Source organism: Triticum aestivum, chromosome 7D (assembly GCF_018294505.1).
Source record: "Triticum aestivum cultivar Chinese Spring chromosome 7D, IWGSC CS RefSeq v2.1, whole genome shotgun sequence".
Lineage (NCBI taxonomy): Eukaryota > Viridiplantae > Streptophyta > Magnoliopsida > Poales > Poaceae > Triticum > Triticum aestivum.
Genome location: NC_057814.1, coordinates 7,787,504 through 7,859,048, shown reverse-complemented (window position 1 = coordinate 7,859,048; position 71,545 = coordinate 7,787,504). Strand labels below are relative to the sequence as shown.

At 44.9% G+C, this 71,545-nt stretch overlaps 5 protein-coding genes and 1 long non-coding RNA gene across 6 annotated transcripts; 3 read left to right on the top strand and 3 right to left on the bottom strand.

Moving 5' to 3' along the window:
• Positions 1 to 6,213: 6,213 nt before the first annotated feature.
• Positions 6,214 to 7,656, bottom strand: LOC123167244 (protein ASPARTIC PROTEASE IN GUARD CELL 1-like). Its single transcript, XM_044585076.1, has one exon. It carries the CDS (start codon positions 7,641 to 7,643, stop codon positions 6,282 to 6,284), a length of 1,362 nt encoding a protein of 453 aa, XP_044441011.1. The 5' UTR covers positions 7,644 to 7,656; the 3' UTR covers positions 6,214 to 6,281.
• Positions 7,657 to 35,666: 28,010 nt separating this feature from the next.
• On the top strand, positions 35,667 to 36,320 carry LOC123170575 (B3 domain-containing protein Os06g0107800-like). Its single transcript, XM_044588431.1, has one exon. The coding sequence runs from the start codon at positions 35,667 to 35,669 to the stop codon at positions 36,318 to 36,320; it is 654 nt and encodes a 217-aa protein (XP_044444366.1).
• Positions 36,321 to 44,041: 7,721 nt separating this feature from the next.
• LOC123165316 (uncharacterized) lies at positions 44,042 to 45,254 on the top strand. Its single transcript, XR_006482928.1, has 2 exons — positions 44,042 to 44,391; positions 44,836 to 45,254. It is a non-coding gene; the product is annotated as an uncharacterized lncRNA (long non-coding RNA).
• A 719-nt stretch (positions 45,255 to 45,973) lies between these two features.
• LOC123165315 (SKP1-like protein 1) lies at positions 45,974 to 48,028 on the bottom strand. The gene is made up of 2 exons (XM_044582943.1): positions 47,564 to 48,028; positions 45,974 to 46,274 (listed from the first exon to the last, which is right to left on the bottom strand). The coding sequence occupies exons 1-2, from the start codon at positions 47,897 to 47,899 to the stop codon at positions 46,101 to 46,103; spliced, it is 510 nt and encodes a 169-aa protein (XP_044438878.1). The 5' UTR covers positions 47,900 to 48,028; the 3' UTR covers positions 45,974 to 46,100.
• Positions 48,029 to 52,196: 4,168 nt separating this feature from the next.
• Positions 52,197 to 55,324, top strand: LOC123164362 (ferredoxin--NADP reductase, leaf isozyme 1, chloroplastic). The gene is made up of 7 exons (XM_044581795.1): positions 52,197 to 52,788; positions 52,866 to 52,944; positions 54,139 to 54,230; positions 54,324 to 54,401; positions 54,531 to 54,593; positions 54,717 to 54,951; positions 55,075 to 55,324. The coding sequence occupies exons 1-7, from the start codon at positions 52,315 to 52,317 to the stop codon at positions 55,140 to 55,142; spliced, it is 1,089 nt and encodes a 362-aa protein (XP_044437730.1). The 5' UTR covers positions 52,197 to 52,314; the 3' UTR covers positions 55,143 to 55,324.
• A 46-nt stretch (positions 55,325 to 55,370) lies between these two features.
• Positions 55,371 to 57,473, bottom strand: LOC123164361 (WAT1-related protein At3g30340). Its single transcript, XM_044581794.1, has 3 exons — positions 56,322 to 57,473; positions 56,086 to 56,237; positions 55,371 to 55,916 (listed from the first exon to the last, which is right to left on the bottom strand). The coding sequence occupies exons 1-3, from the start codon at positions 57,105 to 57,107 to the stop codon at positions 55,739 to 55,741; spliced, it is 1,116 nt and encodes a 371-aa protein (XP_044437729.1). The 5' UTR covers positions 57,108 to 57,473; the 3' UTR covers positions 55,371 to 55,738.
• Between the last annotated feature and the right edge of the window lie 14,072 nt (positions 57,474 to 71,545).

Genomic DNA, 71,545 nt, shown 5'->3' with positions numbered 1-71,545 from the left:
TCTATGACAGGAACTGCTCCATTTTCTGCGGTAGGGTATCACACCCTACCGCCGGGGTGTCTGGCGGTAGGGCGCCGTGCGTGCGCGAGGGTTCTGCCACGAGGACTGCCCCATTTCCTGCAGTAGGGTATCACACCCTACCGTCAGGTTGTCTGGCGGTATGCTTTGAGACCCTGCCGCCGGAGAGCCTGGCGGTAGGGTGCTCTGTCACTTAATTTTCCAGAAGATGTTGATCATTTCAACTACAAAAAATTAATTATAGTTGAACACAGCAGCAAATATTGTTTGCAAATATGATGATCTCAGACATTTCAGGTAGCAAATGAAGAACGCCAAATATATCAAACCAACATTGTAGATAGGTATCAAACCAACATATAAAATATGTTCAACATAGTTATAAGGTAGCAAATCGACATCACGGACATAGCATACAAGTTCTTGTTCACATATGGTTCAACTAAAAGACATCTCCAACACGACCATATCAATTTCTCCTCCCCCTCTTGGCGGTACGCTCCTCGTTTCTCTTCGAGTGGCCTTCGTCCGGCTTCTTTGTGCGATGACGAGTAGGCAGATTCTCAAACGGGGATGGACTCTTCCAGTCCTTCTTCAGAACTTTCCCTGTCTTCTCCTAGGTTGGCTGATTCGGTGGAGGTCCGTCATCGTCGTCGTACTCCTCCTCATCACCTCCATCGCCTTGCTCATCTTCCTCTTCTTCCTCGTATTCTTCTACCTCTTCCTCGTCATCTTCTTCCTCTTCCTCTCTCAACAACGCGAGACGACGAGGCAGCACGGGTAGAGGAAGCTCCACCGGCGTGGCTCGATGAAGCGATGGACAGCATCGACCCTCCATGAGCAGGATCATGCACATAGGTCGCGCACCCAAACATACCCACTAGCTTACAACAACGGGTCATGAACTTCTGCAATAGAAAACAACCAAGACTATAATACCGATAAACTTTAGGGTGCAATTAAAGTATAACATGATGGCTAGGAGGCTCGACGTCACCTTCATTCCCTCAGCTTGGTCTCAGATTCAACGGTTCCGACGTCATAATACGAAAGCGCATTCGAGCCATCAAGAATGCTTCTGTTAAGCTCCGAAGCCTGCACATGTAAGCATCATGTTAAAGACCAAGTGACATTGACTAAAGCAGTTTTCACCCAACGTACTGCCAATAGTGCTTCTTGTTGCATCGGCCTCCAATCATCCGTACCTCAAGGAAGAAGACATCATCCAGGGTACACACGCAGCACAACGCAACGCACCGAACATATTGAAATTTCAGAGGGAGAGAGGCCTCCTGCTAAGCGCGCGGACGAAGCCGAAGGTCCGAGCGTCGAGGTCTGGCCACAGATCGCTGGGGTCAGCGTAGTGGCCGTCCAGGATCAGGTTGCTGATGATGTTCATGACGAGGGACAGAGTTTTTTTTTGTTTTTGTTTTGTTTTTGCGGGAGATCCCTACCCAGAGCTACGCCTCCTCTTTTTTTTAGCACAAGCTACACCTCGTGTGTGGGTGCTTGAACAAGGCCTTGAGTCACCTATGGGCCAATATTCCGGCCTGCCTATCTAGGCCACGGTCGCACGTAGGCTTTTTAAGAGAGGACAAGCCCACGCACAAACGCCGCGCTGGAAACGAGCGTGCGGGTCGATACTTTGGCTGAGCCGAACGAACAAATGACTGAGAAGCAATTTTTAGTCCCATGTCTCAAAAAAAGAAGAAGCAATTTTTAGTCCCACCATCGTGCAGCTCAGCGTAAACACCCCAATTTAGGAGGCGTGCCAAAAAGAGAGCACATCCACCCCAACTGTGCGGTCTGCACATCCAGCAACCCCAACTGGATATTGAATCAATAGTTCTTCTAACGTATGACACGTACGCCGGGTAAATAATTCCTTTAATATTTTTTGTAAAAGTTTATTTCAAATAATGTCAAATATTATTTTGTGTATGATATTTTAAATTGCCTCGAACATTGTTTTGTATGGCCGACATTTACTTTTATGTCGTTCACCTGCTAAATAAGTCTTTTATTTCATTTCTTGCCTACAACGTGGGTTGCATCCGAACAATCAATCCACTGTAAAATCAGAATGTTGTGACTATATTTGATTGCTAAGTTATTTTCAAAAAAAAGTCTATGGAACGTGAAATCAATTACCAAAATTATAATGCACTCTCGGTGAGTAATGTATTTGCATGACAAAAGAGCTTATATTGACGTGGCTTGAGAAGTGAACATATATGGAAGTTTCATATGTTCAAACCTTTTATCATCCCTAGGTTCTGAATTCGCAGTTTAGGAATATGTTTTTTATCACGTTGATGTTTTTGTTACTAAAACTTAGAAATAGAATTGATTGATGTGTTTTTCCTACATAAGTAAATAGTGCAGCATTACCTCTCTATGAAAACTTATTTTAGAAAGAAAACTTTAGTATTTAGCATATCTATACCTTTCTAATTCATCCATCATAATCATTTTATATGTTTTGAAATGATAAAAATAAATATTGGAGTGTGCCTTCGTATGCCTTTTGCACCTTGTGGGAACAATTAGACCTGAAAGCACGGAATCCATGGGCTTTATTATTGTATTTCTTTTTGTGTGTGCAAATAATCAGAGTGGTGTTGTAACAATAAAATCTTATTTTCAGGTACTCCCTCCATTCCTAAATATAAGTGTTTTTAGATATTTGAGTACCGATGAATATAGACGTATTGTAGAGTATAGATTTACTCATTTTGTTCCGTATGTAGTCCATATTAGAATCTCTAAAATGACTTATATTTAGGAATAGAGGAAGTAGATAATAAACTTACCAAAGCAAAGAATTTTTCTTCCGCACAACAGCAACATCGTACGAGTGATTGGATGGCTCCAGTTCGTACAATCTGCATAACAATTAGTGGCAACAACAGTCTGATCTTGTGTCTGCTCCTTCCTTGAGTTGGAATATTTGAGAGCATGACATGATGAAGCATCCTACCACTACGACTGTCTACTACAGAGTGCAGACTAAGCAGATCCATTCATGTGTTGTCCATCACCAAACTCTTCCCTGGAAGCCGGATTCGAAATTCCAAACGTTTTGGCGGCGACGCAACGCAACAAAAACAACACTTCTGGTCACAGACACGCCATAGCTTGGATATAGACAGATACGTGTACTTGTTAGTATATGTTTTTTTTTTCAAGACAAACATTTTTTTAGTAATACTGGTTAGTATAAGTACATCCATTGGATAGACTTGATGGATCGAGTTGTGCGCTGCTGAAAACGTTGTGGGCCTTGACTCACGCATGGGCCATTATTTCGGTCTGCCTTAAGCCCACACATACCACGTGTGAACCGAAGGAACAAGCGACACAGAAGTAATTTTTAGTCCCACATGGCTTAGCTTAACATAAGCACCCCAATTCATAAGCACCCCAATTCATAAGCGCGCCAGACAGTTTAGGAGGGGTGCCAAAAAGTGAGCACATCCACCCCAACCTGTGCGGTCTGCACATCCAGCAACCCCGAATGGAAATTGAATCAATAGATTTTGAAGCGTATGACACGTACGCCTGGTCAATAATTCCTTTTATATTTTTGTAAAAAATTATTTCAAATAATCTGAAAAAATATTTTGTGTATGATATTTTAAATTGCATCGAACATTGTTTCGTATGACCGACATCTACTTTTATGTCGTTCACCTGCTAAATAAGTCTTTTATTTCATTTCTCGTAAAAACATGTATGTATGTTGCAACCGGAGAAACAATCATGTTGTCCACCTACTCACAATGGACGCAGTCAATCCTAAGGCGCTGAGCTTTGTCACACTAGCACACAACATTCATGAGTCACTTCTCGCTCCGATTTGTATTTCTGTGGACTCATAATTGTTGGGAAACATAGTAGAAAATAAAAAAATTGACCTATAATCAAGATCCTAGATCACTATGAAGATGCACACAAGATTAGATCAGATCGTTACCATTTTCGAATTGCAGCAGAAGAAAAGTTGATGTAGATAGTTCTTGAAGTCAGTCGAACCGTCCACGATGATCCCTAGAACCATCCACGACAATCCCTCGAACCGAAGCTTGAAATCACGACATCTCTACAGATTGCACACATATAGGCTTCATGATCCGGCAGAGCTGCACCGCCCCGAGCATTGCATTGCATTGCCGCCCCCCCCCCCCCCCCCCCCCCCACCGCCAAAAAAAGCAACTTCAAACGTTATTTTGTACGGCATATAGTATTAGGTTATTATTATGACTAGCAAACATGTACGTATGTTGCAACCAGAGAAACAATCATGTTGTCCAACTACTCACAGTGGATAAGTCAATCCCAAGCGATGAGCTTTCTCACTCGTGCACACAACATTCATGAGTCACTTCTCGCTCCGGCTTATATTTCCGTGAACTCGTAATTGTCGGGAAACATAGTAGAAAACAAAAAAAAATGTCCTATGATCAAGATCCCGGATCACTATGAAGATGCACACAAGATTAAACCGGATCGTTACTAACCTCGAGTTGCAGCGGAAGAAAAGTTGGTGGAGATAGTTCCTGAAGTCCCTTGAACCGTCCACGACGATCCCTACAACAGTCCACGACAATCTCTCGAACCGAAGACTGAAATCACGACATCTCTACGGATAGCACACATACGGGCTTCATGATCTGGCAGAGCTTCACCGCCCAGAGCATATCATCGTCGGAGAATTATAGGAGGGAGGAAGAGAACCGCACAGGGCTCTCTATTATCTAGATTAGAGAAAACTAGAGGTAGGTCTAATCTACTTGTATTTGTATATGGGAATCACTTGCTCAAGTTAGGCCCCATATTGCCAAGTTAATATTTTTATGTACTTTGTTCAAATAAATTCTTAGCTTGAGAACAATCTTGTGATACTTCAAAAGACATCGCCACAACCTCTACTTTTATATAATGGTTGAATAAAAAGTTTACACTTGATAGAATTGTTCTAAAAGAAAAAGTTATGGAGTAGCTCAACCCCATGGTGTTTGATACAATAGACCCGGCGGTCCTTGCTTTGGGCATTGTTTATACGGAATCGACATTCCATGGTATTCAAGAATATCCCAAAATCTATTTTGCATTCCTACATGGTGCTTCAGCTTCTTGCAGGTGCCATGGCCTTGTCACTATATGCGCGTTTACACGTGTAAATGTGATTTCGTCACCTCTCTTGATGTTATGCTGAGAACTCCGCTGGCCAACTAACGATCCATGAGAGTTTTCACTCGGATTTCGGCTATGAGTTTGTTAATGTTCGCAGTGACAACACTGCAGTGAATATTATTCGTCTTTCTATTGAGTGTGTGTGTGTGTAGGTGGTAATAAATAAGTATTGATCGTAAGAGCTCAAAAGAGACAACATATTGGTCCATAATACACAAACTTAAGCCACAATGAAACCCCGCATATATCACCTTTTGGCATAATCTTGAGAACTTAGAAGTACCTATTCTGGATGCACCACAACTGAAGCAAGTGCCTGAGAGCCTTGACTTGAGAACGTTAGTGGGCATGAACGAAAAGCTTTAGATCTTGACTTTTTGATAACTCTTTGTGGTCAAGTTTGTGTAAAATGAAAAACAACAAAATGAAAAACAACCTGATAAGCAAGAGGATTCAAGTATTTGTTCTCATGATAGATTAAACTTTGACAAGAAGCATCGAAATTTTTCCTCAAGCTCCAGTTACCTAGCTGTGCATGTACTACCTTGTATAGATATGTTCTATCTTGCTTATAGCTTGCAGAGAAGACAAGGGTACGCCTATGCGCAATAATGTTATTGATGAGCTAGATGGATAACTTTGGTTTATCAAACTTTTTGCTCGAGGACGAGGAAGGTTTAAGTTTGGGGATGTTCACGAGTGGATTTTAAGCATTTGGAGAAGGGTCACCGTATTTTTGATAGAATGTTGTTTTTTACTTTTTTTTTAGGGATGCTGTTTTTTTACATTGGTAGTAGGTGGTGTCAGTGGCGATGGTTGGGATGGGATTGGGTTTGACATGGAGTAGAAGCAAAGCTAGTCACGTGGGGAGCCATCCCCCTTCCTATGTACATTGTCTCCAACTTTCCCAATGAACCAGAGATGCCCTAACAATGAAAGATGGACATTACATAATGATGCACGATGCCATAATGATGCACGTACACTGGCTAACACGCCTGACATAACACATGCCTCCATGTGAACTTGACTGCATAGGATTATTATAGCGCGTGATCTGGCTGGAACTAGAAGATGAGCACGCACCCTAGAACTAGAAGAGTGGCTACTGTCACGAGCGACGCCTGCGCCGGCGCAGGGGCACCACCCTTCGTTGCCACCGCAGCTGGCCCACTTGCGGCCACCGCTGGCCCAAACGTCAGCACGCCGCCGTCGTCGTGGATGTCATAGGTCATGTTCCTGCCCGTCTGCAGCAAGCTGCCGAGGACGGACCCACCAGTGGAGGGACGTATGGTGAGGCAAGTCTGGTCACTACCGGCGACCTCGAAGAAGTAGTTCTTCACATTGAGCTCCATCACCACGTCGGCGCCGTCAAACACCAGCGAGACCGTGGGAACCTTGATAGCGGCAAATTCCTTGGTGGGGAAGCACAGGCGGTCCTCATCGGGGCTCTTGGGTACCCCGACGACCTTCTGGTATAGGATCTTGGTCAAGAGCTTCTGCCTCAGAACCTTGTACGCGGCCACTTCGAGGTAGGTGACGGGAAGGGTGGTGCTTAGGATCACCCCGCCGGAGCCGGAGAAGGTCTCCTCCGGGATGTCCTTGAGGAGCTCGCCGTCGACCTGCACGCCTGTTAGCTTAACGTAGTACAGGTCAGGGTACTTGCCCTTGAGCAGCGGCGTGCTCCGGCTGCCCTTATCCTTGGCCGGCGCCCCGTCGTCCCCGACGCTGAAGCTGACAAAGCTCTTGTCGCCGCCGCCGTCGTCGATGAAGTAGGAGAATGTGGAGATCTGGAGCTGCGACACGAGTGAGAGCGGCCCCCTGCTGAAGCCGGCGGAGCCGAATGAGCTGTTGAGGTTCCGCTCCGGGACCTTGCCGATGCAGCCGAACACCATGCCTTTGGCGGGCGTGGTCCCGAAGGTGAACGTGTCGGTGGCGAGGTAGGCGGACGTGCCACCGCAGCGGTCACCGGGGCCGGCGCATTTGTACTTGGGCATCAGGCGGTTGCATGCCGGGTCGGCGCAGCCGATCGGGGCGAAGGAGTCGGAGCGGTTCGGCCGGAAGGTGGGCGCATATGTGGGCCCGGGCTTGCCGCACTGCGCCCAGACGAGGTCGGTGGTGATGTCCATGACAAAGGGGAGGACCTGCGGCGGCGATGTCCCGACGGGGAGGTCGAAGATCAAGGCGCCGTAGCTGTCCGCCGCCGAGCTGCCCAGCTGGCGGTCGTCGCCGCTGCTCTGCTCGCCGGAGATGTCCTTGACGCCCTCCCCCTTCTTTTCTTCCAGGTAATAGCCGGCGACTTCCTCGATGGCCGAGATAGATTTTTCAAAGAATTTGAGCTTGGGAATCAGCCCGGCCGCCGACGCGGCGGATGAGTCCAGCGGCGCCAGCAGTAGGAGGAGTAGAAGGAGTGAAGTACGAGCTGCCATTGTTACGGTTATATCAAGCTAGGCCGATGTATATCAGCAACAGGCCCTGAGCGACCCGTATATATACGAGCATACAGACCCATCTCGGTATTATTTCCACGTCCTCTCTTTTCTCTCTCCACCCTATAGCTATACTCCCGCCAAAAAAGTTTCCGACATACTTATTCTGAATTTTTGGTGGATCTGAGAGACTCAGACTCAAAGAGTTGACCCAGCGACAAATGGCCATGTGGCCACGCCGATGGCTGGCACATCCGCACATGCCCGGTTGTTGTCTTTCCTCGTTCCAGGGAAACCCTAGGGACCTTGTTGTCATTTTCTCTCTTTTGGTGCGCTTGTTTTTTGTGATTGTACCCTACCTTGGATCTCTTCTCGCGTGGCCTGGCCTTATTAGTAGGTGTTTCTGCGTGCACTTTAACTATATTTTTTTACGAAAAAGATCAAATCTATTAACATCTCAAACACAATAAAAATTACGTCGAGGTCCATGAATCACACTGAACGAGCATTGCCGCTGTCAGAACGAGCCGTCGACGTGCCGCTCTCACCGCTCCCATACCGGAGTCGGTCTGACCTTGTCAATGACAGCGGAGAAGTTTTCGTACATGTGCCTTTAAGGATCAGCGGCCCGGAGCCGCAATCGTTGCCGTTGAATCAATAAAAATGATTTAGGATTGTAACCGCCCCGCGTTGTCAGATTGAACTGAGTAAGTTTTTGTAACCACCCCTACCATGGAGTGTATATATTGGCAACCAAACTACTCCTGGCCAGTCACTGGGTTTTTAGGGTGTGGATTTAACAGGAGAGCTAGAGGGGGACTACAGCGAGTATAGTGCACGGCGGCACACCACCATGATATGCTGATTGATTTACATATTAGAAGCAATATTATGTAATAAAATATATCATTATCATGAGAATACATAGAACAATCTGACTAATTTAGGAGAAACACTACTGGATAGAACCGGAGACATCAAGAACACGAGAAAATAATTTTGGATGTTGAGAACAACCCTCAAACATTTGACCTAAACAACATAAATCAAGCACAATTAGCATTATTTTGTACTGGTTAATTTGCAAAAAAAAAGGATGTTTCTTCGTTAACTGCCAACAATGTAACTGTTTCAAGACCCCAGTAACAATATTCAAACTGGCATATTTTTCTAATCACTACGGCTTTGTTTTCATATAATATATATATTGTGAAACACTCAAGCAGGCCACACATGCAACTTGAACACAGCTTCCTGGAATCAACTTTCTTTTTAGAGAAAGCATTAGCATGGATGATGTCTGATGCGCCAAATCCATAAGAGCTCTGGACATTCTCCAAGCACCAGGGCATATGCAAGCATTTGAATTGCTTTAATATCAATATTGAAATTTGAAGAAATTCATGTGACCACACTATCTAAGGGTCAAGGGAAATCTCATGATAAAATTGGCAGCTTTATGTAAGATAGCAATGATGGTAGAAATGGGAAGTTCCAGGAGCCTAAGTTTACAACAATGACGCGCACCATGCCACTTTCTATACTTAAATCCGGAGTTCATCTTTCCCCGCGGTTCGGTGTTGTTCCAGCGGCTTCGTAGGGACGGCGGATCGGGAGAGGATGTGGCCAATCGGCAGTGACGGATTACCGGAGCCGGCTCCGGTCATGGCGGTGGCGGTGTCCCCTTCGCCAGGCATGATGGGCCAGGTGCTGGGTCCTTGTGGCAGCACCGGTGGCGGCGGATCTTGGGATACCGCTCCCGGGGATGTTGCAGGACGCGCGTGGCGGCTGGAGCTTCCTCCGGCATCGACGGCACTGGATGCGGGATCGCGACGGCTCTTGCTATCGTATGGGAGACGACAGAGGCTGGTGCGATAGTGAGTGCTCCCTGTAGTGCCCGGAATTGGGGCGGTGGGCCCTCTTCATCGATGGTGGTGGACTCCGGGGTTGTGTGGGCGACTTGGAGTCTGGATCTCGAGGTGGTGGCGGCCTTTCTGAGGCTGGTGGAAATTTGGAACGTCCCCTTCATCAACAGAGCGGGTTCGATGCGGCTCGGCAGGTGACACATGTGCCTCTTTCGGAGTTGTCGAGCGGTGCCCGTCGCTGGCAAGTGAAGCCACCGGTGGATGCGCTACCCGCGAATGCTACGCATGACGTCTTACACGGAGACGTCAAGTCGTGCCTGCTACCGGCAGGTGATGCACGGTGGCTCTGGTGGAGGTGTCATGTTTGGCATGTTGATGTTGGATCGAAGGTGGTGCGACAGTTGCGGGAGGCAGGCAGTATGGGACATCTTTGTCTTCGGATGTCTTCTCCAGAGGTAGCTGGCTATCGAGGCATCGGTAGACGGCTAAGGGCGGATATTATAGACAGCTTCAACAACGAGTTTATGCACTCCGGTGGAAACACAAGATCTCTGATCGGGCTATGTCGACGCGCACCTGCGTTGTGTCCTTGCTGAAGGTGGTGGGTTGAAGCTTGGCTTTGGGGATGAGAATACGGGGTTCAACCTTGTGGTGGACTCGCCATCATCGGCACATGTGCGGCGATTCCTTCTTGAAGGTGTAGCCTAAGTAGGGTTAGTGGTTATCTGAAGGAGTTACTGTCGCGAGGTATTCGGCCTCAGGGTTTGTTTTCCGCTTAATTTTAGGTCGAGGTTGTTCGGCTGCTGGATTTTGCATTTTTAATAATACATGGCTGCATGCATAGTTTTGATGTATAGGCCGGGGCTTATTCTCTTTTTCGAAAACAAAAACAGAGAAAAGGCCAATATTTTAAATCTCAGATTTCTACTCCTCAAAGTAAGCTCATCAATATGTATTTATAGATTCAACATTGTAATCCTACAAGGTGAATAATGACTACTGAAGAACAGCAATTCTATTTTGTCCCTCCATTCCTCCATTAAGAAAGCACTAGTAAGTGTGCACGTGCAACACACGTCTTAACTAATATTACAATCATAAGTGAAAATCCACTTGTATATCTTAAGAGTATTCACCGCGCACCAGTGAATTAGTCCTATGAAATCAGCAAGTAGATATTAAGATTTACAAGTCGATCTAACAGACACGCAGTGCTTCCTCCAGTTCTTTAAGTTCCTCCTCTGTTTGATCATGCAAGTTTTTTTGTGTGTAATAGTATAGATGATAAGTGATTCAGATAAAAAAATACAAGATTGAAATATATCTTAAATATTACCTTGTTGAAATTAGCAGAAGCTCCAAGAGAAGCTGACAAAGAATCATGGATTTCTTTCATACATTCAGTCAGTTTGTTAATTCCAACCATAGTCTTTTCAATGCACCAAATATTCCAATAATATGCATGTATCGATCAAAACCTTTAATTTGCAAGGCTGAAAAGCTAGACATGATGCATTTGCAAGACCATGAGAAGATTAATGGTATACATGCAAATGAAACTGGAGATTACACTGACAAAGTCAAGGACGACATACTTAGTAGTATTTCTTCAATGTCCTGAATTAACTATTGAGACCATAAGCAACTTTTTTTTGAGCGATATCTGTACACTTTATTAAACGTGCAAAGTCACGGAAATACAGATAATATCGGGCAAAGTTGCAAGCCACACATGGCGCCCGGGAGGGAGAGAAGCGGCAGCCTTAGCTAACGCATGAGCCTCTCCATTATGTTTCCGACTCTCGTGGATAAACTCAACTCCACTAAAAGCTACCCTCTGATGCTTGATATCTTGTACAATTGGGAAGAACCTGCATGGGGAGTCGTCCTTGATCCTTGACACAACTTCTAGGCAATCTGTGGCCACACATATAGACTGAACTTGTAAATCTGAAGCGAGTGCTAGCGCCTCGCTACACGCCTGTGCTTCGAGAATTACCGGATCCAGGAGGCCTTCAAAAATGATCGCTGAAGCCCCTAGGTAGTTCCCGTTTTTGTCTCGACACACCACAGCTGAAGCGCCCTTGTCTCCATTCTTGGAGAAACCACCGTCTGCATTGATCTTGGTGTCGTGAGATTCCGGCGGTAGCCATGCAAAACGCGTTGGCTGTCCCGCGCCTGCTGTAACTCCATGTGGGTCCCTGGGCATTGCATGCATGCCCTTGGATATTACATGCAAGTCCTTAGATTGCGCATGCAGGTCCTTGGTGCGCGCCCCCCTTTCTGGGATTTGATCAAGCTCCGCCATGAATTTGGTGATAAAAACATGGGTACTGAGGGGGCTCTGAAACTGCTCGTCATGGATAGCTCGGCGTCTCGCCCACCAGATTGCATACATCGTTACAAGCACATGCGCCAGGTCCGCCGTGGGAAGGGTATCCACCAACCAGAACATCCATAATTTAGCGTCGTCCGTCCGGTTAGAGATGATTGTTTCAGTGATATCTTCATCAGCGAGAGCCCAAACACAGCGAGCCATATGGCAGTCAAAAAGGGCGTGGCGCCACGTATCCACCGCCGCGTGACAGATGGGGCATTCAGCGGATTCGGTCATGCTTCTGTGTTGTCGAACAGCCCCTGTGGGTATGGAGGTTTTGGCTAGTCTCCAAGCAAAGACTCGCACTTTTGAGGGCACCGCTGCTCCCCAGAGTTTAGCCCATGAACGGCTATCAGCTATAACGTTGGAGTGACCGTTGTTATGCTCCAGCCAATCCGTACGCTGTTGCTTTGTCACTGCAAGCAATTTGTAAGCTGAGCTCACTGTGAAAATCCCTCTCCTCTCGTAATGCCACGACCAGAAGTCATCCTGGACCTTGCTGCTAAGGGGAATATTGAGGATTGCCTCCACGTCCATCGGGTACAAGTGCTCATGTAGCATTGCACAGTTCCAGGTGAAGGTGACCGGGTTTATAAGCTCAGAAACCAGTTGGGGAGGATTCTGGGATTTTGGGCAAACCGGCTGAAGCTTGAAGTCGCGGGGGATCCAATTGTCGTGCCAAATATTAGTCCTCTCTCCCGATCCGATGCGCTTCAGAAGGCCAAGCTTAAGTGCATCCCGCCCCTCAACGATGGATCGCCATACTTGTGATGGGTTCTTCGCCACTTCTGCTTCGAGGATTGAAGAAGATGGATAGTATACTGCTCGAAGAATCCGGGCGCTGAGAGAATCCGGCTGAGTCAGTAGTCGCCAGGCTTGCCGGGCATGTAGCGCCAAGTTCAAAAGCTCAATATCGCGGAAGCCCATGCCACCCATGCTCTTTGGCTGTGACATGACTTCCCATGAAACCCAGGCAGTCTTCCTCTCTCCTTTCTTAGATCCCCACCAAAATTTCCTCAACAAACCATTGATATGCTGGCAAAGGCCCCGAGGCAGTTTAAAACAAGCCATGGAATAAGTAGGAATCGCCTGAGCAACTGATTTAATTAGCACTTCCTTACCACCGACGGATAAAGCCTTCTCCATCCAGCCTTGCACATGCTTCCATATACGGTCCTTTAGATATTTGAAAGACCCTTCCTTTGCTCTCCCCACATCAGCTGGAAGGCCAAGGTATTTGTCTGACAATTTCTCATTCTGAACCTCTAAGATTTGCTTAACTTGTTGCTTCAGAGAATCCACACAGCCCTTGCTGAAGAAGATTGATGACTTGTCCTTGTTGATGCGCTAGCCAGAAGCCTCACAATAACGTCGCAACAAAGAGTCCACCCTCATCGCCATCTCAGGTGTGGCATTGAAAAATAAGAGGCTATCATCAGTGAATAATAAGTGATTTACCTCAGGAGCGCCATCCGCCACCTTGATGCCCCGTACACTCTCATTCGGATCAGTCGACTTCAGCAAACATGACAGACCCTCAGCGACCAGCAAAAAAAGATATGGAGATATTGGGTCACCTTGTCTGAGTCCTCGGGATGGGCTGAACTCCTCTTGCCTTGCACCATTGAAGATGACAGAGAAAAAAAACGAAGGTAACACACCTCATGACAATCTCTGTGAAACGTGCACTTATGCCTAGTTTTAGCATCACCTGTTCAAGATAATTCCACTCAATTCTATCATATGCTTTCATCATATCAAGTTTTAAAGCACAGAATCTGTTACCCTTTACCTTCCTCGTTTTCATGTAGTGGAGACATTCATAAGCAGAGATGAAGTTATCCGTGATAAGCCGTCCCGGTACGAATGCTGATTGTTCCTCAGAGATGATATCGGGGAAAATGAGCTTAAGCCGATTAGCCAGAACCTTAGATGCAATCTTGAAGATCACATTGCAGAGACTTATCGGTCTAAATTGTCCTAAGTTTTTTGGACTTGCAATCTTGGGAATTAAAACGATGAACATTTGGTTTATCTCCTCCGGGGAATCCTCTCCCTTTAGAACACATAGCACCATATCAGTTACCTCATTACCGCACAACTCCCGGTGCCTCTGAAAGAAGTGTGCAGGAAAGCCGTCGGGCCCTGGAACCTTGGTAGGGAACATTTGGAATAAAGCTGCTTTCACTTCGGTGTTGGTATATCGAGCGTTAAGCATGTCATTCATGGCAGCAGCCACCCTGGGTGGTATATGAGATAGTACTTCCTGAATGCCAATCGTATTTTCATAGGCATAAAGATTGCCGTAAAAACTTGTTTCCATGCTTGCCATCTCTTGCTCATCCGTACAAACCGTGCCGTCTGCTCGTTGCAGTTCACTGATGCAATTCCTTGTTTTCCGAGCGCTAGCTTTCCGATGGAAAATTTTGGTGTTGTTGTCTCCCTCTGCCAACCACTGAACGCGGGCCCGTTGACGCCACATGATCTTCTCACGTAAACACAGCTCGGCCATGCGGGCTTCTACACGCTCCTCTTCCGGCGACGGTCCTGCGCGGTCTGGAAGCGCTTGAAGTTCTGCAAGTTTCATACGTAGCGACCTCAGCTCCGTTCTGACAGCACCAAAGGTGGTTCGGCCCCACTTGCGCAGCCTACCGGCCACAAAGGAAAGTTTATCGGACAGTGCTGCAACAGTTTGGGCCTTACCAGTAGAGTTCCAAGCTTCAGCTACCACATCACCAAATCTCGGATCGCGCTCCCGCATGCACTCATACTGAAACTGCTTCTGCTTTGCTCTCACACTCGTGTCCACGAGATCCATTTCCAGTAAGATAAGGCAGTGGTCAGATTTAGCCGCTGTTAGGTGTTCCACCGAAGCAAACGGAAAGAGGGCAGACCAGTCGGCCGAACCCAAGGCTCTGTCCAGCCTAACCCTGAAGAAATGACCTCCTGACACTTTCTTCTTCCAAGTCCAGTCCAAGCCGCGGTAGCCCAAATCAGCAAGTCCACATATATCCACAGCTCTCTGAATGCATCAATCTGTGCACTATCACGCTCATTTGGACCAAATTGTTCCTCAGGCCGCAAAATCTCATTGAAATCCCCAATGCACATCCATGGAAGAGTGCTCTCCCCTCTCAACCTTGTCATTGTGTTCCAGGTTTTGTACCGGAGAGATCTCGTTGCTTCCCCGTAAAAACATGAAAGGCGCCATTGTTCCCTTCCTGTTTCAAGCACCCATGCGTCTACATGATACTCCCAAAAGTTCTTTATTTCAACATCCATCGAGTTTTTCCAGAAGATACAAATACCTCCACTACGACCACTACTACCAACAGCAAAACTGAAATCGAAACCTAAAGAGAAACGAAGACCTTCAACACGACTTTTTTGTAACTGAGTTTCAACTAAGCAAAGAATAGAAGGCGAACTAAGCTCCACCAGGTCGAGGAGTTCTCGAACTGTCGCAGGATCGCCTATCCCACGACAGTTCCAGCTTAGGATTTTCATTGGGCTTGGCGGTGCTCCGAGGAGGAGCCCGCCAACAAAGCCATCTTGTCAGTTCCTTGCTTCAATGGTGACCCTGTCTTCTTTGCTTTCTTGGCATCCCTAGGGGAGACATATACTGGAGGTGGCGGTGGGACTGCCATTGTGGTCGTATTGGCAGTGTCTAGTGCCTTGCTCCTCTCCAAACCTTCAGCAACAACCGAGCTGTTCTTCAAGACAAGATTCAAGTTTCTACGAGCAGTTTCAGCAACTTGCACCTCCTGCCTTGCCTCCCCAGTCTTAAGGGGACTAGTAACTTCTGCCTCTTCCGCAGTCGAGTCAAAGCCCGCGTCCTGAGATGAACGCTTGCGTGGTGGAGAACGTTGGCGGGTAGTGTTGCCCCGGCCTGCCCTTCCTCTTCCTCTTCCGCCTGAGCGACCCCCTCGAGGAGCCCATCCACATTGCTGCTCCGGTGCAATCTCCCTTCTTTGTGCCAGCATCCAGCTACCCCACTGCTTATCTTTCTCTTCCCAAACACCATCGCCACACTCCTCGTGGTTATGGCCCATGAAACCACAAACCTTGCAGAAATGCGTGATCTTCTCATACTTCACCGGGAGGCGAAGTCTTCCCTCTCCCACGACATTCAGAGGCGTAACCCGTGTTAGAGGTTTGCTTACAAGAACCCGAGCTCGAACCCTCACATAATCTCCCTCATAAAACAAACGAGCAGCAAGCTGGACTTCTTTCACCCTTCCAATGCGGCGAGCGAGTTGATCAACAACCTCCACTTTGCGATAGAGTTCTGGTATGTTATGGATCTGAGCCCACACGTATAATCCATCAAATTCAAAAGATGTTGGTTCCTTCTTTCCATCGTAATCCTCGATCAGCATCCCCATCCCCCTGAAAAGCCATGGGCCTCCATGCACTACCTTCTTTCAATCCCCAAGACAAAACATATGGAAGATAAACAGATTTTCTCCCGCCTCTCTGTACTTCGGGACGTGCGCCAGTGACCAGATAAATTTCATGCATTCAAACATCTCCGATGAACTGAAGGAGCGAGTAGTATTCACCTTCCCAATCGCCAGCCACCTGGCATCCACTTCAAACTTCTTCACCTCTTCTTCCCCTACGACCACATCATCAAGCTCGTCATCCTGGAGATCCAGGTGCTGCAACAGTTCCTCGAGATTCTTCCCTGTCCGGCCCGCCGACGACGACTCCGCTCGGTCCGCCATCTAGGGTTCGTCCTACGTCCGGGGAAAAAAGCGCCAGAGAACCGAACCCAACCCCCCCCCCCCGCCGATCAGGAGATGATCTAAGCATGGGGATCAGCCGACGGTAGGTAAGACGATGAGATCTCTAGACGGCGATGGGATCGCCGCCAGAGCCAAAAACCCTAAACGAGAGGGTACTAGACAAAAATAAAAACATGTGAGACCATAAGCAACTTGTATCTGATGATCGTTTGGCTGGCTACATACCGGCGTATAAGACGGATCCAGTTGTGGCCTGGTGATAACAAGGTGTGGGCCTAGACTCCCGTATGGGCCATTATTTCGGGCTGCCTATCCTCCAGGTCACGGTAAGGCTTCTAGCTTTTTAAGAGAAGGACAAAGCCCACCCACAAATGCCGTGCGTGAACCGAACGAACAACCAGACAGGGAAGCAATTTTTAATCCCACATGGCTTAGCTTAACGTAAGCATCCCAATTCATAAGACCGCCAGGCTGTTTAGGGGGCGTGCCTAAAAGAGAGCACATCCACCCCAACCTGTGCGGTCTGCACATCCAGCAACCCCAACTAGATATTGAAATCGAATTCCTGTAGCGTATGACACGTACGCCTGGTTAATATTTTTAAATTTTTTGTTTCAAATAATCTAAAAGATTAATGTGTAGCCTTGTAAATAATTCCTTATTTTATGTTTCATAAATCCGTACTTTAAATAGCCTCAAGCATTGTTTTGTATGATTGACATGCACACCTAATATATAATTCCTTTTATGTCGTATGTGCCCGGTATATAATCCCTTTTATTTCATTTGATGTAATTTCTATTTTATATTCTAATTTAAAGTAATCTCAAACATTATATTGTAGCCTGGTAAATACTTTATTTTCTTATGTTTCGTAAAATCATATTTTAAATAGCCTCAAACATTGTTTTGTATGACTGGCATGCATGCCTGGTAAGTAATTACTTTTATGTCGTATGCCTGGTAAATAATCCTTTTATTTCATTTCTCGCAATTGGTATTTTAATTAACCTCAAACATTATTTTATATGGCATGCTTTACTACATTGTTTATTATGACCAGCCAGGCAACCAACAAGTCCGTATGTTGCAACGAGAGAACCCCATGGATTCGCCTCCCCTTTGTCTGCCGCTCCGGCGGTTGATGGTGGGGTGCGGAATCCTCATGCCTTCACTCAGGTTAATAGTTCAGGTTGGGGTTTTAGTCCTTGCAGGTGCGGCGCTAGGGCAGATGGTGGTGCCTCTTCTTCGAGCTTGTCTTTCGGGCTCTGGTCCTCCTCGAGTTCGTCCGTATGAACATAGTCGATGGACATTGTATATGACTAGCACACAACATTGAAATTCCCATGCTCAAATTTAAGAACTATTTGAGTTTGTTTGCTATTTTCGAAGCAATACCTGATTTTTTGGTCACCGAAAATAGCAAAACGCTCTTCAGTAAGAAATAGCATGCAAACGAGTTCTGAAATGAATGAAACTTTGCATGGTGTCTTCATCTCATCCATGTAGGGTGTGGTAAAAATTTGAGATTGTTACGGTAAAAACTTGATGAAAGAACATGCGGTGCCCCCATGTTTGGTTTTGGTAATTGATGACAATCTCTATGGACTAATGGTTGCCTTGAGTTATATTTAAAGGGTTTGTCCATAGGCTTTTCTTGAAGTCCATTTGTTGGTTTCAAGGAGAGTTTGTGATGACCAAGGTGCTATTAAGGAATTATCCAAAGATTGGTCTTACATCATCCAAATGAATAGAGTTGGAAAGATTCAAGGTTGATCAAGACTAAGTACAGAGAGTGTTTCAAGTTGATCAACACACAAAGCGTAGAAGATGTACCGAGAGGGATCAAGCGATCCCATGGTATGGTAAGCATTGTCAATTACGCTTTGTGTACTAACCCATGGTCTTTGTGAGAGTTCTATGTGGGGTTAGGTTATCTTCCATGGGCTTGCGTCAAGAGGAAGATCACATACAACCCATGGAGGATGACATCAAATCAAGGTTGTGTTGTGCAAGTTCAAGTGGAGCATCACGAAGAAATCATGCTTGTAGCTTGCCGTCCATTATGGTATCAATGGACTTGTGAAGAAGTGCCAAAGAGTGGCTCACCCATAGTGGAGTATGGAGGAGCAATCAACTAGTCTTCATCGAGCGAATGCAATCAAGAAAGGTGGTCCAACTTGAGGGAGTCAAGATCGTCATCATCTAGCTCAAGTGGACTTCGTGCAAGGCAAAGGTTTGCCCTTGATAGGTTTTATATTTTACCGGTCTCGTGGTGATAGTTTGGAGACCGGGTTATAGGATCGATAGCCGTACTATCAAGGGGGGCTCTCAAGTGAGTAGCTTGATCGTATCGTTCGTCGAGAGATCAAACCATCGCATCCTTGCATCATGTTTCTTGGTTCTTGTTTGGTTCTCTTTGTGAGTCTTAGAGCTTATGGTCATCTTGATGACAAGCTTGAGTTCATCGAAAACGGAGTTTGCATGCGTCTTCTATGATGTTTTCGGTGTTGGAGGTTTTACCGGTCTTATCCGAGGAAGGGTTCTCACCATTTTCTTTTGGGCCTTTTCTCATTTGCTTCTTATTGGTATTTCTATCAAGATTGTGTTAGCCCTTATCGCTAGCTTTCCAACAAACTTGTTTTCGTCGAATTCGGAGTCCGTTTGCAGAAGTTGTGTCAGTTTTGGTGTCCTTTAAAGGGGCTGCTGCGGATGTAATTTTTTAGTACCACTCTTGGGAGCGGTACTACCGCGGCTCCTGAGCGGTAGTACCGCTCCAGAGCTGTACTACCGCGGCTCCTGAGCGGTAGTACCGCTCCGGACCAAAATCTCGTGTTTTGCTCAGCGGAAGTAGGCACGGAACTATTTTTTTTGTACTGCTCGCAAGCAGTAGTACCGCTACCACTTGCGGTAGTACCGCTATCCCTAGCGGTAGTACCGTGAGGTCGAGCAGTAGTACCGTGGGGACGAGCGGTAGTACCGCTCCGGCGGTTCTACTGCCCTTTTGCCTCCTCGCTGTTGTTTTTCAAAGGGGTACTACCGCCCTAGCGGTAGTACCGCTCCTTGGAGCGGTAGTACCGCTCTGTGCGGGCTGTGAGCATAACGGTTGGATTTTTTCCCATCTATAAAAGGGGGTCTTCTTCCCCATTGAACCTTATCCTTTGAGCTTGTGTCCTTCCCCCATTGTTGACCTTCTTCGAGCTTGCTAGCTCTCAATCCCTCCATGGATTCTTGCTAGTTTTTGAGGGAAAAGAGAGAGGAGATCTAGATCCACATTTCCACCAATCACTTTCTCCTCTATGTGAGGGGAACCCCTTGGATCTAGATCTTGGAGTTCTTGGTGTTCTCCTTCTTGTTCTTCCTCTCATTTTCCTCCCTAGCATTAGTTGTTTCGGTGGGATTTGAGAGAGAAGGACTTGGGCACTCTGTGTGCCCTTGCCATTGCATTTGGTGCATCGGTTTGAGTTCTCCACGGTGATACGTGGAAGTTACAAGTTGAGAAGCTTATTACTCTTGGGTGCTTGGTACCCTTGAGCTTGTTCCTCTTGGGTGCTTGGACGCCCTAGCCGGTTGGTGGTGTTCGGAGCTCAATCATTGTGGTGTAAAGCTCCGGGCAAGCGTCGGGGTCTCCAATTAGGTTGTGGAGATCGCCCCGAGCAATTTGACGGGTTCCGGTGACCGCCCCCAAGGGTTGCCAAAGTGTACGGGTTCGGTGACCGCCCCCAAGGGTTGCCATTTGTACCGGTTCGGTGACCGCCCTCAAGGGTCCCTTAGTGGAATCACGGCATCTTGCATTGTGCGAGGGCGTGAGGAGATTACGGTGGCCCTAGTGGCTTCTTGGGGAGCATTGTCCCTCCACACCGCTCCAAACGGAGATTAGCATCCGCAAGGGTGTGAACTTCGGGATACATCATCATCTCCGCGTGCCTCGGTTATCTCTTACCCGAGCCCTTTACTTATGCACTTTACTTTGTGATAGCCATATTGTTTCTTGTCATATATCTTGCTATCACCTAAGTAGTTTTTCTTGCTTAGCATAAGTTGTTGGTGCACATAGGTGAGCCTAGTTGTTGTAGGTTTTGTGCTTGACAAATTAACCGCTAGGTTTATTCCGCATTTGTTCAAGCCTCAACCGTAATTATTTTAAAGCGCCTATTCAACCCCCCCCCCCCTAGGCGACATCCACGATCTTTCACTTGATGCACCTCGTGTAAAAACTAAACGCTCTCCAATGAAGTATCATACTTTCAAACAGAAACCATCGCCTGCCACACACAACTCCATTGGCAACTCCATTTTTCTAACTCATTTAAAATTCAAAGTTTTTATATGACTAACACACATCACTGGAAGTCCCATGCTCAAATATAAGACTATTCCGGGATTAGGAAAAAACGATTTTAAAAGGATTTTTCAGACATACGATATATGTGACAGGCGGCTTGCAACACCCGCCACTGCAAACATTTGTAAACTTGCAAAAAATGTCATGGGTTTCCAAAATACTGCAGTGCCGGGATAATACTATGCCTGCCACTAGTTTGTGATGTTCTAGTGGCAGGCCCACAGCGGGTGCACCCGCCACTGTTGTTTTTAGCTTGCAAGCAAATTTGGAAGAGTTTATAAATTACTGGTTTTATATTTTGCCCGCCACTACTTTGAGGAGTGCAGTGGCGGGTGCTAATTTCTACACGTCATTGGAAGTTTTTCAAAATAGCTTTGGCAGGTTTTTGTTGTCGTCTGTCACTAATTTGAGGCCAAATATAAGCATGTTCCCAGTAGTGCTGTCTCCTAGGGGCTTCACAAGCGAGGGTGCCCTCCATGCTGTTCGTTTCGGGGTGGCGTGTCGTGTGTGTGTAGAGGGGGGGCTCGAAGGCTCTCCATGCCGTTTAATCTGCCCGTATGGCGCACACCCGGTAGACCCACCTCGGGGGTCCATGATAGGTGGACTGTGGGGCGGCAGGAGCCACTGTCATGCGGCGGCTTCGCGCGCGATGGGGTGGCCAAACTCGCCTGTCAACGTCTTTGCCTGCACCAAGCTGGTTCAGTCATGACAGGCATGGTTTGGATCACGTCCATGTGCAACATTTCGCATGTTTTCCCGGGGGCGACGAGCCAGGCAGACCCGCCAGTCGGCGTCTTCTCCCCGTGCTTGGCTGGTTTGATGGCAACATGCGGGTCATGCGTCGCTCCATTTGGTTTGATTGCATATTTTCAAAATGTTGCTTAAGGACATTGTAAAGTCACAAAAAATATGTAATGGGACACATTTTGGCCACCAAAATATATGCAGTCTAGTTCCTAAATAATATAGTTGATAATTATCATGATACATGTGTTTACATAGATTAAATTGAGCTTGTAGTGCCCCTACAAATTGAAGAGAATCACAAAAAAACAAATATAAAAAATTATGGAGTCAATTGTGACTCTGTGTTTGGGCACAGACCATTAGACTCCAAAATCCATGTGATATAGCAACTGCCGATACAGTGACTCTATTAGAGTTGCCCTTATAGCAAAAAAATTGGATGGATTTGATTTTTCTCTCCAAAAGGAATGCCTAGGAGGAAAATTCTAAGGACTCTAATTGTGCAAATCAAACAACCTAAGTAGAATTTATTTTTTCTAAAGAATCAAATCCTCTTTAAAACTTATAATATTCCTTTGAATTAAAGAAGCCATTTTTTATTTTACTCGAGAAAATTATCTTACAGCTCGTCAGCTTGCCAGTTGATAGTCCACATGGTAAAAACTCATAAAAGGGAAAGACAATATCTAAATTTGACATATGAATCCTTCCAATGAGATGTTTTGCACCCATACGCGACTAAAGTTGTTTCTTGGCATTGTGTTAAAAAAATAACTTCATCCGCGTGTGGTTGCAAAACAGTTCAATACAATATACAAGTGGCTTTGCATTTCTTTAAGTTTGCCTACAAGTAATTCACAACCATTCGCTATCACAATGGTGTTGACTGATGTATGAAACCATGGAATTTTCTGTGGATCATCCTTCTTCTCAGATGCTGAGAAAATGTGGACATGTGTTGTAGAAAAAAAAGAAACAAAGAACAAGTGGTGAAGAAACGAAAGAAAAAACTTAAGCAACATCACTCAAACAAAGAAAAATGGAAAACCTATAAGAAAACAAAGAAAATCCAATAAAAACAAAACAAAACTGAAGAAAAAAAGAATGAAAAGAAAAACCAATGAAAACCGAGTAAAGAAACAAAGAAAACAAAATAAATCATAGAAAAAAGAAAGAAAAAACCCAATGCAAAGAGAGAAAGGAAAGGAAACACCTGATGAAAAAAGCAAAGATAAACAGAAAAACCAAAGAAAACCAGTCAGAAAACAAAGAAAACCGAAAATAAATAACAAATGAAAACGAAACAAAAAAAACGACTGAGCGAACAAGATAGCGAGTAAAAGTGATAGATGGGCTGACCCCTACTTGCGGATCCTTTAGGCGAGACGAGAGCTATACTCGGTATAAGCAAGATATAGCTCTCACGGCAATTTTGATAATCTATCCGTGTCAGCGGGGTGTGACTATGTCTCGCCTTCAGCGAGAGGAGCAGGAACCCTCGCTGATGGGAGACCGAGTGGGCCGGCCCAGAATCGCGGGATGCAGCAGCCTCCTTTTTAAAAAATGTTGAATTTGTATAGAGAAAACGTATATCACATATTCACATATACAAAAAATATATAAGAAAATGTGTATAAATTTTTTGATCATGTATTTAAAAAACAATAAACCAAGCATTTGAATTTTTCTGAACAATTATTGGAAAAATGTTGATCAAGCATTTGAAATTTGTTAAATGAGTATAGAAAAAATGTTGATCATGTATTAAAAAATGAAGAATTTTTTATCATGTATATCAAAATATTAATCAATTATTTGAAAAAATGTTGATCAAGTATTTGAAAATTTTAAATGTGTATCGATTTTTTGACTATGTACTAAAAAAGGATGAATTATTTTTATGATGTATATAAATATCTTAATAAAGAATTTGCAACAAATGTTGAACAAATATTGAAAAATATTTATCAAGCATTTTAAAAAATTTAATGTCTATAGAAAAAAAATTGACCTTGTATTTGAAAAATGATGAAATTTTTTGATCATTTATATAAAAATGTTAATCAAACATTTGAGAAACGTTGAACAAGTATTTGAAATTTTTTTGTCAAGCATTTGAACAATGTTAAATGTGTATGGAAAAAATGTTGAGCATGTATTAAAAAATGATCACATTTTTTATCATGTATATTAAAAGTGTTAATCAACCATTCGAAAAAATGCTGAACAAGTATTTTAAAAAAATGTTAATCAAGCATTTGGAAAGTGTTATATGTGTATAGAAAAAATGTTGACTACGTATTACAAAAAATGTATAATTTGTATGGGAAAAATGTTAGATGTGTATTTGAAAAATGTTGTTGATATATAAGAAGGCGAAGTATCAGGTGAAAATAGGTACTCAGTGAAAATCTGAAAATTCTCACGTGGTCCATCAAATCTATAACGAACGACACTGGTCAAAGGTGGGATCATTGGGATCTCTAATGATCCACTTAAACACAATTAGCAGAAACCCCCCTGTTCTCTCGGTGATTAACCAATATCAAGTGGGGATTGCCTTGCCCAACTCCAATCTAACTCTTCCCCGGGCGTCCCATGGGGCTGCTTCCGTGGGGAACGCCACGGCGATTTCGAGCTTTCCTGCGGCCGCGAGGCCCGAGGCGGGGCGGACAGAACCGGCGGCGAAGCGGGCACGCACCGTGTCAGAGCTGTCATCGGCAGGGAGGGCTCCCGAGGACCTGAGGAGAGGACGCCGCCCCGGCGGAAGGCAAGGATATCCGCGACGTCCGCCTCGGCAGCTTCACCGACGACGCACACCGTGTAGCGGAGGAGTGGGACTGCGTAGGAGACACGCACGCGACAGACCAGCCGCTGTGGTGAAACCGAGCGCCCTAGTGCTTCCAGTGCATCCGAGATGCTGCGCCACGATGACAGTCGCCGGCGGGTGTGACCTGCAGGGTAGCCGCGTCCATCACAGTAGCGTCCAGATGCGTCGACCTCGACCGGCGACACGCGGACCCGTGCTGCCCCATGCTACGCTTTTCTCTGAAAAATTGTAGCTCAACTATATAGTTCTCTGAAGAAACGTCCGCACAACCTCTGTTATTTCAGAAAATGTACCTGAACATGCTGAAGCTTTTGCATTGAGATTTGCTATATTGTTAGTGTTGGAGTTGTGCAACTCTCCTGTGGTGATTGTTTGGTGGCAATGGACAAACTGAAAATCTGAAGCATCTCGTTGTAGATTGTGTCATGAGCTCAAGAGATATCAAAGTGATGTGTAGTCGCTTGCCTAACTGAATGTTCCAGCTTGCTGTAACCAAATTTTGCTGTAACACAGTGTACAAGTTAGCTGCGTCCATCACAGTAGCGTGTAGATGCGCCGACCTCGAGCGGAAACATGCGGAAGCGTGCTGCCCCATGCTACACTTTTCTCTGAAAAATTGTAGCTCGACTATACATTTCTCTGAAGAAACGTCCGCACAATGTACCTGAACATGCTAGCTCGATCATAATGGTTGTGTAATGTTTGGCTGGGGCTTGTCCCTCTGTTTGTTTCTAAATTTGCTTGTAAAGACTGTAATTTGGGCCCACGTACATGTGTCTAGCTACAAAAGAGATTAAGATTGATTGGGTGGTGGACTCGTTGCAAAAATCTGTGTGTAGGAGGCAAAAGAATGTGAATACAGAACTTCAGAATTCTTGCGCAGTTTCAGCTTGATAAAATGTTGGCATGAAGCCCATAAACTAACATCTTTGTAGAGTTTTGCACGGTTCAACTTGATAAAATATTGGCACAGTGCCAATTTAGAAATCACGCAATACATGAACTTGTTCAATGTAGTTCACCAGAACAAGCAACTAGCAATGTTTCTCTACAGATACAGAAAAATCAGTAGCAGATAACAAAAGGAGTTCTCAAAGAACGACATTGAAGCTCTCAAATAGATATGCTCATGCTCTTAAAGGCGCCGCTCTTAGAAGCCCAAAAGATAAAGTTGATCTCTCAGAAGATAATGCTGAAGCTTTGAACTCCATCTTCAAGTACACCAAAATAAAAGCAACTGGGTGCCTCGAATCAAATAAAAGAAGCTGCACATAGACATGAACACAACTGTTAGTATTGGACAAATGAATTCTGAAATAGTAATCATTCTATTTGTATGACAACTACCTTTACATTTCTTTGCTCTTGTTAGGGCACGTACGACTATCATGGAAACCAACTTGCTTGCACGCCTTGCATGTGCGAGGCTTTTTGGGTCCTGCAGCAGTTTTCTTCCCCTCTCCATTCTTATTTTGCTTTCCTTTCCCATCCTTATTTTGCTTCCCTTCCCCACCCTTGTCTAAGTGTCCCTTAATTCTTTTGCATCTTCCCTTTGTGTGGACATCAGTTGGTGGATGGATTTCAACTTCACCGGGCATAGTACAACCAATGTATGCCTCAAATTCATCTTGTCTACTAGGATTATTGGCAGTAACCTTTTGAGATAAATTTCTTTTCATTCCAAGGAGACCATCTCTCAATGCTTCCAATTCTTGCGGAGAGTGCTCCGCCAACCTGATTGTGTCATCCAATGTTTGGTGTATCTCTGAAATCATTTTTTGCTTTGCCAAATCTAGAGAACTACTCTCATTTTCTTCAAGTAAGTTACCAAAGCTGTCATATAGGGCTCTCCTATTAACTGTTTTCTTCCACCTATCCAAAATGAACTGACTAGGGAGCTCATTCAACTTTGCACCTCTCAAAACCATGATAATATGTCGGCATGGAATTCCACGTGTCTCAAATAACATGCAAGAGCAGTGAGCGCTCATGGTTGATGTGTTGAATTGAACTTCTCTAGACTTGGAAGAGCGGTCACCACCTACAACCGTGGTTTTCACATCACCTTCTTGCGATATGCTTTCAATCAAGCAATGTTCTCTAGCTGCACACACTTCCTTCTGAAAAGCTTTGAAAACCTCATGGGTGAAGTACATGCTAGCATGCTTCTCGATCTGATCTCCCAGGATGTAATCAGAGGAGGCATGGAACTGAGGCAATCATGGTCAGCCTTGAGTTCATTTTGACGATGTTCCTCTAGGGCTGTACCAATCCTAATCCAAAACTCCACTAAAGCATGCTTGTAACCAATAAAGTGGTTGAAGAATGAGTTAGCGCTCTCTGACCTTGAAGTGGTTCTCAGAATTTCACCCATGAATACACCTCTGAAATAGGCCGGTATCCATGACTTCCGAATTTCATATCTCCTAGCAAACCATGTGTTTTCCTCAAGTCCAAATTCAGAAATGGAAGACCACTTAGCCTCAAATTCAGTTGGATTTTCAGATCCCCATACACATGAGTTAACTGAACTGTAGAAATGTTCATCCTCTCTCAGTGGAGGACCAACCTTTTCTGGAAGCTTTCTCATTATATGCCACATGCATAACCTATGGACGGTGTTCGGCATAACTTCATCAAGGGCAGCCTTCATACTAGCATCTTCATCAGTTACTATAAGCCTCGGTGCTACACCATCCATTGCTTTCAAGAATGTTTCGAACACCCATTTATATGACTCTACCTTCTCATCAACAATCAAGGCGGCACCATAGAAAACTGATCCCATATGGTGGTTTATTCCTGTGAAAGGACAAAATATCATCTTATACTGATTGGTGCTATATGTGGAGTCAAAAGACACCATTTCGCCAAATAAAGCATAATTCTTCCGACAAAAAGCATCTGCCCAAAAGACACGCGTCAGTCGGTTTTTATCATCAAGAACATAGTCAAAGAAGAATCCTGGGTTGATTTTCTTCCTCTTTCTAAGGTTGTCAATGAACATTTGAGCATCTGTATCTTTGAAGGTGCTTCGCATGTCGCGGTGATAGTTTTGCAAGTCTCTCTTTGTCCACCCCACGAACTAGAATCCGCCCTCACCAACACGAAGCAATCGGAAGGCCCCAGATGTGCCAATGCTAGCTGCATGACATGTGAATAGTGTGGTCTTGGCCTTCTCGCTGACTTCTCTGTTAGACTTGATTAAATGCTGCTTGCTAGGTGTGACGAATTCATGGGTGTGTTCTTCTTGAAAATATGATATACAATATTTGCCATCCTGCATATGCTTGACAGTTATCATGGCCTCACAACCACATCTAGTAATCTTTCTTGCATGTGTTCTTGTCTTCTCTCCCTTTGAATTCTTCTTTCGTTCCTCCTCCTTTATTGTTCGGAAACCTGCTTTGCAACAAAGAAATCTCCTCCAAACCACCACATTACCTACGGTCCTTTTCTGCCCAATTCGAACTGAAAATCCAACACTGTGTGCGTAAGCCTTGTAAAACTTCTCGACAGCTTCCATACTCTCGAATGTCTTACCTACAATCGGCTTTAAGTTCTCATCACAGTCGGGTGTACATGATGAACCCTAAAAAAAATTAGAACTCGTTACTCATACAAGCTAGTGATTGTTAGAGAAATCTGACCGAAATTATGGTGATAATGATACTCACACAAAATGGGCCACTTGTAGCTCTCTTTTTTGGTGTACTGAAGTTGTCTAGATTGATCGGAGGAGGATGGATTTCCATATCATGACTCCCTTGATCATTGCCAATATCGAATTCATGCTCAATCTGTGATGCAACATCATGGGTGTTAGCATGTGCAGTTCGTATAAACAAAGAAACAGTCATCAAATATTCATATTCTATACAGTATATGTACCGTTGCATGATCATCTCATACTCTAATTTTCTAGTACGTCTAGTGCTGATGCAGATATGTTTTTTTGGCACAAATCCTTGTCAAGCATCAGTCTATTTTTCCATCTAATGCGCCATAACTTGAGAGTACGAGACGATGAATGTTACCTAGTGATCAATCGATGGTTTATGCTCACGTAACAGCTTACCTCTGCATGGCTAGGAAGAGCCCGAGGCATGTCAGGGGAAATAGGGGTGGCAGTACGAGCGACGGTGTTGAGTACTCTGAAGATTGAGACGCAACTGGCGAAGGGTGAGCAGCCAACGGAGGCCCTTTCACGACCGACAACGTTGAGTACTCTGAAGGTTGAGACACAACCGGCGAAGGGTGAGCAGCCAATGGAGTCCCTGTCACGACAGACGGAGGGAAGATCATGGCTTCAGTCGCCACGGGCGGAGGATGAGCTGTAGCCGACGGAGGGCCCGTCGCTGCCGTCGGAGGGAAGGACATAACTCGAGTCGCCACCGGCGGAGGATGAGCCGCAGCGGACGGAGGGCCTGTTGCTGCCATCGGAAGGGCCGTCGTTGACGTCGAAAGGCAAGGGCTCACGGCCGCCGAAACGTGATTCTCCATGGCGGCGTGTAAGATTGAAACATAAACCTATCAGAGGGACACTCACGAAGGTTTTTCCACCTTGATGGTGAACAAGCCAGGGGGTTTCTGCTAATTGTGTTTAAGTGGATCATTAGAGATCCCACCTTTGATCAATGTCGTTCGTTGTAGATCTGATGGACCACGTGAAAATTTTCAGATTTTCACTGAGTACCTATCTTCACCTGATACTTCGCCTCAAATAATATAGAATAGTAACCAAAAGAACAAAGAAAACCGAAAATAGAAATAAAGTAAAAAAAAAGAAAATAAAAAGAAATAAATAAAATGCAAAAAAGAATGAAAAATGGAGAAGATAAAAGATAAAAGAATCAAAATAAAAGAAACAAAAAGGGGAATAAAGAAAACCAAAGAAAACGAAGAGAAAAATAAAAAATCTGTGAAAACCAAAGAAAACGAACAAAAATCTGAGAAAGATAAAAGAAAACAAAAAAACAGCTCAAATGGCATAAAGAATTAGCACCCCCAGTAGATACCACGAATGGAACATGGTCGTAGTGGCTAGCAGCGCGCCGGATATCCCTGGCAGCGAGGGATCGATCCCTAGTTCTCCCTTCCACATTTCTTAATGGACCATCCGGGAATTAATGGACCATGGCTTCTTCTTCTTGGCTTCTCTCTTCACCCTCAGGCTCTTGTTCTTTCTGTTTGTATCCTAAGTAGCTACCAATCCATGTAATCCCCTCTAGCTTTCTCTAGCTTGTTCCTGCTTCCAAAACTACAGAAATCGTGTAATCTCCATGCGATTGAGTCATTGGAGTATTGGGAACTTAACAATCTGCATTTTATACACGTACACAATCCACACAATTCAAACAAGAAATTCCAATCTTGTCCTGTTGAAAGAAATCGTAACTCACCCTCAAAAATAAAAAAGATTGTCACTCGCTCGCCCACTGCCGATGCTAGATGAATACCACAGACTAGATAGAAGCCTTGCCGACCTTGCTTACAGGAGACAACGTGTGTGTACCAGCTGCTCCAAATCCGAAGCGCTTTCAAACCGGTACTACAAACTACTTCCTCCGTTTCAAAATAGATGACTCAACTTTGTACTAACTTTAGTACAAAGTTGAGTCATCTATTTTGAAATGGAGTAGTACTACTACTAATAATTAATTGACGCAAATGCATTGTACTACAAACCCAACACCCCTACCTACCAGCTGATGCGTACCGCTGACCCTGGATTGGAAATGTTATGTTCAAAAACCGTCAACTTGGCCCTTGAGGGTTGATGAGAGACTACAAAATGTACTTCCTCCGTCTCAAAATAAGTGTCTTGAACTTAGTACAAATTTGTACTAGAGCTAGTACAAAGTTGAGACACTTATTTTAGGACGGAGGGAGTAAATACAAAATGTAACACCAGCTAGTGTATAAAAAATGTACCACCAGCTAGTGTATACTTCCACCATATGCAAATACAAAATGTAAGCTCGTGGGGGGAGCTCAGATGCACGAGCAATTAATCAATTGGGTCACCGGAGGCCACACCCAAGTGGTGATACTTAGGGGGTGTTTGTTTCCAGGGACTTTTTTGTGTAGGGACTAGAAAAAGTCCCTCTTAAAGACTTTTTTACCAAACGGGAGGGACTTTTTAGGGACTAAACTAGGCATTTGGGACTAAATGAAGAAGACTCTCAAGGAGAGTCTTTTTTGGGACTTTTTGGGACTTTTCCAACAATGCCCCTCCATGCATTTATTGGCCCACCACCCCATGGTGTTGTTTGATTGTTATTCTTCTATATACTAGGGGCAACATGGTCATTTAATAACCTCTAGGAAGGGACTAGGGACTTTTTAGTCTCTGAAAACAAACAGGGAGGGACTTTTTAGGGACTAGGGACTTTTTAGTTGGGACTAGAAAAAGTCCTAGGACTTATGAACCAAACAGGGCCTTAGTTTAATCGCTTACCTGGTCAGGAAACTTAAGTAATTTACCTATTGCATGCATAAACAAAACTGTGCTTGACTAGGGAACAACACGCCATTGTGTTGGGTTGGGTGCCATTACGTCCAAGTAAAGTACCCCTGACACCCGATTGCTTGGTTAATTAGGGTAAAAGTAAATAAGAAAGCATGGGCGGGACATGCGGGTACCTGCATGACAAGCATACCACCATAATGCACAAGCCCAAATTGCATGTTTTGTTTTGCCATTGCCTTTAGTTGTTATGATCATTTATGCCAGCTGATTTGGTAATTAAGTATTACTTATTAGCTTGATCATTGCCCCTTGTATTATCTCTCAAAAGTGAAGTACAAATAGCTAGCCTAATTGCCCTCGAATTAGACCAGTTAGTTTGCTCTAGGTACCAATCCAATAATAGTATGCCTAATAAGTTGTGCCCCTCTAGCTACCCTGAGACTTGTACGGCCACCTGGCCATTTCTTTTCTCCTGCTTGCATCCCATTTAGTCAACCCCCAATCAATCAATTCAACACCAATTTCAATATAATGTTGATCTCTAATTATTTATTTGTTTACTCCCTCTATATATAGCTCAAAGAGTTGGCATCTGATAATGTCCATGCACAACTGCCATATCTTTCAAGTAATGTGAAAAAGTAAATCAACAGTTGACCTTGTCATTTGTCGACCCTCGCTTAACTCTAGAGCTCATCATCATCTGGCATGTATACTTGTATAGTGCCATTGGCTTATACCTGCAAGTGGCACCAATTATCTAGCATCGATATGCTATATCTATACACCCCCATGGACCACATCCATGGTTGCATGACTTCGGATTACATCATAATTGGTTAAGGGGTAACCATATGGATTCATGACTATGCTTGGGCAGAACCTTTTCTTGCAAGTACATTTTTCACAAATCTACCACGTTAAAAAATCTCCCAAACAATGCAAGGATGCGTGTTGCATGTACATCCCATGATCAGAAGGGATAGATGAATGAGATTGACAGCCCAACATATAGGCAGTACCAACTACATGCATAAAAGTCAACACAAGGAAATTCCTGTGAAAACTACAAAGATCCTATCCATGTATAGTGTACATGTTTGGTGTCAGGGCACTCCGTCAACTATTTGTATATAATCCCAACTTGAAAGGAAAAATGCATGTGGACTACATAATAAGGCACATATAGACATCCAACTAGCCAACAAGATCAACAAGCCTAGAAGCAGTAAATTTAATTAGTGCAACTTGTGGCATTAATTAAACTCATTTTTTTGGTTCCTTATTATTAGAGGAAAATGACGAATCTTCTCCTCAGGTTAATGCAAGCTAACGTTTCATCATAAATCAATTATTTTCTAATTGAGAACCAAATGATTTGTCTGCATGATTTTATGATCAATTGAGCTGCAACTTCCACTGTGTGCACTGGGGTAAAAAAGGATCAATGAAGAAAAGTATGGTCAAGTTTACATTTGTACTTCCTTTTGATCCAAAATATAGGATTTTTAAGGCTATCACATTAATTTGGTCACCATGACGGTAATTTCACCATCCATGTGTATGCGATGCTAAAAATAAATGACATATAAAAAAAATGTTTTATGATAAGCAATATTGATTCGATATTATTGATGCTGCCAATTTTTACAAACTGTCAAAACTTAGGAATATATAACTAACAAAATTCTAGAAGACCACATTTTGGAACAACGTACATGATTTTATTAGCCAAATTGCTAGTGTTGCTTGTGTCACCCAAACTGCCTCGATCCATAAAAAATAAAACATGTCCATCCATTGTCTATGAAATTAAATATGTCCCTCTTTATTTCCACAAAATGTAAAATTTGGAGGATAACAAAACTAGGAACCAAACAGTACCTGGTCGAATTGCAATGCAATACCATAGACCGTCGCCGACCTGATCTTTGGTTACAATAAACAACTAAACCCGATGTGGTTTTGGCCATGCAGCGCATTACACACCTACCTACCAACCTAAATTGACAGTCTAGCCCTTGAGAGTTGAGTCTACATCACCACTAGCATTTACTAGTATAATCTTCATTTGAAGGAAACTAATGCAAGTTGGTCTCAGATGCATGACCAACAAAATAAACTAGGCAATGGAGATCAGCCAAGTGGTGATTCATAGTTTACTCACCTGAGGTGTGATTGGCCAGAATCTCCTTGTCAGGAAACTTTACTTGATTATTATTAGACACATAAATAACAAAACCCTTGTGCTTCACCAGGGAACAACCTTTGGGTGCGACCAAGTCGAGGTAAAGTAGAGGTGAGGTGACCTAAACAACATTTCTAAGGTGATCCCAACTTGAAGATGAAAAATGTCATGTGGACTACATAATAAGGCAGATATATAAATCCAACTAGTGCCAACAAGATCAACAAGCCTATAAGCAGTAAATATAATGCAACTTGTAGCATTAACTAATTCCATTTTGAATGCTTATAATTAGAGGAATATGATGAATCTTCTCCTTAGTTAATGCAAGCTAATGTTTCATCATAAACCTAATGATTTTTTTCGAAAAGAATTGAGAACCAAATGATTTCTCCGCACGATTCTATGATCAATTAAGCTGCAACTTTCACTTTATGCTTTAGGGTAAAAGCGGATCCATGGAAAAAAGTATGGTCAACTTTACATTTTGTACTTCTCTTTGATCCAAAATATATGCTTTTTGAGGATATCGACCAATTTGGTCTATGTGATGGTACTTTCACCATCCATGTGTATGTGATGTTAAAAATAAATTATGTATAAAACATATATTCCATGATACATTTAGGAATATCGATTTGATATTATTGATGCTGCCATTTTTGTAAACAATCAAAACTTAGGAATATGACTAGCGAAATGCTAGAAGACCCACATTTTGGATCAAAGAAGTACATGATTTTATTAGCCAAATATCTAATGCTGCTTGTGCATCCAAACTGTCGGTCCATACTAAACAGAACATGTTCGTCCATCGTCTATGAAATATGTCCCTCTCTATTTCCACAAAATATAAAATTTGGAGGATTCTGAAACAAGGAACCAAATAATACCTGGCGGGATTGGCAATTCAATACCACAAACTGTTGCCGACCTGATCTTGGTTACTCCAATGTGGTTTTGAACCATGCAGCGCATTACACACCTACCTACCTACCTAAATTGAGAGTCTGGCTCTTGAGAGTTGAGTCGACATCACTAGTAGCATGTAGTATAATCTTCATTGTAAGGAAACTAATCCAAGTTGGTTTTAGATGCATCGCCAGCTAATTAAACTAGGGCTTGGAGATCAGCCAAGTGGTGATTCATAGTTTACTCACCTGAGGCTTGATTGGCCAGACTCTCCTGGTCAGGAGACTTTATTTGATTGTTATTAGACATATACATAACTAAACCCTTGTGCTTCACTAGGGAACAACCTTTGCGTGCGACCAAGTCCAGGTAAAGTGGAGGTGAGGTGACCTAAACAAAATTTACAAGGGTGACGTCACCAAACCGAATAACCGGCTTAACTATCATGTTGCACTACTAACAGATGTTTTTAGGGAAAATAACATAATTAGCTAGCTCCAAATTGCTCGATTGATTAGGGTATTTGCAATAATAGGCTCGGACAAGTGGATGACAAGCCTACCACCACAGATGCACACACCCAAATCCCGCATTATTTTTCCTTTTTGTCATTTGCTATAATTTTTTATGCACTTATGCAAGCTCGCAATACACTTCTCCTAGCCTAGTTGCATCAACAAACTAAGTAATTTACACAAGGTACCAGCTCAATAACAGCTAGTCCTAGTATTTTGTACTGCTACTATGATACTTGTACTAGCTAGCATTTGGTTAGTTCAACAGCTTGCATCCCATCTAACTAACCCTAATTAACCAACTCCATCACTATTTTTGAGATGATTGTCTCTAAATATACATGGGTCAAATATACACCTGGCATCTACTACATCTATCCCAATTGTCGTTTACCAGTGTTATTAGCTGTCACAAGGACTTTTCTTGCAAATGTGGCAGGGTTATTAATTTTACTGTAAATAGCAGTTGACCTCCTTAACCAACCACCATCTGAATCTTTTATACTGCAAACGGCAAATTATCTATCAATGCACATCTGTCGCGTCGATGGCTTAACTACTTTGTTTAACTTGACGAGGACCTGTTCCCTTTGATCTTCACCAATCTGTCTAATTGACTTATATCGACTTTGTTGTCCGTTTCTTCTGTAAAAATAATTAGCTTGAAATTGCTCTGCGCCTCATGGTTTCACATTCACCTGCTTCCTAATTAATCGCAAAAAATTAACATAAAATTAAGCGTGGCACGTCACACGTAAGACATATAGGCAGTGCAGTTGAGGATGCATTTGGACCATTGATCCGGAGAATCAACGGCTGAGATTAACCCCGTGGTGTGTGTGCCTGGCATACAGAGAGTCAACGCATGAAGGGTAGACGACTTGGCAGGAAATCACAAAGATCCCATGCTTGCTACTCTATATATAAACACACATGTGCAGGTGCACTTATGCATCATAATTCAGACACGATAGGGATTAGTATCTGAGCAAGCTAGAGATAAGTTGAGAGTTGCAGCGAATCAATGGCGTTGACGGCCGCATGGGAGAGCAGAGGGGCAGAGCAAGAGGGGGGAGGAGGAGGAGTCGAGCCGTCGCGCAGCGGCAAGGGTGGCAATGGCGAAGAGAGGATCAAGCGGGAGCACATGTTCGACAAGGTGGTCACGCCGAGCGACGTGGGCAAGCTGAACCGGCTGGTGGTGCCGAAGCAGTTCGCGGAGCGGCACATCCTGCCGCGGCTGCTCGGCGGCGCGGCGAGGGCGGCCTGCCCCGGCGCCGTGCTGCGGTTCGAGGACGGCCGCGGCGGCGGGAGGGCGTGGGCGTTCCGCTTCTCCTACTGGGGCAGCAGCCAGAGCTACGTCATGACCAAAGGGTGGAGCGCCTTCGTCCGCGACCGCCACCTCGCCGCCGGCGACACCGTCTCCTTCTGCCGCGCCGGCGCACGCCTCTTCATCGACTGCCGGCGGCGTGGCGCCGGAATAGTAGCCTCGGCCCCGCCGACACGCCTCCTCGTGCCAGCGGTGGTGCCGCAAGTCGTCACGCTCATGCCGCAGCGGTCGACGTCCTCAGACGAGAGGGCGCCGCGCGGCCGGTGCGTCCGGCTGTTCGGCGTGGACCTCGAGCTCGCCGGCGCCGAGACGCTGCCTCTGGATTTGCAGCTAGCTTTGATGAGAAGATGACCTCCGCCTGTGCTTCACTTGCCTGAATTGTGCAATTATTTCGATCAATCACTTTAAATCTAATCCATCCCCTAAATCTAACTCCGATTAAAATCGGCCTATGTATATAATAAGTGGAGCCAAGAATGGTTTTGTTGCATCACAATGATGCAGGGATGGGGTTTAAGGGCATCTCCAACGCAGACCCTCAAAACGCCCGCAAATCGTGTGGACCGAGGTGTCCGGACGCTGGAATCCATCCAACAGGGTACCCCATCGGTCTACGAACGCGTCCGCTGTCCAAAATCCCGCAATCCGGACGCAAACTAGAGTGAGCTTCGCGGGCATCCGGACCGCCGCCACGTACGCCCCTAACCGCCAAATCCCTCCCCAAAATCCTCTCAGCATAAAAAAAATGCTCTTCACGTGAAGCAAGCGCCGCATGTTCATGCTAGTCAGGCCGTGGCAGACAAGACATGACTCCACATGGCATTGATGCCGGTCAAAGCGACGCAACCAGACAAGCAGGCGGCCCCGCTTCAATGTCGACGTGGCGACCGAGAAGCCTACTCTGGCTGGTGCACCGCATTGAAGCCAGCAGGGCACTGGCGGCACATATGATGGAGGCGGCTGTTGGGGATGGGAAGTTCCTTCTGCCATTAGGGATGCGCAAAATTTCCCAACTAGCGAGGAGGGTTTTTTAGCTACAAAATATCTTTGTTGGCCTTTTTTTAGATGTGTTAGAGTGCTCTTACTCCCAGTAATTTCAGTTTTTGGATGAGTTAGAGATACCCTCACAATGCAAGTATCATGTATTGTAACCTAAATAAAAAGGATGATGTTGCAGGGCAGTTAAGGATATGAGAGTACAATACTATAGGCCGTCAAACATGAAAAGTTCATAAGAAATAAATCAAGCCACAACTTTATATTGGGTGAGTAAATGCAGTGAGAATATGATACTAATGTACACACAAAAATCCAATATATAGATCTATGCTACTTAGTGGCCGTCCTAGGAGATGCCACAATGTACATGTACAAGGTATAGCCAATATAATTTCAATACACTAATTCAAATTTATGAGTATACACTACAAGTAGTTTAATTTGGTCTAGATATCACCACAATTTCAACAAATAGTCCTAACTAATAATAAGATGTTCAATAATTAGAACTAAGTATATATTAGCCGCACAAGTTCAAATTATAGATTGGCCAACTACCACTTTTATGTCACTCAAATTGTCTCAATCCATATTAAAACTTACACCTCCATCGTCTTTAAAATCTGACCCCCTTCTCTTTCTCAAAATATAAACTTCTGAGTGTCAGACCAAAAACCAAATATTATGCATATGTCCTTTGAAGAATTGTGCGCCCCTATGACATGCTGGTCGTGATGGACCTTAGTCCCATTTGTGATGAGCTACTTCAGCCATGTGTGATGAGGTATTTTGTAGTAGTGACAGTACTTGCCTAGGTTGCAATGCAATACCACACAAATAGTTGCCGACCTGACCTTGGTTACAAGAAACAACTAAACTAAATATGGTTTTGGATAAGAGAAGGGACCTGAATGGTTCTATACATTAATAATTTTTGCAGCAAGTGCAGTGCATTACACACCTAAACCCTGCATGCAGTGATTAATATTGACGACCTGGACCTTGAGAGTTGAGACTACATCACCACTAGCATGTAGTATAATCTTCAACTATAATCAAATCAAAGCAAGTTCAAATTGGGGGAGGGGGGAGGTGTTTGAGATGCACGCCCAACTAAATAAACTAGGCCACTGGAGATCAACCAAGTGGTGGTTCACACTCAGTTACCTAAGGTTTGGTGGTTCATAGTTTAGTCACCCGAGGTTTGATTCGCTAGAATCTCCTGATCAGGAAACTTTATTTGATTTCTATTTCACATATAATAATTAAACTCTTGTGCTTCACCAGGGGACAACCTTTGGGTGTGACCATGTCCAACTGTAGTTGGGGGGGGCCTAAACGACATTTCCAGAGCCAATAAACCTGCTTAATTATTATGTTGTAGTACTAACCAAATATTTAGCTAGCTCTCTTGATTGATAAGGGTATTAACGATGGTTGGGCTGGGGCAGGAGGATGATAAGCCTACCACTACAAAACATACCCAAATCTCACACTAATTTTCATTTTGTCACTGGCCATATAATTTTGTTGCCAATTATGCAAGCTAACAAATAATTATCATGGCCTAGTTGCATCAAGAAACTGACTAATTGCTACATACACAAAAAAGAAACCAACTAATTTGCAACAAGAAACAGACTTGTAAGTGCATTATGTCAGTTCATCAACTTGCATCTCTTCAAATTAACCCTAATTAACCAAATTCATCACTAATTTCTTTGCGATCTACAAATATAGCTTAAATATATACTAGGCATGTACTCTTACATGTGTGTATTGTTTGTCGCAAAGGTTTTTCTTCCAAATGCAACAAATCTAACTAATTAGCCATTGACATCCTTAATTATTCTATGCTAGCTCATTTGTCTTCAAACCTTATCATCATCTCGCCCTTATATAGTATGTGCACCTGGTAATTATCTATCCATGCACAGCTATCGCATTGATGGCTTAAGCACCTAGTTTAGCATGACCAAGACTTGTTCCTTGGATTTTAACCAATCTACCGTGTTGACTTGTATCGACTTCATCATTCTTTTGGTTTCCGATGTACAAATAATTAGCTTGAAACTCAATTAGTCACATTATGTGCTCCATGGTTTCAAATTCACCTGCTTCCTAATTAACATGAAACTAAGTGTGACACGTCACACATACATGAAGGTTATTTGCATCGATCGAGGTAGAGATGCAGGGGGTTTTCGGTCTTTCTCGAGTAAAAAAACAGCATGTACATACATCAACAGTTAATAAGGGTGAGTGTAGACCATACATACGTCTGATGATCAGAACGGTCGACAGCTGAGATCAACTGCATGTATGTACCAAGGAAGAAAAGTCAACGAATCCAGGTCATTCGAGTGCATGGCATTCTTATTTGTAGCTCTTCAGCATCGAACAGGATCCACGCAAATCCAAGTGAAGTGCAGCTAATATTGATGCAAATTCCATGCAAAATACCACAAGCTAAGCCCTTGCCAACCTTGGTTAGAACTTACAAGAAAACACTGATCCAAATCCAAAACGGTTTTGGGCTGGACAGGGGACCTAAACGCACTCCTACAAAGTAGTGATACTAATTAATATTGGTGCAAATGCATTGCACTGCATTACAAACCTAAGGGACCTATAGTACTTGCAGTGAACTGGATTGAAATGGAATATTGAAAGCTGTCAATTTGGCCCTTGAGAGTTGAGTAGAGACTACAATATTTAATCACAAGCTAGTATATTCTTTAACTACATGAACCACAGTCGAGTGGCAATTCTTAGTTTAGTCGCCTACCTGGCCAGGAATCCTTACTTATTGCATAGTTGCATACATAAAAGAAGGTGCTTGACCGAGTCCAAGTAAAGTGGAGGTGATATAAACCTTATTTTCCAAGGATGGCTTCATCACCAAGCCTCTACCTTCTGGCATCCAATGGCTTCATTGATTAGCGTAATAAGAATATTAAGAATGTATGGGACATGAGGATGCATATGCATGACAAGCACATACCACCATAATGCACAAACCCAAATTGCATAATTTCTTTTTGACAGACTGTTTCAATCGTGCAAGTTAATACATTAATTAAGTGCTTATTACCTTGCTCATAGCCCCTTATATTGTTTCTCAAAAGAAAAATACCAACAAATAGCTAGCTTGTTCCTCTAGTCTAATTGCATACAAATTAGACTTGTCAATTACATTATTCCACTCACAAAAAAAATTACATTATTCTATGTACCAACCCAATAATAGTCCTCCTAGTAAGTTGTACTGCTAACAAGACTTGTACAACCATCTGGCCAGTTCTCTTCTCTAGCTTGCATCACATCCAATTGACCCTAAATAATCAACCCGACACTAATTTTTGTTGATCTCCCTTCCTTTTTACTCCCTCTGACCAAAATATAGTACTGCTTGTCTCCATATTTAGCTCAAAGAGCAGGCATCTGGCTCCCAACTACCATTTCTTCCAAACAACGTGACAAAGTTAATTAGAAGTTGATCTTGTTGTTCATCAATCCTGGATTGTCTCTACAGCTTATCATTATTGTTCGGGATGTTAGTTGTATAGTGCCACTGGCTTATACCTGCAAGTGGGACTAATTTTGAGAAATATATGCTCCATCTATACACCTCGGGCGATCACATACATGGTTGCATGACTTCTCATCGCATGATAATTTGTATAAGGGTAACCATATGGCTTCAACAACTAAACTTGACTATGTCCTTTTCTCGCAAGTGCATTTTTCACAAATCTACCATGTTGAAAAAAACATCCTCCAAGAACATGAGGATGCATGCATGAACCGTAGAGTTGTAGACCGTACATCTGATGAACAGAAGAAGAAAAAAAGACTGAGATTGACCGCCCAACATACAGGAGTACCATGCATGGAAGCCAACGCGTGGACGACTTCGTGTGAAAACTACAAGTCCTGCCCATGTAAGACAGCTCCGATCCATATATCACTCGGTCAGCTATCCATATAACATATACAAATATCTCAATTCAACTGGAAGATGAAATATGTCATGTGGGCTTATGTAAAAAGCCAATATATGCATTCAACTAGTACCAACAATCTCAACAAGAAGAGCCAATTCAGAGCAAACAATTTAATACAACTTGTGGTGTTAATCTATTCTTATGGTTGCTTATAATTGCGGAAATATGATGCACCTTCTCCATAAGGTCAAGGTGTCATCATCAGGTAAGCTCCAATTTTCATTTTACGTGCATCAATCAATTCAGTCTCTACATAGTACTTTCACCATCTGTGCCAACATGCATGTTGCTCGCACAAAAATAAATATATTGTAAAACCTAAATTTCATGATATTTTTTGAACAAAAAAATTATTGATGCTAGTGTTTTTTTAATAAACAGTCAAACTAAGAAATATTTAACCTATAGAAATGCTAAAAGACCCTCATTTTGTCAAAGAAGTAGATGCTTCTACTTGAGTAGTTGTTTCTTGTAACCAAGATCCGGTCGGTACCGGGGGTCATCCTCCTTTTCAAAAAAAGAAAAAAAAGATCAGGTTGGTAACGGTTTATGGCATTCCATTGCGACCTAGACAAATATTATCACTAACAAGGTTAGATCTGTTGCATTTGGTAAACTCAATGTGGTATTGGACCTGACAAGGGACCTGAATGATATTGCAGATTAAGTAATACGGTATATTTTTGGAGTCAAATGCAGTGCATTATTACACACTTAAAACCGTACCTGTAGCGATTGGTATTGACAACCTGGCCCTTGAGAGTCGAGGCTACATCACTACTGGCATGTCGTCTAATATTCAACTATAACCAAATTAGTGCAAGTTCGTGGGGGGAGGGGGCCTGAGATGCATATAACAAACTAGTTAAACTAGGCCACTTGAGGTGAGTCAAGTGGTGGTTCGTAGTTTACTCAACAAAGGTTTTATTGGCTAGAATCTCCTGGCCAAGAAGTTTCTTTTTCAAGGAATAATAATGAAAACAGTTCTCTTCACCAGGGAACAACCTTACTTTCGGGTGTGACAAGGCCAGGTAAAATGGAGGTGACATAAACCACGTTTTCAAGGATGACGTCATGAAACCAATTAATCGGCTTAATTATTATGTTGTCCAGCTAACCAAATGAATTAGCTGGGGGCAGGAGAATGACAAGCCTACCACCGCAAATATAATGCACATATCCAAGTTGCATTAGTTTCCATTTCCCCACTGGTTATATAATTTTGTAGTCAGTTATGCAAGTTAATAATAATTATCCTGGCCAAGTGGCATCAAGAAACCAACTAATTTGCATCAAGAAATGTACTAGTATAAGACTTGCAAGTGCATTTGGCAGTAAGAAAAACTAGCTTGCATCCCATCTAATTAGCCAACTCAATCATATATATAGAGCTCAAATATATACCTGGCATGTACTCTCTGTCCCAATTGTCCTTTACATGTGTATATAATCTGTCGCAAAGACTTTTCTTGCGAATGCAACAGATCTAACTAACTAGCCGTTGGCGTCCTTAATTATTCACACCTAGCTCATTAGTCTCATCAGCTGGCTCTTATACAGCAGTCCCTCCGTCCCAAATTATTTGTCCTAAATTTGTCTAGATACATCCGTATCTAGACACCTAATTTGAGGCGTAGGTAATACGTGCAAATGGTAATTAACTATGCATGTACAGCTGTCGCATTGATGGCTTAATCATCGTAGTCTACCATGTTGACTTGTATCGACTTCATCATTCTTTTTGTTTTCGATGTAAAAATAATTAGCTTCTTTTGGTTTTTATGTAAAAACAATTAGCTTGAAACTCAATTAGTCACACTCTGCGCTCCATGGTTTCACATGCACCTGCTTCCTAATTAACATGAAATTAAGCGTGACACGTCACACATACATGAAGGTTGTGTGCATCAACCGATAGAGGTACGGGTTTTCTTTGGACAAAAAAAAATCTCACAGACATAGGACAACGATTAATAAGAGTGCATGTAGGCCGTACATACATCAGATGATCAGAAGGATCAAGGATCAATGGCTGAGATCAACCGCGTGTATGTACCAAGGAAGGAAAGTCAACGCATGCAGGATAACTTGGTGCGGAAATTATAAAGATGCTAAATATGCTTGCTGTATATAAACACACATGTGCAGGTGTACTTAGCACCATAATTCATTGCACGATTGGAATTAGAATCTAAGCTGGCTAGAGATCTGTCGAGTTGCACAGCATACCAATTAATGGCGTTGACGGCCACATTGGGGAGCAGCGGAGCAGAGCAAGAGGACGGAGAGGAGAGGGGAAGCTGAACCGGCTGGTGGTGCCCAAGCACTTCGCCGAGCGGCACTTCCTCCCGCAGATGCTCGGCGACGGCGGGCCGGGGAGGGTGGCCGGCGCCGTGCTGCGGTTCGAGGACGGCCGCGGTGGCGGCAAAGCGTGGGAGTTCCGCTTCTCCTACTGGGGCAGCAGCCAGAGCTACGTGATGACCAAAGGGTGGAGCGCCTTCCTCCGCGACCGCCGGAGACACCGTCTCCTTCTACCGCGCCGGCGCGAGCCTCTTCATCGACTGCCGCCGGCGCGGCGCCGGAGTAGTGTCCTCAGTGCCGGCGACACGCGTCCTTGTGCCTGCAGCAGTGCCGCAAGTCTTCGCGCTCATGCCGCAGCGGGGGACGTCGGACGACAGGGCTTCGCACGGGCGGTGCCTCCGGCTGTTCGGCGTCGACCTCGAGCCTTCCACTGCCGAGCGGCCGCTGTTGGATTTGCAGCTAGCCCTCATGAGGAGATGATCATCAGTTCATGCTTTCCTATTTATTGTGTAAATCGAGGTGCAATTTCTTAGCAGATCAAAGCAAGAAGACGAATATTTTTCATTTTTTATTCTGCATGGGAATGTAAGAAGAGGATGAACTTCATCTTTTCAGGGAGGTAAGTGTTTGTGGCCGGGGCACCGGCCGAACTGTGCGCCGGTCTACCGCGTGCACGCCGCGTGGACGCCACATCACGCAATATGGCCCACACTTCTGCTTCCCTCGTCCTTATCCCCTCAGCGTCTTATCTCTTCACCGAACCACACATTCATTTTCTTCTCTCTCGTACACAACTACGTCCATTGATTCCCCATTGACGGCCATGCCTTTTTCCAATCCGTGGTCCTGCTCCCAATCCCGCCTGCTCCTCCGGCGAGCTCCCCGGCCGCCATAATCCTACCTCCATGGCGAGCTCCTGCAGTCCCCCCTCCCCCCCTCATCAGTCTCTTCTCCAGCTGCGAGCAACGGCGCGGCGCATTTTTGCTGGAACCAACGCATGATGATGATGCAATTGGCGCAGGCCGGCGATGTGGCTACGGATGTTGCAACCCCAGCCACTGTGCTGGAACGTCGGCGACGATGTGACACAGAGAGAGATGCTGGATCCGACCATGGTCAGAGCAGCAACTACTAGCTTTTTTGCAACCCATGCGAGACCAGTGCTACAACCGCTATTTTTTTTGCTAGCACCGGCGGTGATTTTTGCTGGAACCAGCGAGGGATTTTGCTGCATCCTGCATCTGTTTTTGCTGGAAACTAGCCTTCATTTTTTTTTGCTACCATCGGCTTTGTGTTTTTGCTGGAACCGGCATATTACTTTGCTGGAAGTAGCTTATTATTTTGCTACAATCGACCCTGGAGTTTTTCCCTACTAAATTTGCTTTTGCTGGAACCGGCGCATATTTTTGCTGGAAGCTGGTATTTTTTTTTTTTTGCTACAACCACTAGAGCTTTTTCTTCTACTGAATTTGTTTTGCTGGAACTATAACCTTTTTTTGCTGGAACCTAGTAATATTTTTGCTTCAATCGACCACTCGAGGATTTTGTTTGTTTTTCAGAATTTTCTTGTTGGCCACCACGATGCAAGCCAATGGCCAAGGCGAGGCAGAGGCGGTGACGTCGGGGGCATGCTGCAACCGTGCCGAACCTTGATCTGGAACCAGTCGGGGGGCATTCGATCTGCAATCCTTCGTTGACCGCGCGCTGGGGCCCACTGGTGGCCATGATGCAATCCCGACGGCCACGGGCGGGGACGCGTCGGAGCTCGTCGGCGACGGTCCCGACGGCGACAAGTCGGAGGGAGGGGAGGGGGCGATGCTCTGTGTGCAGGAGCGTGGAGAACAAAGGAAGAAGACGACTGTAGGGGGGCGTCAGATCTGACAGCTGTAAATGAATGAATCGGACGGATGCGCTGCGACCGGCCCGCCGGCGCCTATCACTGCCCTTTCAGGGAACAGGATGAAATTAGCGGGGTTTTTTTTCTAAAATATCAAATTTATTATAAAGATTCATCGAAGTACCAAGCATCCCAAACATAATAAAAATTACATCGAGATCCATGGACAACCGAACGACCATTGCCGCTGCCAAAACGAGCCGCCGACACGCCGCTATATATACACACTTAGGCACCATAAATTCATTGCACGATTGGGATTATACTCGAGCGCTCCCAGGGCACCAATTCCTGGGAGCTTAGAAACTGTACCGATATACTAGAATCTAAGCTAGCTAGAGATCTGTTGCGTTGCAGCGAACCAATGGCGTTGACAGCCACATTCGGGAGCAGCGGAGCAGAGCAAGATGATGCAGAAGGATCGATCAACAGATGCTCAAGCACTTAGCCGAGCGACACTTCCTCCCACAGATGCTCCGCGACGGCCCCGGGAGGGTGGCCGGCGACGTGCTTTGGTTTCAGGACAGCCGTGGCGGCGGCAAAGCGTTGGGAAGTTCCGCTTCTCCTACTGGTGCAGCAGCCAGAGCTACATCATGACCAAAGGGTGGAGCGCCTTTGTCCGTGACCGCCACAGGCGACACCTACCACGCCGGCAGGAGCCTCTCCATCGACTGCCGCCGATGCGGCGCCAGAGTAGCACCCTCAGCACCGGCGACACGCCTACTTGTGCGAGCAGCGGTGCCACCACAATTCTACACGCTCACGCCACAGCAAACAACGAACAGACGACACGGTCAGGGTTTCACACGAGCAATACCTCAGGCTGTTCGATGAAACCATTATGGCGACATAAAAAAAGGCGCTAAAACGCAAACATGACGAATACTAAGCATTGTTCATCCTACATGCTCCTCTATTCAAACGCCTCTACTCAAAGGCCCACTGGTTCTCCCTGCGGATCTCCTCCTCCTCCTCGGGCGTGAAGTCGTTCTTGATGTTGAAGGTCTTGCGGATCTCCTCCGGGGTCTTGCCCTTGATCATGTCCGCAACAGTCTGGCAGGTCAGGTCCAGCAGCCCCTTGATGTTGAGGAAGTTTGCGGCCTGAGAGGGGGCAAAGGGGCAAAAGGAATAGCAGCGTGTCAGAGAAGCATTCATTTACTAATTCGACATTCTACATGAATGTTTTTGTGGCAAAAGAAACACAAAACAAGGCATGCATTGATCAATTGATATCGATTCAAAGCCCAGAACATGGGTTCAGGTGTCATAAGACTAACTGGATCAAGATCAACCGTCAAAAGAAAATAACACAACTGTGATAAAACAGAGTCAGAGCTGATACTACTACATTCTTGCAAAAAAGATGATAACTGAACATATGGATAAGTTATGGAAATTCATGCATGGGTTCAGATGACAAGCACGACTTCTCAGAACGCAGCAACCGTATGTATCAGCTATGATTATGTCTGGAACAGTGACAGAACATGGGATCACGGGTAAGCAATGTATGGTATTGGATTATGTAGATGCAACATCTGAGAGACCACCCTATCTAGAATGAAACAACATAACTGTAACAAAACAAGTTCAAAGCAATACTACTGAACACCTGCGGAAAAGCTCAGACTTTTACAGTTGGCAACTATCACTTGGCACAAGAACAGGCATAATATGTGGTAATTTAGCTACCACTATGTAATGTATGTAATGTTGCTAGTACACCACCACAATCAGAATCAGGCAACCGTGATAGATGGAAGAAGGTATGCAAAGTTGCATTCAGAAGATTAGACAAGATAATAAACACATGGATACAAAGTTTGAAACAATAGTTTAATTGTGTGACTTTGCATCACTATGTAAAAAGCACGATTAACAGTAAACCAATTGCTAGGTAAACAGCAGTGCATAATGATAAAGACCATATATTACTCTTCTGTGTGTTCTGATGTTTCCACAAGTGAATCACAGAGAAACTCGACATTCTACCACTCACATAAAGTTGCAATTAACTGGCACAATCTAACAAGTTCTGTGTGGTCTGATGATCGAGGACGACCGCAGAGACCAATCATTCAATCACAGGTTACCACAAGAACGGTCCCTGTGTACATCGAATGTAATTTCTCTTTTTCATGATATTAATCTAACCAATCTCCAGATTGCAGAGTAGGACGACCGCACAGCACAGACCAATCATGTAACCCTAACCTAATCCGCTCGAATCTAATCTGGCTCGATGACAGCACGCCCGTCCAACCTAATCTAAACAGCAGCAAGACGGGCAGACCAATCTCGATCCGAGCCCCAGCCCCAGAAGGGGAACAGCATCACGAAAACAAACAGTAGATCTAGAGCAAGGAGGGGGGGATCGAGGGATTCCGTACCAGGATGAGGTCGAAGAGGGTGGCCTGGTCGACCTTGACGAACTCGGCGTCCCAGTTCTTGAGGTCCTCGGCGGGGGGCGCCGCCGCGTCGGGCGCGGCGGCGGCGGCGTCGGCGGGCTTGGCCTGGACGTGCTTGTTGCAGTACTCGATGACCTTGGAGAGGATCTTGGAGGTGACGTTGGGGAGCGGGATGCCATTGTCGGCGCAGTCGTCCTCGATCATGTGCCGGATGGTCTGCGACTCCATGGCGACCGCCTCCTCCACCTCGAACTCCTCCCCGTCCGAGCTCTTGAGCGTCACCATCTTCTTCTCGCCGGCGTCTCCCGCGGCCGCCATCGCCTGGATCCGGGCTGGGGGTGGGGGCGGACGGACGGATCGGGGATTGGGGATCGGGGAGGAGACGCGGCGACAGCGGCGGAAGGGGGAAAGATTGGAGCTTTGTTTCTTGCGGTGTGGGTTGGGCTTGCTTATGGGGTCCGGGTGGGGTATTTATTTATTTATTTTTAGGTGATTTTGGTGATGGGGGCACCACGTGGACGGATATCTTGCCTATCATAACGTCCACAATCACCACGAACCCCCCTTTTTCGGGTCATCTCCTCCGCGTCCTTCCTCGTCTCCTTCTACGCCGATCTCTGCAAGTATGTAACTGTCATCATAGTTCGTCGACGCATCTTCCATGTCCTCCTCAGTCTGAGCAGTCCCACCGCCCCCATCACCACCATCTCCCCTCCTCCCCTCCTCGGCAGCGACAGGAAACCCTAGCGATATGAGGAAGAGGAAACACTGCGGCATCGAAAGAGAGGAAAGAAGGGTGCTTTGATGCTGGATGGGTTGGGCTTCTTTGGACGGCTTGGGGGAAGTTATTAAGGGCGGTTTGGGCAACACGTGGACAGATGGAGTATCGTGCCTCCAAAGGAAGCGGAGACAAATAATTACTAAGCCAAATTTGGACCGTATAGATGGATTAACCGTTGATCAAAGTTAAATCTTGGAAAATCATTGTATTTGTGGTTTCTTAATTTGGCTTATGCTTGAGCAGTAAAGTTTGTCATATGCACTAAAATTTAAGGCTATGTGATGAAGAAGGTTGTATTTATGATAACACTAGCAAAAGGGTCGTGTGTTGCAACGGGGACATACATCTCTCTCGCCCTCATCATAGCATTTAACAATAAAAAGTTATAGATACATTGAAGACGTATCAGAAGTTGCCTGGCCGAACACTGGTAGGAACATATTTCACTCATTTCAAATAAGATTTAGCGCATTTCAAAAAATTGATTTCACTCATTTTACAAAATTCATTTCACTCATTTCATAGTAACACATTTCAAGTTTCCATTGGCTTGTTTCACAGAAAATCACATCTATTTTACTCTTTTGAAAATAAATTATTACACATTGCCAAGTTAATCAGTTTCACAAGGGAAGTTGACATTTCAGTTTCTTTCCTATTTGGTTTCACATCTTTTCTATTTGAAATATGTTTTTTTTCACATTTTTCTAGTATAACAGGTTTGTTTCACGTATGGAATATGAAATGTTGAAATTTAAATGTGTTTGGAATGTATCCAAGATTGATCTTGTTCTAAAGTTCTTGACGACGGAGTCCAAATATATAAAAAGTTTCTGAAACGAGTTTATAGTTTAAAAGATGTGAGTGATTTACATTGACTAAGATGAAATAAAGTCTACAGATATGTTTGGGAGGTAGACAGAGAGAAAAAAGTTGCATGCACATCTCCCCTGACAAAATGTGGTCTTCGAGGCCCATTAAGATGACACTGATTTGACTAAAAAGGAAGATAGAAGAACTATGCTACTACCATACATCTGGGAGGGACATAGCTTCACATGAATCTCAGGAAATGCGAGCGCGTGAGATCTACCGCTAGGTACCGTCACTGCTCAAAATGACTTTGCGTTTCTTATATGATGTAGGCATTGGGAGAGGGAGGCTCGAAGAGGATAGCCCAATGTTTTTTTTAAGAATCAGATAGCCCAATGGGCTGGGATGACTTAATTTGTGTGGTGCAATAGGCCATTCAAAGGCCCATAATTGCATTATTTGCCCTTTGCAGGCCCGTCCAACAGTCATGTGGGTCCATCATGCTAACATCTCCCACTTGTTTTATTTTTTTTACTCTTCACAAAAATATTTAATAAACATATTAAAAATCATTTAGTTAATTTTTTTCTATGTGTTCATCACAAAAAATGCTCATGTAGTGTTAAAAAACATCCGCTCAACTTTTAGAAAAAGTATGAACCAAAACAAAATGTCATTTCAAAAATGTTCAAGAGTTTCAAAAAGAAGTATGTGACATTTTCCCAAATTTTTATGCATATAAAAAGTTTCCTTTATGTTTAAAAAATATTCTTAGCAGTCAAAAAATGTATGTCACATTTAACAATGTTCAAGCGTTTTGCAAAAGTGTTCGTGATTTTTTAACATCTTAAAAATGTAATGTAATGTTAGCATAGTTTTAAATCTATTTCTTATCATTCAAAAAAATGTTTCCTCATGTATTTCAATTATTTAACACACATTTAAAATTTACACCACATATTAAAAAATGTTCAAAAACATGTATTTGAAAAGATGGTAATAATGTATTTGGAAAATATATAACTTGTATAAATGTTTTAGTTGTATAGAAAATATGATAATGTGTTTGGAAAACTAGACATGAAAACATATGTTTGAAAGTATTTTAATTCATGTATCTAAAAAAATTACATTAAAATGTTACTGATATAAACAAACAAATTTACAATTTCTATCAAAAAATAGACATTTGTTTGAAAAAATAAACAAACAAAGAACACCGGTGAAAATCGAATAAAAAAGGTAAACTGAAGGAAAGAAGAAAAATAAATAGAAAAAAGGAAAACCGAACAAAACCAAAGAAAAACAGATGCAAAATAGTGAGAAACTTTTTTTATTAGTTTCTCACTATTTTTATGCGCAAAATAGTGAGAAACTAATAAAAACCACAGGGAAAAACCCTTGCGCCTAAGCTACAGTACTGAGCCGGCCTAGTAGCACTACACTAGAGGCAGGACCTACTTACATCTCGCGGCGAGCGAGAAGTAGCTCTTGTGGACAACGATTGGCTCAGCCCATATTAGGAGTGAGCGAGAGAGCAGCATAGCGAGCGAGTTGTTTCTACAGCTTTTCAATTGGGGTTTTTTGTTTTCCTTTCATAAAAAGAAAATGATTATTTATTTTGAAAGCTGAACAATTTTTGAAATTTCTGAAGATTTATTGAAAAAACAGAACCCATTTTATAAAGACGTGAGCATTTTTTTTAAACATGAAGTTTTTCTAAACCCTTTTTGTGAATAGTTTTGAACATGAAAGGTAATCCCCAAAATGTTTCGTCTTTCCCTGGCCCACCATGTTAGGCTTGTTAAGCCCAAGTGAGTCACTAATGCAGCTATGGTGACCAATAAATAAAGCCTGGTAGCTTTTCTAAAAAATAGGTATATTGTCCTTCAAACAACATTTGGTGTTCTCTATTTGCATATTCTGGAAACACGGAAACATAAATAGATAAAAAGTTGAAAAGATAAAAGCACATAAATGTGTAGTTTTCACACTGTTCATTCCTATTAGTCCATGTGGTGTTCCTTTTAAAGATTTTGTGACAAAGCCTCAAGCTTCGAATGAGATACCAACGTTTGCCAGACCTCAGTTTATGAATATTTACATTTTATGAAGAAAATGAGGAAGTAGGATGCCAGTATGGTAAACTAAAGTTTGATATGGTTAAGGCATATGGTCGAGTGGAATTGAGCTATCTCGAGGCCACCATGATAAAAGTGGGTTTTCATCATAATTTTGTACCCTTTGTTTTATTAGTGGTTTTGCTGTGACCTTTTGGTGTTATACAATGGCGAGAACTAAAGACTTTCCATTGAGGGAGACAAAGCCATGTATCATACACCGAGGACTTGACACCACCACAGTATTGGCGAGAACTTTTTTGCCAATGGTTGCGCAAATCATTAAATTCGATTTCTCTGAACCTCCACCATGTGTCGACTTGTGGGCATGGCGTCACGAGCAGTACCAAAACTTCAGGCCTCGCTCCGCATATATAATGCTTGTTAATTCACACAAAAAACCGACTAGTAAGAAAAATTCATTTGGGCTAGGGGGGCCACGGCCCCCTCAACCTTGTATGTAGCCCCGCCGTTGTATATCATGCTTGTTAATTCACACACAAAAAATGTGCTTGAAGATGGGCCCGAGGATAGGCAGGCGAGCTCATCGTCATCGGTGGCGAGAGATCCGCCACCACACTGGTGTCGGCGGACCCTCGCCCCCAAAGGCGAGACAGAGAAGAGGAAGAGGAAGCTCCCATGTCGACGGTGTCCGACGGCACTTTTGTGGCCATGACAACACAACTTGGCAGCGCAATGCAGGCAGGCAGGCAGATACTTGTTGGATTCGATGGACATATGAATCTTTCCTAGAGAGAGACAGAGATTTATAGAGAGAAGATAGTTTTGGTGGGTGAGTGAGTGAGTGGCCTTGGCCTTTTGGTTGTTTGTGTTGCTCTGTTCCCTCCAAAAACCAGGAGCACCACTTCATCCTCACCTCCCCTGCCTTCCACTCATCTCCCTCCACTCTATCCACCTTCCCTCCCGCTCCTTAACCTCCCACCCCTTCTCCCCGCTACCCTCCCCCGCCCCTACCCACCTCGATCGATCCCCACCCACACTCCCTCCTTCTCACCGCCATGGCCGCCGTCACGGCCGCGGCCGTCTCCCTCCGGGCCGCCACTACCACCTCCCCCTCCCCGTCCAGCGCGCCGCAGCACTCCCACTGCAGCTTCCCGTGCGCCGCAAGAACCGCCGTCTCCCGCCGCGGCCTGCTCACCGTCCGGGCGCAGGCCGTCTCCACCGACGCGGCCGCGGCGCCGGTGAAGGAGAAGAAGGTGTCCAAGAAGCAGGAGGAGGGGGTGGTGACCAACAAGTTCCGGCCCAAGGAGCCGTACGTGGGCAAGTGCCTGCTCAACACCAAGATCACCGCCGACGACGCGCCCGGGGAGACGTGGCACATGGTCTTCTCCACCGAAGGCGAGGTGCCCTACAAGGAGGGCCAGTCCATCGGCGTCGTCGCCGACGGCCAGGACAAGAACGGCAAGCCCCACAAGCTCCGCCTCTACTCCATCGCCAGCAGCGCCCTCGGCGACTTCGGCGACGCCAAGACCGTACGCCCTGCTCGATCCGTCGATTCCAACGATCCATTGGCACTGCTTGTCGCTGACTGAAATCGATCTGGCTGCAGGTCTCGCTGTGCGTCAAGCGGCTCGTCTACACCAACGACGCAGGGGAGGTCGTCAAGGGGGTCTGCTCCAATTTCCTCTGTGAGTCCCAACTCCCTCCCAGAGATGAGGAAATCTGCATTGTTCGGCTCTCAACAATCTGAAAAATTCTTCAAACTTAACAGTGTTCGGTTTAGTTCAGACGTTTTGCAGTTCAGATATCAGGATGAGTTAATTCTTCTTTTTCTTAAATTAAACACATTCCTGCTAATGCTATTATTCAATGCAATCCAAAGTAATTATCTCTGCAATGGATTTGGCAGTTCGTACGATCTCCACTGATGTTCTTCTGTTGCATTGCATCCCCCTGTACTTCTTTTCGAAAAATCAATCGCTAGTGTTCAGTATTCAGAGTCGGTTCAGTCGAGGCTCTGCAGATCATCAAGAATCTGTTCCTTGTGCTAATGAGTAGCTATTTTCAAACTCAGTAGTGTCTCATTCTCATTATATCGTGGCTACTGCATCCTCCTATACTTATGTCTGAACAAGGTGTTAGTTTTCAGGCTTCAGAGTCGGTTCAGTTCAGGAATTGTAGACCTTAAATGATCTGTCTCTTGTGCCAATGAATATCTGCACCATCATTTACTAAGGCTAGTCATCTCAGGCTCATTAAATTTTTTGTTTTCTTCACTGGAATCCATGAATCTTATCTCTGCAATGGATTTTACAAGTTGGCATTCTCATTATCATGGTTTTGCAACTCGGTAGTGTGTCATTCTCATTATCCTGGCTATTTTGCAACTCGGTAGTGTCTCATTCTCATTATCATGGCTATTACAACCCCCTGTACTTATCTCTGAAGAAGGTGTTAGTGTTTAGACTTCAGAGTCGGTTCAGTTTGGGCTTTGCAGATCATCAAGAATCTGTTTCTTTTGGTAGTGAATATCCGAATCACCATTTACTAACACTAGTCACATCAGGCTCATTAATTTTGTACTTTATTCACTGTATACCATAAATCTTAGACTGCAATTCTTCAGTTGCATTGCATTGCATCCCCTTGTACTTCTCTCTGAAAAAAATCTGCTACTGTTCAAAGTTCAGAGTCGGTTCAGTTCAGACTTTGCAGATCATCAGGAATCTGTTTCTTGTGCTGATGAATTTTCTTTATTGGAAACCAGTAATTAAATCTGCATCACCATTTACTAACACTGTATGCAATCACTGCTAGTATTTTACAAGTTGGTAGTATCTCATCCTCACTGTCATGTTTGTTGTTTGTCCATGGTAATGCAGGCGACCTGAAGCCCGGCGCCGATGTCAACATAACAGGGCCAGTAGGCAAAGAGATGCTCATGCCTAAAGACCCCAATGCTACTATTATCATGGTGAGCCTGAACCCCATGGTTAAAACATTCAGCAATTCATCCATCACGAACTGATGGCCAACTAGTAATTTCCATGTTGTCGTTTGCTTGCAGCTCGCAACAGGGACCGGTATCGCGCCGTTCCGGTCGTTCTTGTGGAAGATGTTCTTCGAGAAGTACGAAGACTACAAGGTAACACATACATAGTGCCGATGATGTTTGTCTGCCACTCCCTGTCCCACCTGGTACTGAATACCACCTTATGTTCACAAGAAACCTGAATCAACAATTAAATGTGTGAATCCTTGTGCTGTTGTGCAGTTCAATGGCCTGGCATGGCTCTTCTTGGGAGTTCCGACCAGCAGCTCTCTGCTCTACCCAGAGGTCGGAACATCGATCACCTTGTGTAGTCTCCATGAGATTTTTTCTATCCAAGTACTACATCCTTGTTTCTTGTGACAGACACTTAATCATCTTGTTTGGCTGTACTGCATTTGTGAACACCAGGAGTTTGGGAAGATGAAGGCGAAGGCGCCCGACAACTTCCGGGTCGACTACGCCATCAGCAGGGAGGAGACCAACGCGGCGGGAGAGAAGATGTACATCCAGACCAGGATGGCAGAGTACAAGGATGAGCTGTGGGAGCTCCTGAAGAAGGACAACACCTATGTGTACATGTGTGGACTGAAGGGCATGGAGAAGGGTATTGATGAGATCATGATCCCATTGGCTTCAAAAGAAGGTACTACAATGCATTCTTCTGAACTTATTTATACATTTATTTTGTTTCAGTATAGTTTGAGTGGTTTAATGCAAGAATTCAACGCAAGTGGTGCTGAATCTCGTGTCGTTTCGGTGATGCTAGGAATCGACTGGATAGATTACAGGAAGCAACTGAAGAAGTCCGAGCAATGGAACGTCGAAGTCTACTAACTCTTGTGGCTTTCATTCTCGACACTTTCTTGTGCATATGTGCGCACGCACGCCTATTCGTGCGGTCGAATATTGTACGTACATAAAAAGTAGATATAGGGCGTATTGCTTCCGATATTCTCTCATGTTGGTTTATTTAAATCTCCAAATTAAATACACTACTATCTCATGTCTGCTCAAAATTTCCCAACGGCATTTCACTCAGATAATGCCATTGCCATGTGTAGCTCTTACAAATTTGCAGTTAATTAGAGCATTCCACGTATGTCCCCACGAAAAAAATACACTTCTCAAAAAACATACAAAACATGGTGACATCTAGTATACATATTTTCTCTGATGTCGCTATTAGTTTTGGTATAGAATCTTCAGATCATTATCCTACTGAGTGTTGTCTGGATCAGAACCTAAACAGCTTCATGACATGGCTGACAGTGCCCTGAAGCTTAATTTACACCATTAATGGTGATCTCACAAGAACATGGAAACGAAAACTGAAAAGTGTGTTGGAGAACTTATTTGCTGCACTTGTTAACACCCACCCAGATGCAACGGATGGAGGGCTCCTCTGTTTTTCAGCCTGTGAGTCTTGAAAGTCAGGGCTGCATCTGCACCTGTACCTGTTGTTGTGGTGGTTGTTGTTGCTGCTGCACTTGCTGCTGTTGCTGCTCCGTGTCATCCTCTGCAACTTTTGGGGGCTGCTGCAGGGCCTCCTGCCTCTTGCCCCACAGCAGCAGGTACAGCCCACCTATCACCAACACCGATCCCAGAACACTGCAAAAGCGCCATTATATTGTCAGGTGCCGTGTCGAGTCAATCATGGGTGGACACTATGAGGTTGGACCATCGATAAGGATGGTGCAGGATCTCTCAGTGTCTGAAACTCTGAATCTGGATGTACTATGATCGGTGCTAGTGGAATGGTGTGGTGTGGTGGTGGTACCTTCCGAGGTAGAGCGTCTCGTGCAGCACGGTGAAGTCCATGACGGAGACGATGATCTGCACCACCGGGATGAAGGCGGCCACGAACACCGGCCCCCGCTTCTCGATGCACCACGTCAGCAGCACGAACGACACCCCGCACCCCACCACCCCCTGAATTTCAATTCAGATAAGCTGTTCATCAGTGACTGACAATTCATTTGTAGTAATTCAGATGAATGAAAGATGCGTGCGTACGGCGTAGAGGATGGTGAGGATCTGGAACTTGGAGGTGACGAGCCAGGCGGCGAGGCCGAGGCTGCGGTGGGCGCAGAGCCCGACGGCGGCGACCTGGAGGAAGCTGAAGGTGGACATGAAGGCGTTGCAGGAGTAGACGTAGGGGTACTTCTTCGCGAGCCGGCCGTGCAGCAGGAACCAGCAGGAGAGGCACACGCAGTTGCCCAGGATCGCCACCGTACCCAGCGTCCACCTCTTGCCGGCGCCGGGGTCGCCCGCCGGCGACGGCGCGGCGGAGTAGTGCAGCTGCCCGCGGTGGGCGTGGGTGAGGGGGACGCCGCGGTAGAAGGTGAGCACCATGGCGCCCGCCAGCGACACCAGCGTGCCGGCGAGCTTGGCGGCGCCCGTGGCGGTCCTGAGCTTCAGGGACTCGGACCGCGTGGCGGCGGCGAGCAGGAAGGTGAGGACCGGCGCCACGTTGGAGAAGGCCGTGACGAAGGTGGCCGTGGTGTACCGCAGCGCCACGAAGATCATGTACTGCCTGAGCGCCGCCCCCAGCGCCGCGCTGGCGAAGAGGTAGGCGAAGATCTCCAGCGTCATCTTGGGGCGGACCTTGCCCTCCCTGAAGTAGGCGATGGGGCCGAGGAAGATGGCGGCGGTGAGCTGCTGGAGGGTGACGAGCACCAGCGGGTCCAGGCCCCCGTTCATGGCCACCTTGACGAGGGAGACCATCACCGCCGCGATCGCGTTGAGGAACACCATCACCACCACCGGCCACACCCCGCCGCCGCCGCTCCCTCCTCCCATCGCCACCACCACGCACACCAGCGCACGCAGGCAGGCGATCGAGCCGGTGGACGGGAAGATATGCGGCGAGCGAGCGTGCGTGCGGGCGGGCAGGTTGGGTCGGTGTCAGGCGGGCTTTATAGCCATGAGAGGAAGGAGAAGGCGGGTGGGCAGGGATGATGCAAGAAAGAAGAGGGAGAAAGCGAGGGGAGGGAGGGAGAATCGTTTCAGGTACGGCGGCTTTTGGTTTCGGCACCACCACCGCCGGGAAAGGTGACCGGACCAGATCGATTACAACTGCAGCAGCAACAGATGGAGAACTGTGTGGTGTGCTGTGGGTAGCATGCAAGTGTCTGCCTCTGCATCTACGTGTGGTGTGTTGTGTGTGTGTGTGTGTGTGTGTGTGTGTGTGAGAGAGAGAGAGAGAGAGAGAGAGAGAGAGAGAGAGAGAGAGAGTGAGAGAGAGATCCATCACCTCATCGCCTCATCTTTTGGTATGGTTGCTGCTATCAATCATGGGCTGGGTGCCCCAGCCAGCCACCTACACCTATCTACGATCCGTCTTTTCCCAAAGGCGGCAACAAAGAAGATCTTTTCCTCTTCCTTTCTCTTCTCTTGATTGTGCATGTAGGTTGCTGTTGTAGTTTTGAAAGAGAAGAGAATCTCTACATTTTTGGATATGTGTTATCTCTTCTTATAATACTATATAATATGCACATTTCAGAGAAAGGATCTCTGCTTTCTTGATCCTCTATTGGTTGTGCAGATTTCATCAGTCGTTGGATATGTGTTATCCCTTGGCATTTTGGTCCATGCCTCTGCATGGATGGTCGGCGCCGCTAGACCTAGCCCTACTTGTAGGCCTTTTGATCTCATCACCTATCTTGTATGTTATACGGCCACAAGCGTGCATACCGCAAGGTTGTGCAAACGGTCACTTTTGTCCAAGAGTTTATGGGCACGTTTAATTGGATAGCACCCAACAACCGCCTTACCATTTTTTCCATGTTGACTGAGGGCGTTGGCATGCGTTTGGGTCAGGGCCGGGATTTCGAATATACGTCAAAGTCTTGGCCAACGGTTCAGTTTTTTTCGCCAACAGGCGGGAGAAGCGTCGGAGGCGAAATCCTCCAAAATAATTGGCACGCCGCGATTTGCTAGGGCGGAAGTGGGCACGATCCAAACAACCCCTAATATCACTCCCTGCCTCCCACCGTTTATGTGACCTTATGGCGGGTTTTACTCGTTTTGGAAATCCCGCGACACTGTGCTCTTCTAAGAGTTTTGCACTTTTGCTTGTTGTTATTCTGATTTTTTACCTTATTACGTCTCACTAAAAGGCAACCTTTGTCAGAGGGTGGGCGTGCGTATAGTTTAAATGAACCTGGTTTTCACCCGAGTGCACCTAGCTACTAGATAGATGCACACCTATATAATATGGGATCTTTGAGCGGCACCAACAACTTACTGTGAACCCAAAGATTCCTCTCTGTGTTGGGTTTAATCCCGCACGGGTTCTGTGAGGATGAGTACTACGTCTTCTAACCATAGGCCTCTCCGTGGTTCGGCCTGGACCATTGGTTTGGTTATGACCAAGGAATTGTATTCCCCGATTCCTCTTCGTTAAATGGGCTTACATGGGCAAATTCTGGTTTTGCTCCTTTAATTGTCAACTGGCACAACTATTCTGCACGGATCCTGGTAATCGCTTTCTTATCATGTGGTGTTTCCAAGAGGTTGCTAGAATGTTAAACATTTTCAAAACCTAAATTCAAATTTTGTTAGTGTACCACTATAGGGCCTGTTCTTTGGCAGCTTTAAAAAATAAGCCGCCTTCTTTCCATATTATTCCGTAAGCCGCTTCTCATTCACTAGGTCTTCTATACAAATTATGGATAACTAATTTACAAGGCTCAAAAAATAAGGGGCGACTTACTTTTTTAAATTGGGGAGAGGTAGCTTATTTTTTTAAGCCACCCAAGAACTAGCCCTAGCTATTCCAGGTAAGAGGAACTCTATCACAATCGCCATATTCACCCGAACTGCATAATAACTGCCATGTGGAGCACGAACCACAAAAAGCAGCTCCATCGGAGTTGCCATCCACACCTCAATCGCCATAGTTTTTGGAGCTCCCTCCATATTTGGAGGATGGAAGGGATACTTTAGAGTACACTCCATAATTTGCTGGGCGTGGCTGGAGGGAAATTTTTCATCATCCATCCCACTGAGATCGGGCACTGCCTTCAAAATTTGAGTCGTCATTGTCAAAATTGAGTCGTCATCTCCGCTGGAATCACGCCATTGCTCATGCAACCGACCACCCCCGCGAAGCTCCGTGCCATGGATTTTGGAGAGGAAGGTCATCGTGGCTCATAGGAGCTTGAGGCCCATGGAGTGAGGTGCAGGACCGTGTCATGCACATCCATGACGAAGTCCTGGGAGGCGGCTCCTTGAGAGGATGGTCGCCGTAACTCGTAGGAGCTTAAGCCCATGGCGCCGTCATGTGCTAGTGTTGCTGGGAGTAAATAGCCCAGTGTGTCAGCAGGAGGAGTAATCCGTAGTTGGATGACTAGGTTGATTTGAGGGTAGCCGTGGGACACTGGCTGGCTTGATTTAAGAGTAGCCACTGTGGACGCTTTGGAGAGGGTGGTTCGGACGTGTGGTTGCGGGAGGAGAGATTAGGGGAAAATAAAGGGAAAGAAAGAAGGTGTCCCACTAATATTTAGATCCGACAAGGTGAGAAAAATTTGGATGTTGGAATATAGTGAATCCGACTTTGCATGCACCCTAGTCAGCATCCATATTTTTGGCAATCGATTACATAATGAATATGGTGATTCTCAAATTATGCAACATCTGCCAAGAGTTGCTCTAGGACACCTATACCCATCTATCAATCTTCCTTTCTCCAAAGGAAGCAAGAAAAAAGATATTTTCTTCCTTTGTCCTCTCTTGATTGTGCATGTAGGTTGTTTTAGGTTTCTAACGGAAAGGAAATCAGTGCATTTTTTGTTGGGTAACGTAGCAGAAATTCAAAATTTTCTACGCATCACCAAGATCAATCTATGGAGTTTACTAGCAACGAGAGGGAAGGAGTGCATCTACATACCCTTGTAGATCGCGAGCGGAAGCGTTCAAGAGAACGGGGTTGATGGAGTCGTACTCGTCGTGATCCAAATCACCGATGATCCTAGCGCCGAACGGACGGCACCTCCGCGTTCAACACACGTACGGAGCAGCGACGTCTCCTCCTTCTTGATCCAGCAAGGGGGAAGGAGAGGTTGATGGAGATCCAGCAGCACGACGGCGTGGTGGTGGAAGTAGCGGGATCCCGGCAGGGCTTCGCCAAGCGCAAGTGGGGAGGAAGAGGTGTCACGGGAGGGAGAGGGAGGCGCCAGGGCTTAGATCTTGCTGCCCTCCCTTCCCCCCACTATATATAGGGCCAAGGGAGAGGGGGGGGGGGCGCAGCCTTGGCCCTTCCTCCAAGGAAGGGTGCGGCCAGGGAGGAGTCCTTCCCCCCCAAGGCACCTCGGAGGTGCCTTCCCCCTTTAGGACTCTCCCTTTTCCTTATCTCTTGGCGCATGGGCCTCTTGGGGCTGGTGCCCTTGGCCCATATAGGCCAAGGCGCACCCCCTACAGCCCATGTGGCCCCCCCGGGGCTGGTGGACCCCCTTGGTGGACCCCCGGACCCCTTTCGGCACTCCCGGTACAATACCGATAAAGTGCGAAACTTTTCCGGCGACCAAAATAAGACTTCCCATATATAAATCTTTACCTCCGGACCATTCCGGAACTCCTCGTGACGTCCGGGATCTCATCCGGGACTCCGAACAACTTTCGGGTTACCGCATACTAATATCTCTATAACCCTAGCGTCACCGAACCTTAAGTGTGTAGACCCTACGGGTTCGGGAGACACGCAGACATGACCGAGACGACTCTCCGGTCAATAACCAACAGCGGGATCTGGATACCCATGTTGGCTCCCACATGCTCCTCGATGATCTCATCGGATGAACCACGATGTCGAGGATTCAATCAATCCCGTATACAATTCCCTTTGTCTATCGGTATGTTACTTGCCCGAGATTCGATCGTCGGTATCCCGATACCTTGTTCAATCTCGTTACCGGCAAGTCTCTTTACTCGTTCCGTAACACACATCATCCCGTGATCAACTCCTTGGTCACACTGTGCACATTGTGATGATGTCCTACCGAGTGGGCCCAGAGATACCTCTCCGTTTACACGGAGTGACAAATCCCAGTCTCGATTCGTGCCAACCCAACAGACACTTTCGGAGATACCTGTAGTGCACCTTTATAGCCACCCAGTTACGTTGTGACGTTTGGTACACCCAAAGCATTCCTACGGTATCCGGGAGTTGCACAATCTCATGGTCTAAGGAACTGATACTTGACATTAGAAAAGCTCTGAGCAAACGAACTACACGATCTTGTGCTAGGCTTAGGATTGGGTCTTGTCCATCACATCATTCTCCTAATGATGTGATCCCGTTATCAACGACATCCAATGTCCATGGTCAGGAAATCGTAACCATCTATTGATCAACGAGCTAGTCAACTAGAGGGTTACTAGGGACATGGTGTTGTCTATGTATCCACACATGTATCTGAGTTTCCTATCAATACAATTCTAGCATGGATAATAAACGATTATCATGAACAAGGAAATATAATAATAACCTATTTATTATTGCCTCTAGGGTATATTTCCAACATTTTTATCTATTATAATCTCTGCATTTTCAGAAAAGATCTTTGCTTTATGTGTTATCCGTTGATTGTGCATGGTACATTTTTTCAAACAAATGAAAAAAAACTGAACATATAGGATATGTGTTATCCATTCACATTTTGGACCATATGCATGCATTGTCGGTGGCGCTAGGGCTAGAACAACATGGAACAACTAGGCATTTTGATCTCATGTGTGATATGGCGATAAGTGTGCGTACCACTAGATTGTACAAGTTTTTTGAACTCTCGAACCTCTTTTATTAGATGGTAATGAAAACAGTGTCATTTACAAGTAACTGGGTGATGGCAACATGGGCCTCATCAAACCAAGAATTGGGGGGAGAAAATTTACAGAGCCTAGCTAGCTCATCGGCTACAACGTTTGATTCTCTATGACAATGATCATACCGAATATAAGTGAAGTCTCTTGCCATATGGAAACAATCATCTAAGATAGCAGTCAACACTCCAGATGTATTACCACCGTCTTGCATTGCTGAAATGACATCTGAATTGTCAGAGTTGATGATCAATTTGCTGCACCCAACAGTACAAGTTGGCTCTTCTCTCCAATAGCTTACCTGCTCACTTCCTAACCACATTTGTGTGACTTTGTGGTGGGTTTTATTACTCGGTTTTAAAATCATAGTGGCTTTTTTATATATATGATAACTTAATTAAATGGACTAACATCTGTCTAAGTTTATTCCAGATTAAGTCTCAGTATTGGAATATAATTGTTGACCCCTTAATTCTTCATGTTCAAGTTGTTGGGAAACGTAGTAATTTCAAAAAAAAAATCCTACGCACACGCAAGATCATGGTGATGCATAGCAACGAGAGGGGAGAGTGTGTCCACGTACGCTCGTAGACCGAAAGCGGAAGCGTTAGCACAACGCGGTTGATTTAGTCGTACATCTTCACGATCTGACCGATCAAGTACCGAACGCACGACACCTCTGAGTTCAGCACACGTTCAACTCGATGACGTCCCTCGAACTCCGATCCAGCCGAGCTTTGAGGGAGAGTTCCGTCAGCACGACGGCGTGGTGACGATGATGATGTTCTACCGACGCAGGGCTTCGCCTAAGCACCGCTACGATATGACCGAGGTGGATTATGGTGGAGGGGGGCACCGCACACGGCTAAGAGATCCAAGGGATCAATTGTTGTGTCTCTAGGGGGTGCCTCCCTCCCCGTATATAAAGGAGTGGAGGAGGGGGAGGGGGCCGGCCACCCTTGGCGCGCCCCATGAGGAGTCCTACTCCCACCGGGAGTAGGACTCCCCCCTTCCATGTTGGAGTAGGAGAGGAGAGGGAAGGAGAGAGAGGGGGAAAGGAAAGGGGGGGCGCCGCCCCCCTCCTTGTCCAATTCGGACTTGGGGGGGGGGGGAGGGGCGCGCGGCTGCCCCTTGGCCGCCTCTCCTCTTCCACCACTTGGGCCCATGAGGCCCAATAACCTCCGGGGGGGGGGGTTCCGGTCCCCCCGGTACTCCGGTATTTATCCGATAACCCTCGGAACTATTCCGGTGTCCGAATATAGTCGTCCAATATATCAATCTTCATGTCTCGACCATTTCGAGACTCCTCGTCATGTCCGTGATCACATCCGGGACTCCGAACTACCTTCGGTACATCAAAACACATAAACTCATAATATAACCGTCATCGAACTTTAAGCGTGCGGACCCTACGGGTTCGAGAACTATGTAGACATGACCGAGACACATCTCCGGTCAATAACCAATAGCGGAACCTGGATGCTCATATTGGCTCCCACATATTCTACGAAGATCTTTATCGGTCAAACCGCATAACAACATACGTTGTTCCCTTTGTCATCGGTATGTTACTTGCCCGAGATTCGATCGTCGGTATCTCAATACCTAGTTCAATCTCGTTACCGGCAAGTCTCTTTACTCGTTCCGTAATACATCATCCCGCAACTAACTCATTAGTTGCAATGCTTGCAAGGCTTAAGTGATGTGCATTACCGAGTGGGCCCAGAGATACCTCTCCGACAATCGGAGTGACAAATCCTAATCTCGAAATACGCCAACCCAACAAGTACCTTCGGAGACACCTGTAGAGCACCTTTATAATCACCCAGTTACGTTGTGACGTTTGGTAGCACACAAAGTGTTCCTCCGGTAAACGGGAGTTGCATAATCTCATAGTCATAGGAACATGTATAAGTCATGAAGAAAGCAATAGCAACATACTAAACGATCAAGTGCTAAGCTAACGGAATGGGTCAAGTCAATCACATCATTCTCCTAATGATGTGATCCCGTTAATCAAATGACAACTCTTTGTCTATGGCTAGGAAACATAACCATCTTTGATTAACGAGCTAGTCAAGTAGAGGCATACTAGTGACACTCTGTTTGTCTATGTATTCACACATGTATCATGTTTCCGGTTAATACAATTCTAGCATGAATAATAAACATTTATCATGATATAAGGAAATAAATAATAACTTTATTATTGCCTCTAGGGCATATTTCCTTCAGTCTCCCACTTGCACTAGAGTCAATAATCTAGATTACACAGTAATGATTCTAACACCCATGGAGCCTTGGTGCTGATCATGTTTTGCTCGTGGAAGAGGCTTAGTCAACGGGTCTGCAACATTCAGATCCGTATGTATCTTGCAAATCTCTATGTCTCCCACCTGGACTTGATCCCGGATGGAGTTGAAGCGTCTCTTGATGTGCTTGGTTCTCTTGTGAAATCTGGATTCCTTTGCCAAAGCAATTGCACCAGTATTGTCACAAAAGATTTTCATTGGACCCGATGCACTAGGTATGACACCTAGATCGGATATGAACTCCTTCATCCAGACTCCTTCATTTGCTGCTTCCGAAGCAGCTATGTACTCCGCTTCACATGTAGATCCCGCTACGACGCTTTGTTTAGAACTGCACCAACTGACAGCTCCACCGTTCAATAAAAACACGTATCCGGTTTGCGATTTAGAATCGTCCGGATCAGTGTCAAAGCTTGCATCGACGTAACCATTTACGACGAGCTCTTTGTCACCTCCATAAACGAGAAACATATCCTTAGTCCTTTTCAGGTATTTCAGGATGTTCTTGACCGCTGTCCAGTGATCCACTCCTGGATTACTTTGGTACCTCCCTGCTAAACTAATAGCAAGGCACACATCAGGTCTGGTACACAGCATTGCATACATGATAGAGCCTATGGCTGAAGCATAGGGAACATCTTTCATTTTCTCTCTATCTTCTGCAGTGGTCGGGCATTGAGTCTTACTCAACTTCACACCTTGTAACACAGGCAAGAACCCTTTCTTTGCTTGATCCATTTTGAACTTCTTCAAAACTTTGTCAAGGTATGTGCTTTGTGAAAGTCCAATTAAGCGTCTCGATCTATCTCTATAGATCTTGATGCCCAATATATAAGCAGCTTCACCGAGGTCCTTCATTGAAAAATTCTTATTCAAATATCCTTTTATGCTATCAAGAAATTCTATATCATTTCCAATCAACAATATGTCATCCACATATAATATCAGAAATGCTACAGAGCTCCCACTCACTTTCTTGTAAATACAGGCTTCTCCAAAAGTCTGTATAAAACTATATGCTTTGATCACACTATCAAAACGTTTATTCCAACTCCGAGAGGCTTGCACCAGTCCATAAATGGATCGCTGGAGCTTGCACACTTTGTTAGTTCCCTTTGGATCGACAAAACCTTCCGGCTGCATCATATACAACTCTTCTTCCAGAAATCCATTCATGAATGCGGTTTTGACATCCATTTGCCAAATTTCATAATCATAAAATGCGGCTATTGCTAACATGATTCGGACAGACTTAAGCATCGCTACGGGTGAGAAGGTCTCATCATAGTCAATCCCTTGAACTTGTCGAAAACCTTTTGCAACAAGTCGAGCTTTATAGACAGTAACATTACCGTCAGCGTCAATCTTCTTCTTGAAGATCCATTTATTCTCAATGACTTGCCGATCATCGGGCAAGTCAACCAAAGTCCATACTTTGTTCTCATACATGGATCCCATCTCAGATTTCATGGCCTCAAGCCATTTTGCGGAATCTGGGCTCACCATCGCTTCTTCATAGTTCGTAGGTTCGTCATGGTCTAGTAACATAACCTCCAGAACAGGATTACCATACCACTCTGGTGCGGATCTAACTCTGGTTGACCTACGAGGTTCAGTAACAATTTGATCTGAAGTTTCATGATCATCATCATTAACTTCCTCACTAATTGGTGTAGACGTCACAGGAACCGGTTTCTGTGATGAACTATTTTCTAATAAGGGAGCATGTACTGTTACCTCATCAAGTTCTACTCCTCCCACTCACTTCTTTCGAGAGAAACTCCTTCTCTAGAAAGGATCCATTCTTAGCAACGAATGTCTTGCCTTCGGATCTGTGATAGAAGGTGTACCCAACAGTTTCCTTTGGGTATCCTATGAAGACACATTTCTCCGATTTGGGTTCGAGCTTATCAGGTTGAAGCTTTTTCACATAAGCATCACAGCCCCAAACTTTAAGAAATGACAACTTTGGTTTCTTACCAAACCACATTTCATAAGGCATCGTCTCAACGGATTTTGATGGTGCCCTATTTAACGTGAATGCGGCCGTCTCTAAAGCATAACCCCAAAACGATAGCGGTAAATCAGTAAGAGACATCATAGATCGCACCATATCTAGTAAAGTACGATTACGACGTTCGGACACACCATTACGCTGTGGTGTTCCGGGTGGCGTGAGTTGCGAAACTATTCCGCATTGTTTCAAATGTAGACCAAACTCGTAACTCAAATATTCTCCTCCACGATCAGATCGCAGAAACTTTATTTTCTTGTTACGATGATTTTCAACTTCACTCTGAAATTCTTTGAACTTTTCAAATGTTTCAGACTTATGTTTCATTAAGTAGATATACCCATATCTTCTTAAATCATCTGTGAAGGTGAGAAAATAACGATACCCGCCGCGAGCCTCAACATTCATTGGACCACATACATCAGTATGTATGATCTCCAACAAATCAGTTGCTCGCTCCATAGTTCCGGAGAACGGCGTTTTAGTCATCTTGCCCATGAGGCATGGTTCGCAAGTACCAAGTGATTCATAATCAAGTGATTCCAAAAGTCCATCAGTATGGAGTTTCTTCATGCGCTTTACACCAATATGACCCAAACGGCAGTGCCACAAATAAGTTGCACTATCATTATCAACTCTGCATCTTTTGGCTTCAACATTATGAATATGTGTATCACTACTATCGAGATTCATCAAAAATAGACCACTCTTCAAGGGTGCATGACCATAAAAGATATTACTCATATAAATAGAACAACCATTATTCTCAGATTTAAATGAATAACCGTCTCGCATCAAACAAGATCCAGATATAATGTTCATGCTCAACGCTGGCACCAAATAACAATTATTTAGGTCTAAAACTAATCCCGAAGGTAGATGTAGAGGTAGCGTGCCGACGGCGATCACATCGACTTTGGAACCATTTCCCACGCGCATCGTCACCTCGTCCTTAGCCAGTGTTCGCTTAATCCGTAGTCCCTGTTTTGAGTTGCAAATATTAGCAACAGAACCAGTATCAAATACCCAGGTGCTACTGCGAGCTCTGGTAAGGTACACATCAATAACATGTATATCACATATACCTTTGTTCACCTTGCCATCCTTCTTATCCGCCAAATACTTGGGGCAGTTCCGCTTCCAGTGACCAGTCTGCTTGCAGTAGAAGCACTCAGTCTCAGGCTTAGGTCCAGACTTGGGTTTCTTCTCTTGAGCAGCAACTTGTTTGCTGTTCTTCTTGAAGTTCCCCTTCTTCTTCCCTTTGCCCTTTTTCTTGAAACTGGTGGTCTTATTGACCATCAACACTTGATGCTCCTTCTTGATTTCTACCTCCGCAGCCTTTAGCATTGCGAAGAGCTCGGGAATCGTCTTATCCATCCCTTGCATGTTATAGTTCATCACGAAGCTCTTGTAGCTTAGTGGCAGTGATTGAAGAATTCTGTCAATGACGCTATCATCCGGAAGATTAACTCCCAGTTGAATCAAGTGATTGTTATACCCAGACATTCCGAGTATATGCTCACTGACAGAACTATTCTCCTCCATCTTGCAGCTGTAGAACTTATTGGAGACTTCATATCTCTCAATCCGGGCATTTGCTTGAAATATTAACTTCAACTCCTGGAACATCTCATATGCTCCATGACGTTCAAAACGTTGTTGAAGTCCCGGTTCTAAGCCGTAAAGCATGGCACACTGAACTATCGAGTAGTCATCAGCTTTGCTCTGTCAGACGTTCATAACATCTGGTGTTGCTCTTGCAGCAGGTTTGGCACCTAGCGGTGCTTCCAGGACGTAATTCTTCTGTGCAGCAATGAGGATAATCCTCAAGTTACAGACCCAGTCCGTGTAATTGCTACCATTATCTTTCAACTTTGCTTTCTCAAGGAACGCATTAAAATTTAACGGAACAATAGCACGAGCCATCTATCTACAACAAACATAGACATGCAAAATACTATCGGGTACTAAGTTCATGATAAATTTCACTTAGATAGACATCCCTCTAATCATCTAAGTGATCACGTGATCCAAATCAACTAAACCATAACCGATCATCACGTGAAATGGAGTAGTTTTCAATGGTGAACATCACTATGTTGATCATATCTACTATATGATTCACGCTCGACCTTTCGGTCTCAGTGTTCCGAGGCCATATCTGCATATGCTAGGCTCGTCAAGTTTAACCCGAGTATTCTGCGTGTGCAAAACTGGCTTGCACCCGTTGTAGATGGATGTAGAGCTTATCACACCCGATCATCACGTGGTGTCTGGGCACGACGAACTTTGGCAACGGTGCATACTCAGGGAGAACACTTTTATCTTGAAATTTAGTGAGAGATCATCTTATAATGCTACCGTCAATCAAAGCAAGATAAGATGCATAAAAGATAAACATCACATGCAATCAATATAAGTGATATGATATGGCCATCATCATCTTGTGCTTGTAATCTCCATCTCTGAAGCACCGTCATGATCACCATCGTCACCGGCGCGACACCTTGATCTCCATCGTAGCATCGTTCTCGTCTCGCCAACTATTGCTTCTACGACTATCGCTACCGCTTAGTGATAAAGTAAAGTAATTACAGGGCGATTGCATTGCATACAATAAAGCGACAACCATATGGCTCCTGCCAGTTGCCGATAACTCGGTTACAAAACATGATCATCTCATACAATAAAAATATAGCATCATGCCTTGACCATATCACATCACAACATGCCCTGCAAAAACAAGTTAGACGTCCTCTACTGGGTTGTTGCAAGTTTTACGTGGCTGCTATGGGCTGAGCAAGAACCGTTATTACCTACGCATCAAAACCACAACGATAGTTCGTCAAGTTAGTGCTGTTTTAACCTTCTCAAGGACCGGGTGTAGCCACACTCGGTTCAACTAAAGATGGAGAAACTGACACCCGCCAGCCACCTGTGTGCAAAGCACGTCGGTAGAACCAGTCTCGCGTAAGCGTATGCCTAATGTCGGTCCGGGCCGCTTCATCCAACAATACCGCGGAACCAAAGTGTGACATGCTGGTAAGCAGTATGACTTGTATCGCCCACAACTCACTTGTGCTCTACTCGTGCATATAACATCAACGCATAAAACCTGGCTCTGGTACCACTGTTGGGGAACGTAGTAATTTCAAAAAAATTCCTACGCACACGCAAGATCATGGTGATGCATAGCAACGAGAGGGGAGAGTGTGTCCACGTACCCTCATAGACCGAAAGCGGAAGCGTTAGCACAACGCGGTTGATGTAGTCGTACGTCTTCATGATCCGACCGATCAAGTACCGAACGCACGACACCTCCGAGTTCAACACACGTTCAACTCGATGACGTCCCTCGAACTCCGATCCAGCCGATCTTTGAGGAAGAGTTCCGTCGGCACGACGGCGTGGTGATGATGATGATGATGTTCTACCGACGCAGGGCTTCGCCTAAGCACCGCTACGATATGACCGAGGTGGATAATGGTGGAGGGGGGGCACCGCACACGGCTAAGAGATCCAAGGGATCAATTGTTGTGTCTCTAGGAGGTGCCTCCCTCTCCGTATATAAAGGAGTGGATGAGGGGGAGGGGGCCGACCACCCTTGGCGCGCCCCATGAGGAGTCCTACTCCCACCGGGAGTAGGACTCCCCCCTTCCATGTTGGAGTAGGAGAGGAGAGGGAAGGAGAGAGAGGGGGAAAGGAAAGGGGGGGGGGGCGCCGCCCCCCTCCTTCTCCAATTCGGACTTGGGGGCGGCACGCGGCTGCCCCTTGGCCGCCTCTCCTCTTCCACCACTTGGGCCCATGAGGCCCAATAACCTCCGGGGAGGGGGGGGGGGTTCCGGTAACCCCCCGGTACTCCGGTATATATCCGATAACCCCCGGAACCATTCCTGTGTCCGAATATGGTCGTCCAATATATCAATCTTCATGTCTCGACCATTTTGAGACTCGTCATGTCCGTGATCACATCCGGGACTCCGAACTACCTTCGGTACATCAAAACACATAAACTCATAATATAACCGTCATCGAACTTTAAGCATGCGGACCCTACGGGTTCGAGAACTATGTAGACATGACCGAGACACGTCTCCGGTCAATAACCAATAGCGGAACCTGGATGCTCATATTGGCTCCCACATATTCTACGAAGATCTTTATCGGTCAAACCGCATAACAACATACGTTGTTCCCTTTGTCATCGGTATGTTACTTGCCCGAGATTCGATCGTTGGTATCTCAATACCTAGTTCAATCTCGTTACCGACAAGTCTCTTTACTCGTTCCGTAATACATCATCCCGCAACCAACTCATTAGTTGCAATGCTTGCAAGGCTTAAGTGATGTGCATTACCGAGTGGGCCCAGAGATACCTCTCCGACAATCGGAGTGACAAATCCTAATATCGAAATACGCCAACCCAACAAGTACCTTTGGAGACACCTGTAGAGCACCTTTACAATCACCCAGTTATGTTGTGACGTTTGGTAGCACACAAAGTGTTCCTCCGGTAATTGGGAGTTGCATAATCTCATAGTCATAGGAACATGTATAAGTCATGAAGAAAGCAATAGCAACATACTAAACGATCAAGTGCTAAGCTAATGGAATGGGTCAAGTCAATCACATCATTCTCCCAATGATGTGATCCCATTAATCAAATGAAAACTCTTTGTCTATGGCTAGGAAACATAACCATCTTTGATTAACGAGCTAGTCAAGTAGAGGCATACTAGTGACACTCTGTTTGTCTATGTATTCACACATATATCATGTTTCCGGTTAATACAATTCTAGCATGAATAATAAACATTTATCATGATATAAGGAAATAAATAATAACTTTATTATTGCCTCTAGGGCATATTTCATTCACAAGTGTTGGCAAGGCTAAGTATATTTCTCATGGCTTTGTCGAGTCAAGATCATATTGAGTCCTTAGGTATGTTGATGCTATCCAAAATGATTAACTGTGTTAGGTGATGATCAAACTCCAAAATCACCCAAGCACCTCAATCATTTCCCTACTATCTCTCACACTTTACATTATTTGGTGCCACCAAGTTAGAATACTAGGTGTAGCCTAT

Excerpts from the sequence above, each read along its gene's own strand:
- LOC123167244 (XM_044585076.1), bottom strand. The coding sequence starts at position 7,643 with ATGGCAGCTCGTACTTCACTCCTTCTACTCCTCCTACTGCTGGCGCCG.
- LOC123170575 (XM_044588431.1), top strand. The coding sequence starts at position 35,667 with ATGGCGTTGACGGCCGCATGGGAGAGCAGAGGGGCAGAGCAAGAGGGG.
- LOC123165315 (XM_044582943.1), bottom strand. The coding sequence starts at position 47,899 with ATGGCGGCCGCGGGAGACGCCGGCGAGAAGAAGATGGTGACGCTCAAG. Across the intron at positions 46,275-47,563 it reads CCCTCTTCGACCTCATCCTG|GCCGCAAACTTCCTCAACAT; the intron begins GTACGGAATCCC and ends GCCCCCTCTCAG.
- LOC123164362 (XM_044581795.1), top strand. The coding sequence starts at position 52,315 with ATGGCCGCCGTCACGGCCGCGGCCGTCTCCCTCCGGGCCGCCACTACC. Across the intron at positions 52,789-52,865 it reads ACTTCGGCGACGCCAAGACC|GTCTCGCTGTGCGTCAAGCG; the intron begins GTACGCCCTGCT and ends ATCTGGCTGCAG. Across the intron at positions 54,231-54,323 it reads CCAATGCTACTATTATCATG|CTCGCAACAGGGACCGGTAT; the intron begins GTGAGCCTGAAC and ends GTTTGCTTGCAG.
- LOC123164361 (XM_044581794.1), bottom strand. The coding sequence starts at position 57,107 with ATGGGAGGAGGGAGCGGCGGCGGCGGGGTGTGGCCGGTGGTGGTGATG. Across the intron at positions 56,238-56,321 it reads TCCTCACCATCCTCTACGCC|GGGGTGGTGGGGTGCGGGGT; the intron begins GTACGCACGCAT and ends ATTGAAATTCAG. Across the intron at positions 55,917-56,085 it reads GAGACGCTCTACCTCGGAAG|TGTTCTGGGATCGGTGTTGG; the intron begins GTACCACCACCA and ends GCGCTTTTGCAG.